The following is a 64,321-nucleotide window of genomic DNA, read 5'->3' as shown; positions in this document are numbered from 1 at the left end:
TGTTCTTAATTTATATGGGGGGAATCACACTCAGAAGCTTCCTACGTGAAAGGGGTCACCAGTACAAAAGTTTGAGAACTACTGATGTAAGGCAACTCCAAGGTTTCTCATGACAATGAATGATGGCTCTCAGACTGTGGTCTGCAGAACATCTCTGGGCAGAGCAGGAGGTAGTGTCTCCTCACATGATATTAACACTCAAATGTATTGAAAGACATCACACACCAAACACTTCTCTAACATTGCTGTGGTTGTCCCAGAGATGTCATGCACTTGTGAATGGGAGAGGAAGTCACTCACAGGGCACTGACCCTCTGTTAAAATGTGGTTCTCATTATGTAAATATCGGGAACCCTTGCCCTCTTGGTCATTCATTTTGTTTCAAGGCCCTTTCAGTCAGGCCAATGAAATAGCAAGGTATAAGAGGGATTTCCAAACTTCTTGTTTGGAAGCCCAGTGCGCCTGCTCTTAAATGGGGGAAAGAGTAAATAAAAAACCAGGTTTCTCCCCAGGAGTCCCCAAAGTGTGTTTCAAAATGAAAGAATTGAGGTACACAGACTTTGAGAGTCAAACAATGGCTTGTGCAAGTCACAGCCCAACAACTCTAAGATACTAAAACACAAGGGGAAAGTGCTGGCAGAGCAGAGCGCCCACACCTCTAGAGTGCTTTCCCTGCTGAGATACAATTAAAAACAAATCTGTACACTACTGGGCCCACCTCCAGAAAAAAACATCAATGCCAACTTGATCCTCCCTTGCTCCCCACCTAGTTGACCTTTCCATCCTTACAGTTGCCTTCAATGAAAGTCTAACTACCCGGGTATGGGTTTCAGTTGCAGCTGCAGCCTTGTACTGCCACCCAGCCTGGAAGGCAACTGATCTTGAGCCCTCAGATTTGCCTTTGAGGCTCCTCAGGGAAGTAATGAAGAACATGGGAGATGTTCTGAGCTGCTGCACTTGACATTTTCATTAAAGGCAAAGAGCAAGGGAGGGTCTCCGCTCTGAGAAGGGAAACAAAAGGCAAGGAATGGGAGAAGGATCGAGTCATGGGGCAATTTTTCTTGTCCCTGGAAGAGACTTCTGTAAGCGGAGTAGCGAGGCTAGTTGGATGTGAGAAGAGCCCAAAGTGAGTACAAGTTGTTTTGGGGCATGGCATCCTGAGTCGTGAAGCTATGAAAGATAACACTTGTCGTATAAGTACTGGACATACCATTCAGGGTGCAGAGAGACAGAAAAATCCCTGAAAAGATTCAGAATCCAGTAAGTCTTGATCTGGATTTGACATTTTAGGCTTATCTGAACTTTTCAGAACCTTTTTGAGGTTTCTGCCTCCTAAGCTACTAGTGTCCTCGCTGGCTGTAAGGGTCCTTTCAGGCTTTAATTTTACACTGTAACTCTCAGTCCGAAGCAATCTATTAAAAATATGCTTCCAAAGAGTCCATAGCAGGCAAGATGGGAAGGCTGATAGTGTAAGAAGCCAGCCAGCCTGCCTCGTGCCTGCATTCACTCTATAAAGCTCTTTATCAGACTTCTTATTGGTTCTTAACCAGGGTCAGGCTCCTTTGGTCTATGAGGCTAGGCCATAAAGAAATTCCATTCTGATCTGGTTCTTAAAGAAGCTCTATTTTAAGTCACCAGAAAGCACATTAAAAGCCATCCCACTTGACTCCAGCCCTATACATTTCTGTGGAGGAGGTCTCTCTTGCATACATTAAATAGTATTTCAGCACTTACTGACAATGGGCATACACACATTGCTGCTTCTAGCTTCCTAAGAGTGATTCAGTAAGACCTAATGTTCTCAGGGTTGTTAATGAAGATGGATCTGGAGAACTAATAGCTCTTAAGTGTTGCAGAAACACTGGCGTGTTCTCTAAGGTGGTTGTACATGTAGATCTATATTGCCCACAGCCACATTTGTCTTGGTCACATCCCGCACACGCTCATTTGAGACAGCACATAAATGCATGAAGGAAAGGGGAAAAAAACAACAAAAAAACTTAAATGTTTCTTCTGTGTGAGTTTAAAGCCCCCACAATGGACCAAATGCATCCCTGGTGTAGCTGCAATGGTTTTAACGAAATTACCCAGGATATTTATTTAGCCTTATTTGTAAATATTATAGTCCTGATCCTTCTCCCTATCCATCCTCAAGGGTGCACGAGGCTGGAATTGCAGCAGCAACTGCATGGTTTCCTCGTGACAGGCTCCACATCAGACATCCCTTACATGCTATGGAGCAGCTTTGCAAGGCAGGATGCCCTGGTGACCCACAGAGAGAGGTAGAGGGTAGCATAGGGCAAATGATGGGCATGTGGCTACATTCTGCACTGGCCAAAACCAGAGGGTGTATCTATCCCGTTGCTTGACTCTACATCGGACAGGAAAATTTGATTCTCCCTATCTCCACTGTTAGCTCAAGCTTTGCACTGGGGAAGACCTTCCATATGAGATTTGCCATCTAACCAACATTTATCTTGAACCTCTGAATTCTCCAAAGGAATTTTATTTTTATTATTTAGTGACTGCAGATGCCTGGGCCAGGGTTTTTTAGGCCTATAGGGTTAAATTCTAATATTAGTCACACCGGTGTAAATCAAGAGAAAAGCCATTGGAATCAAAGAAGTTACTCCATACTTGCATGCGTGTAAATGAGTGCAGTAACTGCCATATTGGATCAAAGCATTGGTCCATCAAGGCCAGTATCTTTCCTTCAACTGAGGCCTGCAAGTGCTGATCTACCATTATATAGTGCTTGGGTTGTCTGTATTTCTTGAAGCTAGAACCTTCAGTGTGCCACTCTGGTTCTATGACTGTTTAGGCAGTTGACGAGTAATAATAAAGATGTTTTCATAATTGCTAATGTTGCAGTCTCATCCTGTGATCCAAGAGTCAAGCTGGTTTCTCTCTGGCTCCTGTATCATCACCAGTAATAATTCAATTAATAAATCTTCAATTCAAATGCATTTAATGATTCTGTTGATGAGGCATGAGCTGGAATAGAATCCACCTCTCCTTACCCTGGCTGTACAGGGCAAGAAAGAATAAAAATCAGTCAAGATTTGTTTTTGTCAGAAAAGTCAGAAGAAATTATCCTGGATGTAAAGAGGGAGCAGATCTCCTGGGTACAATGGTGTCCTCCTTTCTCTCACACACATACACACACCTATTACCATTGTATTCTGCCCTTTGCTTTGCTAAACAGAAAATATAGTATGTTACCTTGAAATTTAAATTAATTGTTGTAACAATCCCTAGAAGATGCAATTACCAACTAGCTTCTCTTCTTTTCAGTTTCAGTTTCTAGAAGCTGAAATGGACTGAGACCATCAGACTGTTTCCTGGAAGCCGCCCGTCAGCCATCAGATGGTAATGACTTTCAGACAAACTAACCAAAGGTGGATTTGAATTTGTGATTTGGAGATCAAGTCCTCCCCATTGTATCCTGTTAAAAAAAGCCCTGCGGTCATCCAATGCAAGGATAATTTATATCACTCTTTAACCTTATTTTCGGTGATTGTTATCCTTGTTCTGTCCTACTATAATCTCAGTTTCCCCTCCACATGCTCTTCATTCTTTCACCTGTCAAGGACTTGATGGGGCTTCTCTTGGGCCAGTCACCACTATCCTTTAATCAGACAGAGGGGTCACCGTTGAGCAGTGTAAAGAAATTCAATTCTCCCAAGGCTGAGTGTGCTGCTTTCTGGGTAAAATTTGCATTGTTTTCCATTTCTAATGTGTGTATTTTATTAATCACATTTTAATTAATTGGAGTAAGAAGATCATTTTTAAAACAACTCATCTAACACTATTTTTCCCACAAAGTGCTCCCTTCATTGTGTGATGTAGAAGACTAAAATAAACTGTCTCTGAAGGTTGACTGGGATTAAGCTACTTCACATGGGACACTACCATTCCCCATGAATTCTAATGATCTCTTTTAAATGTGCCCATTTTTGTAGCATGCACAAGATAGATGATAATGGTGTTCCCATTCTTGGCTCGAACAATATATGCCATTAAACAATTCGAGATGTCATTAAACAATTTTTAAAAAATGAGGTCAATGAAGGGTCTGATTCTGAATTCCTTACTTGAGCTATCAAGTGTCTACTCACACAAGTAGTTCCATTAATTACTTTTGGGCATAACAGCTTATCAATGTGAGTAAGAGGTGTGCAAACTGGCCCACAATAAAGTGAAATAGGATAAAAGGCAAAGGTAAAAACACCAAGAAAAGCAACATCCCGGGCCAAAATCTGAAAGCCTTACTTGTGCTGTGTATCACTGCACTTCATTGATGTCAACAGGACTGCTTGGGGAGTAAGGTTCTATCCATCAGGAGTAAGGGTATCAGGCTGTAGGCCAGCGCTAACAACAACACGCCAAACAACACAAATCAAGTCAGTGGTGATTAGCTGTAGACTTTAGTAACAAAAAGTGAGGACTGAAAAACAGGTCACGTTTTATTAATTGGGACTAACAAAACATATGCCAGTTACCACACAGCTAAATTGAGTTCTGTGTAACTCGAAAGCTTGTCTCTCTCACAAACAGAAGTTGGTCCAGTAAAAGATATTACCTCACCTATCTCTGATCTCTATTATCCTGGGACCAATACAGCTACAACAACATTGCAAACAGGCATCATACAGATCACTCTTGTGTTATGCTCTAGCTTTCCCCCATGCTTCATCTTCTTAAGGCTGCAAACTCTTCTGTGCAGAGATGATCTCTTTCTATTATTTGTACAGTGCCTACCACAAGGGGGCTCCCATCATGCCTGAGGTACTGCAGCAAGCGAAATAAAAATAGTAATGCACTTTTTTTAGGAAAAGCCATAAGGAGAAATTATTATGGATTATTTTTTTAAAACTGGCATCTTTCTGCTTTTGTCTTTCACTCTGCATTAAATATTGACAATTGAGCAGATTGATGCAAAGGAAGAGTCTAATTTAGGAGGCCCTCAATTGAAATATTACAGTAGACTGGATAGATTGTCTCTAACAAACCCAGAAGCTCCTGATATTGCATTTTGTATGCCTAATGAGGAGGCAATTTGAACAATCTATAATTGTCCTCTAAATGAAGTACTGTAGACTTTTACTCATAGTTTAGCAACTATGTCTCTAATGGAATCTGCACTAAAGCAGGCTGTTTCAATACATACTTTGGTCACAAACCACATGAGCCATCTGGCTCTTGATGTTTGGGTGACTTTTTATGGTAAATAAGAGGTCAAGCTTTCAGACTTTCTCCTAGTAAAGGATCACTGCAACTGAAGCCCTTAACATCATCTTTCATGGCACAGAAAGAAACTTAGCATCATTATTCTTTCCTTGGGTCCCTGGAGCTGCTATCAACCCATACTAATAGCATATTACTTCTTCTTCTGTACCAGCTCAGCTGTACTGATTAGTATTTGGGGGGAAGAAGCCAGGCTCCATCCCTTCCCCCCACCCTCTGTCTATGTAGGGGTGAAGGTGGTACTGGCTTTGTTAATTCCATTCTCCTCCACTTACTGCCCCTCTCTGCCCCATACACACATGCACATGCACACTGGGGAAGCTTTCCAGAAGATGTCTCCTTACATTCCACTATGTCCCTGCAGTCAGAGCCACGAAGTACAGGTCACAATTTTGCCCTTAATGACTAGTAATGAGCGAACCTCACACATTTCAATGTGAGGTTTGATTTTAATTTGATACACACCAGCTTGCCCATTCTGCAAATTATGGCCATTTAGATCATATCTATAAGAGTTGGTCCTGGGACTGCTTTTGTTCAGTATCTTCATTAATGATCTGGAGGATGGTATGGACTGCACCCTCAGCAAGTTTGCAGATGACACTAAATGGGGGGAGAGGTAGATACACTGGAGGGGAGGAATAGGATACAGAGGGACTTAGACAAATTAGAGGATTGGGCCAAAAGAAATCTGATGAGGTTCAACAAGGACAAGTGCAGAGTCCTGCACTTAGGATGGAAGAATCCCATGTACCGCTACAGACTAGGGACCAAGTGGCTAGGGAGCAGTTCTGCAGAAAAGGATCTAGGGGTTACAGGGGACAAGAAGCTGGATATGAGTCAACAGTGTGCCTTTGTTGCCAAGAAGGCCAATGGCATTTTGTGCTGTATAAGTAGGAGCATTGCCAGCAGATCGAGGGACATGATCATTCCCCTCTATTCAGCATTGGTGAGGCCTCATCTGGAGTACTGTGTCCAGTTTTGGGTCCCACACTACAAGAAGGATGTGGAAAAATTGGAAAGAGTCCAGCACAGGGCAACAAAAATGATTAGGGGACTGGAGCACATGACTTATGAGGAGAGGCTGAGGGAACTGGGATTATTTAGTCTGCAGAAGAGAAGAATGAGGGGGGATTTGATAGCTGCTTTTAACTACTTGAAAGGGAGTTCCAAAGAGGATGGATCTAGACTGTTCTCAGTGATACCAGATGACAGAACAAGGAGTAATGGTCTCAAGTTGCAGTTGGGGAGGTTTAGGTTGGATATTAGGAAAAACTTTTTCACTAGGAGGGTGGTGAAACACTGGAATGGGTGGAGATGGTGGTTTCAGAGTAGCAGCCGTGTTAGTCTGTATTCGCAAAAAGAAAAGGAGTATTTGTGGCACCTTAGAGACTAACAAATTTATTTGAGCATAAGCTTTCATGAGCTACAGCTCACTTCATCAGATGGAATCTCCTTCCTTAGAGGTTTTTAAGGTCAGGCTTGACAAAGCCCTGGCTGGGATGATTTAGTTGGGGATTGGTCGTGCTTTGAGCAGGGGTTGGACTAGATGAACTCCTGAGGTACCTTCCAACCCTGATATTCTATGATTCTATGATCTATCTAATCTATCTATCTATCTATAAACAAAGGTGGCTCCTGAGTGTCAGAATCAGTGACTAATGTTCATCGTAGGATCACATCAGCTAAGAGGCATTCTGCATGTCTCAGCCCCATGCTAAATACACGTAAAGTCTATCTTGATCAGTTCACACAAAAAAACAACACCCGCTGAAACGCAGGGTAAGGCCTCTTTAACGTACTTTGTTCATAGAAAGATTTTAAAAAATCTAACAGCTGTAATCCCTTTTAGATCATGGACTGCAACAGAAGTATCCTTTCAATATAATATTTTAAGCTTCGTAATACAGCTATCATGTATTTATAATCTGATTAACTGCCTTGTGTGCTTTTTTGCCAGAAATGCGCACTGTACAATGCTAGTTAATTTCAGAGTATCACATACAGATGCTGGTTTTTTCCTAGTGACAGTTCCTTGCCATATCACACGTATAACAGTATGAAAAATTACTGGGTTATCTTTTCTTTCAAATACAAAAGAAAAGCCTTCAGAAATTCAGAAGGTTGTGTCACTGTGCTGTCTCATTTTACCTTTTCTCATGTCTTGGTTATTTTAGAATGTGAGCTTTTACCTGGGGAGCAAGAAGCAAACAGAATCTTAACTTTCTAGCTAAAGTGACAAAAAACTATGCTGAAGCCACTTGCTTGACCCTGTGAGATGCTAGCACCTGCAGTTCTGTTACTTCACTGCATTGTTCCAGAGTTATGGCACTGAACAGCTTGCGAAATCCTCAGTGCCTTTCAATATTGAGCATTTAATTTGCAAGGTTTTAAAGAAGAGTTTCCCTGAAAAAATGCTTTGTTTTCTTCCAGTGCTCATGATTCATTGCTTTTCACAATCTGATCTTTTTCACAGGATCATTCCATTAACTTAAGATAGCACTGCTCAATAATGAAAGTTAAACACCTTTCTCTTTTGCTACAGCATCAGATCATCTCTGTTTTTGCAACTGTCAGATAAACTTACATACAGTTAGTTTTATCATTTATTTTTAGAAGGATTACGGTAGATGATGTGTACCGTAGCTAATGTCCTGTAGGGAACATTCCTGAATTGACAGGGCACTGCCTAGATCAGCTAATAGTACAGTTTTTCTACTACTCTCATTCTAGGCAGTGCTGTGCTATACCATGGATACAGAAGATAGAGCCATTAGGCCAAACCAAAAGGCTGGTTTCAAGCATCCTTGACTAAAGGAAGGTCTTACAGTTAAGGCAATGGACTGGGACTCAAGAGATCTATATAGCTCCTGACGCTGACACAGACTCCCTGTGGTCACCTAATCTTTCTGTGCCTCAGCTCCCCATCTGTAAAATGGGGATAATGACACTTTTTTACTCAGTAGCGGACGGTATGAAGATAAATCCATTAACACCCATGCTTAGATATTACGGTGATGAGGGCTATGTAAGGTCCTAGAAAGAGCTGCAGCCTGGTCTGGATCAGAAATTTGTGTCAACTCAGCAGCTCACGTGACTCTCACCCTCTTGGTTCACTGTCCATTATGGAATGGAATAATTTTCTCCTCTTTTCGGTCCCCTTGTTCTCACCCTGTTCAAAGTCATTGATGTATTTTACTTTATTACATTAAACTGTTTGGCAGGAGTAGGTCCCAGGGCCAGATCACGGGCTGTGTTGAGCGGCTACATTGGAGTGGAGCCTCCCCTCAGTACACCCAGAAGATAGAGCAGTAGAGTAGCAGGCTAACCTAGCAGCTTGCTGACAGCGAGGCAGGGGATCCAGACAGCTTGCTCAGTGACACACCATGGCGCCAATGGAACAGTCTAATTGCTTGGGTGCATGTCCTGGCCCCAGCCTTCCTATGCACCATTCTTTCTGGAGCAGTAGTAAAGTACACCCAGCCCCTCCCTCCCCCTTCCCAGCCAGCACAGCCAGCAACCCTTAGCAATCCTGCCTGGATTACCACAATGGCTACCGGATTCCCAGTGTGCTCAGAAACTGCTACAATCCCCCTCTATGCCCTTGCACCAGTGAGACAGGACATTGCCTTAAAGAAGGGGAGCCATTGTTTAGGGTCCTCTTGATCTCACTGCAGAAGATACAGAGCTGACTATAGCTGCTGTGGTATCACAGAGGACAAAGATAACCTATTAGGTATTAGGCCCTAAACTACTTAGGAGCTTATAGGTCAAATATGGTCCTTTCTGGATCTGTGGTACCAGGTGTGACAGACCTCCTCCTTACCAGACTGTGGTGTCTAACAGCTGCTAGTTATGGGATTCATGAGGTCAGCATAAACCTTATTCTTCTAAAGACATGTACTAATGACTTAAGAGAGAGATGATCAGCTCCATTAAAATGCCTTTCCCAGCTGTAATTTAGACTCATTTCTTCAGCCAGCAGCTGCTCTGTTTAAAATGTGGATTTTTAAAGAGATTGCTTTAGGAAGGCAAAGGGCAGCAGCTAATAGGTCTATTACCAGATTGAATAAAATGGGTATTGTAAATGTATATAATGCTAAAGGAAATGTCCAAGCTACAATAATGTGTTTATCTTAGTTAAGGTGGGTTGATGGCCCCAGCCACACTGCAGACGAGAGGGTTAAAGAAACCTCTCTTGTAATAGCAAGATTTTTAGGCTGTATATTGCTTTCAGGGCCATAAAGACAAGTACGGCCTTCTGTAATTGAAAACAAGTTTTGTTAAAACTTCACTCTCAAAGTTTGAGGTAAAAGGGTTGGTTCTTACCGTGCCACAGTGTCAAATGTTATCAACTCTTTCTGCATATGGCTGACTTGTGACTGTCAGGATGGTATTGTCCATGAAAACTGAATATAAAAATGTCTGATCATGTCAGTATATATTTATTTAAATGCATATGCACAAGGGGGCTGAATTAAAGTTGCACAGATAACTTTCATTCTAGCATTTCCAAACTTTGTGTCTGATTTTGCAACCTTGCCATTCTTTTAATGCAGCTTTTTGTCTAACTAAAAGAATAACTTTATTTACATGAATATGTGTGGAGGGGGGCAATTCTTGGGTAGATATGTATGCATATATTTTCTTTCTGCTAAAATAAACAAAACAGCATAACATTTCTCAGTTCATAGACTTTAAATGGCATAGACCTGCTTATGTCTTTCTCAAAGCACCCAGCACTAGATGATTTCCAGATATTTGTAGTTAGTAAACAAAAAGATTATGATTTTCCATTGGAAATTGAATTAAAAAATAAGGATGCCAAGATATTTTCTTTACAAAAATAAATTGAGAGGAGAACATGTGCAAATCAAGCAGCTCTTGTTCAGAAATGGTCCCAGGAACAGATGCAATGGCTTTGCACTGCACTGTCAGGGGATTCTGGACACACAACGAAGCATAAACAGACAGAAGGGTCAGCCTCTACAATGGGAATCCTTCAGTGGCATTGAATCAGTGCCTGAAGGATTGTCAACTCTCCTCCTTGTTGCCTCTCCCTGCTACCAATGCAGTTGGCATGGCTGGAAGAAAGGGGGCACAGGGCAGCAGCTCTTTGGAGCCATCAACATCTTCCATAAATTAGAGCAGCCCGAAGGGGACCAGTCTGCATTCATCAGCTCCAAGATCAGGAGAATAAAAATGGTGAACATTATGTCACTTTCCAACACTCTCTCTTGCACCACACACCCCTCCTACCCACCTGTGCTGTGTGCAATTTGTCTGGGCAGCCCATAATCTGGGCTGTAACCTATGATCTGGAATAGCCCCTTACCTTCAGCAGTCAAAAGGATCAGATAATGACACTAAGACACCTTATGCTTAATGATGCTGACTCACTCAAGTGTATCTTCCTTTCCAAAGTTCTCTCTCATGCTGGTGTGCAGGAAGACCAACCTTCTGTATGGATGCCATGGCCCAGCTGCTCAGAAATAAACACTCAGCTTTCTGCGTCATGACTTTGCTAGATATATTTAGTCGTACCCAAGGATTTGCACGAAATTCCATGAATGTGCAAATTGGTTGGGAGTTACACACAATAGCTTATGACAGCTATATTCTCCCTTGAATGTGCTTCCATGATGTAAAGTCACTGTTGACTGTATCTAGTGGTTAGTTACTAAAAATGACTGTATGGTGCATTGAAGCTGCCCTATTAACTAGAGTCAGTAGCATTAAAGCTGTAGTCTAGCAGGTACAAAGCCAACATAATGGTGATTTTTTTTTAAATGTTCTTTCTAACTGCTACCATTACCCCAGCCCAATGGATTAATTAATAAAGCCAAAATACACTACTTGGGTCTAGAACCAGTTCGATGACAGTTCTCAGAAAAAACAGAGGAACACAGAGGAGACCAGTTGGATGATGGAAGGGAAGCCATTGCTATTTTACTAATCTTTCAGTTTATATCGAATCATGATGTCATTCTTCGGCTGTAACATTCCGAAGCCGTATCTTCCCTTGTCATATCCTGGGATTCTTGCTTCAGGATCTTTCAGTTCCAAGTCAAAATTGGTTAACAAGATGAAAACAAACCTAAAATGATAAAATGACCAGGTCAGTAAAGTATATGATATTAACAATCTACTAGTTTCTCTATGCTTAGAAGGCAAATATAGAGGGAACTGGTAGTTCTGACTGTAGTTAAGGTTGCCTGATACTTCCTATTATTAACACCCAGCTTACGACTTTGCCAAACGTTTCCCATTCAGATTGGACTTTTCCATGCCAGGTGCCTGCCACTGGCTGAATTATTTTGGAAAATTTCAGAAAAAATGGTTTAGCCATTTCCAAGAATGACATGAGGGAAAAATACATTGTACAAAGTGAAGGACTGCTAATGACAAAGTACTATGTGATCATATCATTAAAGATTGTATCCTAATGCAAGCAATGGGGCCCAATGCAGGTTGCACCAGAAAACTTAATTCTGGACTTTCCTAAGTTTTGCATCCTTAATATAACTTTGACTTTACAATCTTCATGTTCTTTTAATGTAGTTTTGTGTATGCAGTATATGTATGAAGTTACAGTAGAGTGAAAGGCCTGGGAGCATTTCCTTTCTACCACCACAGTATATACTATGCAGCATAAATAACTAATTCACAAATCATTTGGAGATTTTGTGATCTATGGCGTTAAAAAAATACTTATTTAAAAATAAATAAATACGGTTTTCCAAAAGAGTTATACGGGTTATTGAAGAATAGATACAGAATTTACAAATGGTCTCAACCTGTATTTATACAAAGTAGATGCTGGAGGCATTAGATAAATATTATTTGTTTTGCTATTTTTTTTTAAACAGAAGTCCAAGTTTTATAGAACAAGGTTCTTATCCTGGATATTAAAATTACAAATGGCCAGAATAACTAAGTTTCATAGACTCTCTGCATTTACTTACTGTTTGATGCTATTGACTGCATGGAACTTCCCAATACATGTGTTAATTCCTGCTCCCCATGGCATGTTGTAATACTTGAGCCTTTCCCCTCCTTTATAGAAATCCCTTTTCTCTGTGTTGTCCTGCATTGAGGAATCTGTTGTATTTAATTTCTGAAAAATAAGAATGCATTTCTCTCACCCAGTTATTCTCTGTCCCACGGGAGCAGATGGCTATCTCTGAACACAGAGACAATCACTTGCTGTATATTTGTATTCTGATATCACCTGAAATGCTGTTGTAGAGAGAACATTAGAGGCTTTCTAAACACTGATTGGAAGACATTCTGAGAAGTAGGGAGCCTATGATGAAACATCTGTAAGGGATGGTCTAGATAATACTTAATCCTGCCATGAGTGCAGGGAAGTAGATGACCTCTTGAGGTCCCTTCCAGTCCTGTGATTCCATGCTTTCCAAATGAAGATTGGAGAACATAGGTCAAAAGAGCAGTGTGCTGGGGAAAACACGGATACGAACTTCCCTATCTAGGGAGACCTAACTAGATTTTAGGGACATGAGAAGACACTACTCTTCCAAGGAACTCTGGTATGGACTGGGAGAGAGAGAGAGAGCAGAGCAAAGCACACAAGCATGGGTTCTGAGATGGGAGATTACCCTAACCTCTGACCTTCAAAAAGGTGTGTTCTCTGCCCTGCAATAGTGCAGCATGCAGCTGTTGGGTATTTATGAGCATAGGAAGAAATGGTTTTCTTCATTTTTAAATCTATTTTCTCTCTTAAATAAGTTATACACAGCTCTTTTTGGTTCAGTTTTCCCTTCCAGTACTCTTGGCTAGCATCTCAACCTGTTGAATGTTTTCTCTGGCACGTTCTTCAGCAGGACTATTATATAATCCCAGCAAACACTGATTCCTAGATTTCCAGGCCAGAAGGGGCCATTATGATAATCTATGAAGATGTCCTGCATAACACAGCCCATAGGACACTTTTCCCCCGAGTAATTCTTGCATAGGGCCCATGAGGCAGACCCTCAGCTGTAAGTTGTCAGAGCTGCAGTAAAGCTAATGGAGCCATGTTAATTTACACCAGCAGAAGATCTGTGCCCATACTTGTGGGTGAGCTATAGCATGTCTTTCAGCAAAATGTCCAGTGTGGATTTTTAAAGACTTTGAATGATGGAGGATCCACCACACCTCTAGGTCTTCAGCAAGATTTTGCTATGCTTCATCTAATTATGCCTTTTTCTGCTTGATTAAAGAGCTGTTTGCGGTCAGAAATCTCTTTCCCGTGTAGGTATTTAAAGACTGTGATCAAATATTGTCAGGGAGTCAGCTGCATCAGGGGCAGTCTCCTAGCAACACACTGGCCACAGGGATCCTAATGGGGGCTGCCTGATTGACTTCACTTCTCACTTGGTGGAAGGGTGGAGCTAGCTACTATTTAATCCAGCAACAGCCAGCGCTTGCTGGCTGCTCAACATGTTCCCTACCCTCAGCTGGCTTGGTCCTTCTTCCTGCTCTTGCTACTTCTCTGCCTGCCCCCGTGCCCACTTCAACCCATATCCTTCCCCATCCTTGACATCCCAGCTCTGCTTTCCGACCAAATCTCTGGCTCACCCATTGGTTCTGGCATTCAGCTTCTGATCCATGTGTAAGCGGGGGAATAGTCCCGCTCTTGTGGGGAACTTTTCTGACTTCTGCACTACCCCGGTGAAGTGGGCTAGTGAAAGGATCTGAGTCCTCGCTCCTACTTCCTTTACCCAGTGGCCTCCCTGCCCTTGAGGACTCCCCTTCCACTCTCATGTCCAGCAGAGTCCTCGTAACCCCAAGAAGGCTGGGCCCAGGATTCCTGGGGGGCTCAACCCCCAACCCTGCTGTGGTCACCTAGGACAGAGGCTAGGGTGTCCCCACTCCGGGGTACTCTCTCTGCCATGGGTACGTCTCTGACCCACTGACCATTACATACAAGTTAAAGCAAATGCAAGTTATTTAATCAACAATTAATAGAATAAAAGAATTATTTTAGAAGAATAGAACAAAAGAATAAGGGAAAATGGGAAAGGTTAAAGGAAACACATCACCCCGCTCTGTGGCAGGGAACATCACAAACAGCGTCTCTGGAATGTCCGGGCAGTTCACAGTCTGTTCCTTGTAAGTCCCAGGCCTTCTTCTCAGGCCCTGGCTGTGCTGCAGGGATGCTGTGGGTTGGACACTTGCTCTGGTGATGGCCACACGCTCTCAGGCTCTAAGTGGTAGGACTCTTCTTCCCAGTGTTGTCCCCGCCCTGTCGGGGTTATGATCCAAGCCTGGCCTGCAGAGCCTCTTGGCTGAGGCGTCTCCCTGTGCTGGGCCCACTGCCCAGGGTCCCCCTCGATCTCCACAGCTGCTCACCGCACCCAGCTCCAGACTGCTCCAGCCCCAGCTCCACCACTCTGTCTCTGCATTGCTGCTGCTCTGCCACCAGCTCCCTGGACTGCTTCTTTGGCCCCTCTGGCTCTGGCTGCTGTAGCTCCATTCCCAGGACAGGTCTGCTCTGCAGGCTGCTTCTGTGACTCTGCTCCCAGCACTGACCTGCTTCGTGGGCTGCTTTTCTGGCCCTTCTGGCTCTGGTTGCTGCAGCTCTGCTCCCAGGGCAAGTCTGCTCTCTCTGGGCTGTGCCTCTGGCTTTGGGGCTGCAGCTCTGCTCCCAGAACAGGGTCTGCTCTCTCTGGGCTGCTTTTCTGGTCCCTCTGGATCTGGCACAGCTCTGCTCCCCAGCTTAGCTTGGGCCCCACTCTGTCTGATCCAGGCAAAACCAGCTCACATGGAGGACAGGACCTCCCTGGCCTCCTGACTTCCTGATTAGCCTGCCCACCCTGTCATTCAGGCTGACCTGGAGCATTGGCCTCTCCCCATTGTTCCTGGGGACTGTCAATCTCAGGGTCCTGATTTCCCATAGATCCTTCCCCTTTTAGTACTGGGAGCTAGCCAACCAAAACACCCCATTGAATGTTAGTAAGGGGGCAACAGTCCCCTTACACATAGCCCTGACCCTCAGCTCTATTCTCAATTATAGCCCCATGTATTCTATGGCCCCGAATCTTGATTCCAGCTCAGCTTCATTCTAACCTCCAGGCCTGGCTACCCCTAAGGCTCTGTCCATTAGGCCCAACTGCCCACGTCCTGGTCATGTCTTTGACAAGTATAAAGGAACAAAAAGACTTTTGTAGCCTGGGAAGTGTCTCAGCATCATAAATGGAGAAACTCATTTCACGTTAAGAGAAAGAGGGAACTATAAATTCCCCCAGATTAATGGGCATAGACAAAAATCCACTGACAGCCTGAATTTAGTGCTGGTTGAAAGTGATGAATTGACAACCCTGGAGACTGAAGTCCTGAGTTTATCCACAAAACAGAAGCTGCACGTGCAACGATGGTGCAAGTTGTCCTCTCCCTGCCCTATCGATGTACCTCAACTCTAAGATATAGGACCTGCCTCTAGGGAGACAGATTTAGTTCACTGGAATCCTTACGTGTGATTCAGCTGCAGGATTTGGGAGCAGGTCACTCTATCATACAAACAAACCAGTCCCCTTGGTTTTTTTTCAATGAACCCTTCAGCAGAAAAATGGCATCAGGTCCCTGTATACCTTTGCATGGAATAAGCTCAACTTCAAATGACAACCGAGCTGCCAAGATTTGCCCCCTGCGCACCCCAACTTTGACTCTCTTACAGCAGTATCATGATAGCATTAAAAATGACCCAACCTGTCACAGAGCCAGATGTGACATAAGGCGTTGAGCTGCTATTGCTGTTGAGAAAGGAGTGGTGTCTCGACGGGGAAAATGAGTCAAATTTTCTCCAGTCTTGCCTGATGATCTTTTGTCTTTTAAATCAAACTGTCATAGGGTTTCATTGTGTTAAACTAATATTTGGAATCCAAACCTTCTGTCTCTGAATGGAGTACAGTAACTTAACGAGTTATAAGAGGTCTCTTGACCTGGCAAATTGTATTTAATAGCATTTATATTGCTGTAATGCTGACATCATTTCTGACATTTTGGCCCCCGGCAGACTGTATGTAGAGGAAGCATAAACAGCTTGTTTCTTTGTTACCAAATAGCAATTAGCAGGGGGCTTAAGGGGTAACACATGTTTCTATATTCAAAGATTGTATCAAGTTGTTATGGCAACTGGATAGTGGAATTCCAGTTGTCATAACAAGTCAGCGTTGTCCTCACGTACCATTGATTCCACAATTTCATTTTTAGAGCTCAAGTTTACATATCTTACCAGCCTTTCCCATAACACTGAATCTGAAGGAGAAAAGTAAAGCAACTCATTTGATCTTTTTCAGTGCAAGTTTTTCCTCTTAAAATGAGAAGCAGATTAAAGGAACATGATAGAAGTTAAATGTTAAACCTAACAGCATTTATTAAAACAAAAGCCAATTGCAGAAATCCTCGGAACCCTTCAAGATGCTGGAGCGCCAGGATTCAGATCCAGTTGGAAGCAACCAAATGTTGTTAGCCTCTGGTGGTCATTCTTGAATGAGCCATTCCAACTTGGTTCCAGTTGCACAAAGGACCATGATGGTACCCATTGGCAGGAACAGCAGAGAAGGTACTGTCTGAACTGCCCATGTGGAATGAACTCCTCTTTCATGCCCACTAGTGGCTCCCATCAGGTCAAGTCTGAGATCTCACTCAATCTCACTCTTACAGCATGGTAGGAGAAGTCAGCACTGCTGTGGCCCATGCTGTACCTGTTCTGCTTGGCCAAAGGAGAGAGGACTTTGGCCTCTATACCTAGCTGTGTACTTTTATGGTCTTCATCTCCATAGTACCTGAATCTCTAGGGGTGTCAGGCCAAATCCCACCTGAGCATTGAAAATTCACATTGTTCTTCAAAAGAATACCTATAAAGCACTACAAGACACCTTAAAGAAACATCACAGTTGTGCTGCCCACATTCAGATGTTGGCTGCCATCCCTGCTGAAAGTTTGGCTTCTAGCTACATTTTGTGCTGTAGAAACTGCATCGTATGTCCAAGTCTCCGACTTACAGTTGTAAGTTAATGGGACTCATCTCCAATCGACCAGAGTCTTGCCTTTAGTCCCTACTGAATTCTTGGTATGCAGCTCTCAAAAGTGCCTGACATGCTGGGCATGCTACACATAGTGCTACCTCTTCTTCCAACACCAGCGTCCCCGCTCTGCTGAGTTGCAGCAGATGTCCAGGACCTTCTAGGTCAGCTTCCCAGCAGAGAAGTCTAGTCACATAGAGTCTGGCATGCTCTAAGTGTAATGTGCTTTATTTACACATATACACCACTCCTGAAATGAGATCATCCAAACAGCATGCAGGGCAATCCCTTCCTCCAGGACTCTCAGTCCTGGTTTACAGGGAGCAACTCTGCTTCAAGACTTAACTCTAATCAGAGCCCAAGGCTGAGAGCAATTGCTCCTGCTGCTCACAAAGCATCCTCTCCCCAGGCTGACTTTACAGAAAACCTCCCATACCCCTAAGCTAACAATACCACAGCCTGTCTTCCCAATTGCTCACAAACTCAAAAACACACTTTGGAAGACTATGTGTTACAGCCCCACCTGGTGATGCCTGCCAAAACAATAAGTAAATAATAATAACAGGTGTTCTAATATTAATATTGGAACAGTGATTCTGATACTCAACTACTCTGCCATTCAACCCAGAGTAACTGAGCAATAGATTTTCAAGATGAAAGTGACGGTCAGAGCGTGAAGTGATACAATTGGAACAGCAGCCATCGGATCCTTTGCAACCTGTCACTAAAGCAGCAGGTGGTTGTTATGGGAGGAGGAAGTCATTCACTCACTCTGGAAAGCACTGAACAGGATTCACCCAAATGGGAGAGAAAATAGCCAGCAGTAGTTACAGTGCTAGCAGTTTCTGAAGAAATCAGAAACCCCTCTGGGGCATCGCCCAAAATGTGAATGTCAGGACTGTGCTAATATTCCTTTGTGATGTATCCAATCTCTACACATTCTGCAGGGAAGGTGTAGGGTTAGCTCTATAGGGACAGGAGGATTGGAATGGGAAATGGTCCATATAACCTGTAGTAATTACTGAGATTGAACTGTAGAAGAGCCCTTTCCCTCTCCCATGCAGTGCTAACCACTATGAGGACCCCTTTGCACCCCACAGATGACAGGGAAAGAGATCCCTCTGTGCATTGCTATGTAATGGGATTATATTAAAACTGTTCTCTAGATCTTGTTACATATAACAGAGTTACAAATAATGCAGCCCTTTCTGCTCACAGTAGTTCCAATGTACAATTCTGTACATTCAATTTTAAAGGGACTCAAGTACTTCACAAGCATTTGATGGCACAAACTGCAGATGAGGAGGATAAGCAGTCCAGCTTTTCAGAAAGGGGAGAGGACAGCTTCCAGTAGACGAGTATGCAACCAGTACACAAACAACCATAGGAACTGCACCGAGATCCAGCCCTCAAACACTGGATTGTGGCAACATTAAATGAATCAGATGAAGTTTTCCGAAATTTAATTTCAAATCAGGGCAAAATAAAGTCCAGGATATTGAAATACTAGCCATTTCAGGCCACATTCCCAGAGTTCAGGTGCAGAACTCCATGCACAGCTCAGGTAACTGAATGCACAAATGATCAAAATTGGTCCCTCTCACGTGCTGTTGCCTCATTTGCCTGTGTACTAGTTGGCCCCTTGTGAGGATCAAACCTGAGACACCAAATGCACAAGAGCCCACTTCTTCAGCTAAAAGAGCAACCTTGCTAGCTGTCAAAAGGTACTAGGCTCTTTGCTTGGTCCAGCCACGAGGGGGAAGCTCGATCAGGTTCACTAAACCAGCATATCACAGTAGGTGTGCATGCAAATTAGGCACACAAATGTCTGCTTAAGCTCTGAAAATCTAGTTCTTATTTTCAGAATGTAGTTAACCTAAAAGGAGATCTATTCAAACTGGCATGTTAAAGATGCCAAATTCAGGTTCAATAATGCAGCCTACTGTATTATATGCTCAACTCAATCATTTTAGATAAACCACTAAAGCTGGGACACTGAGAGGGAGCAGCACAGAAATTGTCACAAGAATTAAGATTCAGAATGACACAAAGTTACCTCTGGCTCCTCATAGATTTCGGAGTCCATCTGTGGGCTTAAATATGGGAAAAGACAGAGCCTGTCTTCTTTTCTCAGGCTGAACTTCCTGCCATCTGCCAGTCTCAGATTCATGTCTGCAAGTACTTCTCTGCTGATAAAAGGGGCTGCTGTCAAACGTAGTGTTTCATTCAATACACTGTCTGCACAAGAGGAAAAGCAAAGAGAGAATTACTGCATCCAACAAACAAGAGTGAGCTAACTGCAGTCTGCTTGCTTTATATTTATGCATAATGAATGGAATTGCATACCTGCAAAAAATAAATTGTTTAATGAAGTTCTACCACATAATATACTACTAAATGGCAGATATACCTTAGACTTAGAGGGTTTATATCTCCTGCCTTCCCTGGGAAACTGAACTAGACATAAAGAAGAGACCACAGAAATACTAGCCATGTCTTCAAGGACTTTCTCTGCAATTCTCCTGTAAAAAATGTGAATCCAACTATTTCCTGCATCTCAGTCACTCAGGAGCTAACTGCTTTGTTATTGAATAATGTGTGCAGCTTTCTGATTACAGAGTGGCTTGTGCAGTTAACATATATATGGTCAAAAGCGGAGAAATTTAAGGAGAAATCCCTCTGTCATTTAAAATCCATGGTTGACTATGTAGGTTGCTCAGCTTATACAAATTCAAGGTAGAACCGCCTGTTAACATTACTCTGCTAGACACCAAAAATCATGGACAGAACAGAGACATTGGATTTATGGCTTATTTCAACAATCTGTAATCCATTATCCCCCCTCTTTTTGTCCTATGACTGCAGAGGGGTTAACGGGACAATCTACCTTGAATGGTCCCTTACAATATGTGCTAACTAGTTATTCCAACCAATCTGTTCCACTTTGCATTTTGCTGTGATGCTGGGAGTTCCTTTCTCAGACCTGAAGAAGAGCTGTGTGTGTGGCTCGAAAGCTTGTCCCTCTCACCAACAGAAATTGGTCCAATAAAAGATATCACCTCACCCACCTTGTGTCTTTGTTATTAATACTAAGAATTAGAGCTGTCAGAAATTTTTCACAAAATAATTTATTTATTGGAAAATCCTGATTTTGTTGAAATTGAACAATTTTCCTGTTTTGAAAGTTTTTTGAAAAAAATAATTTGAAATTGTCAAACTGCCTTGTTTTACCATTTTTAAAATGAAAAGACTTGTTTCTTCAGTACAAAAGGATTTTTTGTTTAGAAATTTAAGTTAATTTATAGTGAAAATATGTAAAAAAAAATAAAGAAGGCCAAAATCAAAATTAAGTGTTTTAAAATCTTAAAAATGCAACAGTTCAATTGATCCAATTAAAAAACTAGTTGGATTTTGTGTTTGTGGAAATTCTCAAGATTTCAAGCCCCAATTCAGCACAGGAAAATGTTTCAAAATCTTGAAAATTCAGGAAAATTGTTTCCTTCTCAGCTCTACTAAGAATGTTCTGCTTTCATCAAAACCATGATTGAGTATTAAAATAGATTCAGATTACTTCTCATTGCAGCCACTATTTCAAGTCATTAATCCAGTGTAAAAGATTATGCTTCATATACTAACACAGTGACTCCCACCTCCTAATACCACTTCTTGAAAGAAGTTCTCACTAAATCTGTTCAGTGAAGTATTAAAACTGGGTTGACTGCTCACAACAGCATTACTTACTCTCACTATGCAGAAAGCAGGTTAAAGATCTGAATATACCATGTAGACGCATTTTACAGAGTAGAAAAACAGAAAAGAGGCGAGTAATGCACATGCTAGATAATAGAAAACTTAACTAAGGCGAAGAGGTGTTCCCCAAAGTATGGAGAAAATAAGATTTACATTTCCCAAACACTGTTTAAGAACCAGCTTCTATGGCTTAAATATTATGTCTAGCTTTGTCACTGAAGAATGGTGTATAATTAAACCTTTTTACTTTGCAGTTAACATCAGACTAGTTAATTAACACTTGTAAAACCTTGAATAGTACCTAGAAGGCTGTAGGCCAGGTTTTTAAATCTTTAAGGATCACAATTATGAGAGGAAAGCAAGAACGCCCGTTGCATGCCTACATTTTGACATTCATTTACTTGGGATTTCTTCTACAACAGCTAGATATAGCTGTATGCAGATTTTCTCTGATTTGCATGAGCAAGCACATTAACTGCATATGCAAATTAGGGCCATGATTGCATGCACATTTTGTGCCTACAATTTTGGCCTAAACTCATTGCAAATTTCCTAAGTTACCAAAGAGAATTTAAGCCAAATGGTACATGGATGTCCCCAGAAGAAATGTACTAACCAAAAACAGGAGTGCTGTCCAGCATCTCTTGGCTAATGCCTTGCATCTGTTTCATTGTTTGTCCTCTGTTTCTAATTATTTTTTCTACTTCACCTTGAACTGCTGCCATGGCTGCAGGATGCTTTAGAAGAAACAGGAGAAGCCAAAAAACTGCAGGACCTGCATTACCCTAAAAATAAAACCCCCAGAAGGAAACAGAGTTATCAAAATTGTGAGCAGATGAATTGGAACAAACAGAACTTCCATTACATCACAAAAGGGAAACATAAGTCAATGTCAATTCAATTTTCATTACAAGCAAAATCTTTTCCGTCAATAAGTGAAAGGAATTGTTGGCAACACTTGAAAATTAACATAAAACAATTCTTGAAGGACTGATTTTAAAGGATGATAAGTATCTTTCAAGCTCTTGTACATTATTAATGAGAGTATCCCAGAACAAAATGGCTGCCTCAGAAATGTGAAAGATCTTACAATTCTGCCATTAAAAAAAAGAGGACAGCAGAATGTGCTGGGTCAAGTATCCTACAGTCAGCGAGGCAGCCTAGTGTATGGTGGCAGCAGACAGTGAAGGCATAAATTGTAACCCACTGTAGGAAACCTATATTCATTTTAATAAGATTCTCTGAAGGCAACAGGAGAATTTTACAAAGACAATAATAGGCAAGGATTTAACTATCAAGAGTTTCAGCTACTGTATAGAAAAGTATTTATATGCCCATGAGATAAATACTCTCACTCCCCTTTGCATCCAGTGAGGGGAAATCTATCATAGGGATTATGTCCCACCTATTGCATTGTCGTGAGTGGGATGTAATATACCCAGAGAGTGATTTCAGAGAGCCTGCACAAAGCTTATGCACCAATTAAGTCCCATATAACCCTATTTTAGTGGGCTTGGTTCTATTTCATCTGCAGTCAGCATCTCTCACTAAGTTATACTGAGTATAAATCTATCCGAGGACCTGAAGAAGAGCTCTGCATAAGCTTAAAAACTTGTCTCTCTCACCAACAGAAGTTTGTCCAATAAAAGATATTACCTCACCCACTTTGCCTCTCTAATTTTGATTTATATGTGTAGATTGTAAGAGCCTCAGGGCAGAGGCTGTCTTTGTGTTCTGTTTCCGAGTAGCAGCCGTGTTAGTCTGTATTCGCAAAAAGAAAAGGAGTACTTGTGGCACCTTAGAGACTAACAAATTTATTAGAGCATAAGCTTTCGTGAGCTACAGCTTCATCCGATGAAGTGAGCTGTAGCTCACGAAAGCTTATGCTCTAATAAATTTGTTAGTCTCTAAGGTGCCACAAGTACTCCTTTTCTTTCTGTGTTCTGTGTTTATACAGCACCTAGTACACGGGCGTTCTGGTCCTTGACTGGGGTCTCTACATGTTACCACAATGCAAATCATCATCAAAATAAAAGCCACTTAAGTGAGAGCTCAGCTAGAGTGACATAGCTGTTCCAGAGTACAAGAGGAAATATACCCCCATGTCAAACCAGCAAAGAGAAATACTTGATGGGCCAGCACTTTATATATTCATTCTTGTTTTTAAAACAATTGTGATGATTAAGTGAAAAGCACAGTAGCATTGCTGTCAATAGGGAGTGCATATACAGTACATTAAATCTAAGTAATTTAAAGAGAAGAGTATACAACATAAATAATTCATTCTGTTTTGGTAAGTGCAATGACATTTTATCTTGCCTAATTTTCAAGCAGGGCAGTTTACTTTTTAATTAAAATAGAGGCATTTATAAATGCATATGACCATTTAATTTTTCGTGTTGCAAGGGAACAGACTTAGTCATGCATTGGAAAGAATAAAGTATCATTCCTCTTCCTGGAGATTGCATTCCAGAAAACTACATGAGCTGAGTAAGTTCTCCTTGTAATTAAAGAGAGTTTCGGCCCACTGCACAATACAATGTCATTGGAGGAAGAGTCGTTTGCTGAGATCAAACCAAGAAAAGAACAAAGCACTGAAAAGTCAAGTCGATGCTGAGTCTATTTCAGTGACTGTTTTAAAGCAAATGCCTTCCCAGCAATTATGTATATTTCTGAGTCAGATAACAGGAGCTCAAATATTTCAAAGAGATTGGAGAAGTAACACTTCTCTTCCTAGTTTTACAGTGTTGTTGTAGCCATGTTGGTCCCAGGATATTAGAGAGACAATTTGGGTTAGGTAACATTTTTACTGGACCAACTTCTGTTGGTGAGAGAGACAAGGTTACGAGCTTACACCGAGCTCTTCTTCAGGTCAGGTCCCAGACCCATGTAAACTCAAAAGTTTGTCTCTCTCACCAACAGAAGTTGGTCCAATAAAAGATATTACCTCTCCACATTTGTCTCTCTAGTTCTCTTCTAAAAAGAAAAGGAGTACTTGTGGCATCTTAGAGACTAACAAATTTATTTGAGCATAAGCTTTCGTAAGCCACAACTCACTTCATCGGATGCATTCAGTGGAAAATACAGTGGGGAGATTTATATACACACAGAGAGAACATGAAACAATGGGTTTTATTATACACACTGTAAGGAGAGTGATCACTTAAGATGAGCTATTACCAACGGAGGGGAGGGGAGGAAGAAAACCTTTTGTGGTGATAATCAAGGTGGGCCATTTCCAGCAGTTGACAAGAACGTCTGAGGAACAGTCAGGGGTGTGTGGGGGGGAAATAACATGGGGAAATAGTTTTACTTTAGTATCGGGGATACTGTTCCTGACAGCTTGTAGTCCATCTTTGTGTGGAATGTTGGTGTAGAGGCTTCTACATCCATAGTGGCCAGGTTGGTGTTTTTAGGAAGATCACCAATGGATTGTAGTTTCCTCAGGAAGTCAGTGGTGTCTCAAAGATAGCTGGGAGTGCTGGTAGCATAGGGCCTGAGGAGGGAGTCTACATAGTCAGACAATCCTGCTGTCAGGGTGCCAATGCCTGAGATGATGGGGCGTCCCGGTTTTCTAATATTATGGATCTTGGGTAGCAGATAGAATACCCCAGGTCGGGGTTCCAGGGGTGTGTCTGTGCGGATTTGTTCTTGTGCTTTTTCAGGGAGTTTCCTGAGCAAATGGTGTAGTTTCTTTTGGTAACCCTCAGTGGGATCAGAGGGTAATGGCTTGTAGAAAGTGGTGTTGGAGAGCTGCCTAGAAGCCTCTTGTTCATATTCCGACCTCTTCATGATGACAACAGCACCTCCTTTGTCAGCCTTTTTGATTATGATGTCAGAGTTTTTTCTGAGGCTGTGGATGGCATTGTGTTCTGCATGGCTGAGGTTATGGGGCAAGTGATGCTGCTTTTCCACAATTTCAGCCTGTGCACGTTGGCGGAAGCACTCTATGTAGAAGTCCAGTCTGTTGTTTCGACCTTCAGGAGGAGTCCACCCAGAATCCTTCTTTTTGTAGTGTTGGTAGGAAGGTCTCTGTGGGTTAGTATGTTGTTCAGAGGTGTGTTGGAAATATTCCTTGAGTCAGAGACGTCGAAAATAGGATTCTAGGTCACCACAGAACTGTATCATGTTCGTGGGGGTGGAGGGGCAAAAGGAGAGGCCCCGAGTTAGGACAGATTCTTCTGCTGGGCTAAGAGTATACTTGGATAGATTAACAATATTGCTGGGTGGGTTCCCCTCCCCAACCCCCCACTGTTCCTCAGACGTTCTTGTCAACTGCTGGAAATGGCCCACCTTGATTATCACCACAAAAGGTTTTCTTCCTTTCCCGCTCCCCCCCGGGCTTCCTGCCGGTAATAGCTCATCTTAAGTGATCACTCTCCTTACAGTGTATATGAAAAAACCCATTGTGTGTGTATATAAATCTCCCCACTGTATTTTCCACTGAATGCATCCGATGAAGTGAGCTGTAGCTCACGAAAGCTTATGCTTAAATAAATTTGTTAGTGTCTAAGGTGCCACAAGTCCTCCTTTTCTTTTTGCGAACACAGACTAACACGGCTGCTACTCTGAAACCTGTCATTATGCAAGGCACTGAATTTAGCCGTATGGAGTGGAAATCTATCAACTTCATGAAAAAAGTCGAAGAGATACAGACAGACATCATCTTCCTGTCCAAATGCAAACAGATGGACATCATACCAAAAGGACTGAAGGTAAAAAATCCATTACAATCTACATACCACACAGACTATGCTGACAGCTTGTGCCACACACTCTCAAAGAAACTGCGGAACCACCTGATCAACATCCTCTACAGCGGAAAGATTAAGAATGAGCTCTCAAAAGTAGATACTCTCATAAAAAAAACAACCTTCTACACAAACTTCCTCGTGGCTGGACTTTACAAAAACTAGACAAGCCATTTACAACATACACTTTGCTTCTCTACAAAAGAAAAAGGACACTAAACTATCTAAACAACTACATGCCACAAGTGGCCACAACAGTGGTTCCCGTAACCCACCCAGCAATATTGTTAATCTATCCAAGTACACTCTTAGCCCAGCAGAAGAATCTGTCCTATCTCGGGGCCTCTCCTTTTGCCCCTCCACCCCCACTAACATGATACAGTTCTGTGGTGATTTAGAATCCTATTTTCGACGTCTTCGACTCAAGGAATATTTCCAACACACCTCTGAACAACATATTAACCCACGAAGACCTTCCTACCAACACTATAAAAAGAAGGATTCTGGGTGGACTCCTCCTGAAGGTCGAAACAACAGACTGGACTTCTACATAGAGTGCTTCCGCCAACGTGCACAGGCTGAAATTGTGGAAAACTGCATCACTTGCCCCATAACCTCAGCCGTGCAGAACACAATGCCATCCACAGCCTCAGAAAAAACTCTGACATCATAATCAAAAAGGCTGACAAAGGAGGTGCTGTTGTCATCATGAAGAGGTCGGAATATGAACAAGAGGCTACTAGGCAGCTCTCCAACACCACTTTCTACAAGCCATTACCCTCTGATCCCACTGAGGGTTACCAAAAGAAACTACACCATTTGCTCAGGAAACTCCCTGAAAAAGCACAAGAACAAATCTGCACAGACACACCTCTGGAACCCCGACCTGGGGTATTCTATCTGCTACCCAAGATCCATAAACCTGGAAATCCTGGATGCCCCATCATCTTAGGCATTGGCACCCTGACAGCAGGATTGTCTGGCTATGTAGACTCCCTCCTCAGGCCTTATGCTACCAGCACTCCCAGCTATCTTCGAGACACCACTGACTTCCTGAGGAAACTACAATCCATTGGTGATCTTCCTGAAAACACCATCCTGGCCACTATGGATGTAGAAGCCCTCTACACCAACATTCCACACACAGATGGACTACAAGCCGTCAGGAACAGTATCCCCGATAATGTCATGGCAAACGTGGTGGCTGAACTTTGTTACTTTGTTCTCACCCATAACTATTTCACATTTGGGGACAATGTATACCTTCAAATCAGCAGCACTGTGATGGGTACCTGCATGGCCCCACAGTATACCAACATTTTTGTGGCTGACTTAGAACAACGCTTCCTCAGCTCTCGTCCCCTAATGCCCCTACTCTACTTGCGCTACATTGACGACATCTTCATCATCTGGACACATGGAAAAGAAGCCCTTGAGGAATACCACCATGTTTTCAACAATTTCCATCCCACCATCAACCTCAGCCTGGACCAGTCCACACAAGACATCCACTTCCTGGACACTACAGTGCTAATAAGCTATGGTCACATAAACATCACCCTATACCGGAAACCTACTGACTGCTATTCCTACCTACATGCCTCCAGCTTTCATCCAGATCACACCACACGATCCATTGTCAACAGCCAAGCTCTACGATATAACCGCATTTGCTCCAACCCTTCAGACAGAGACAAACACCTACAAGATCTCTATCAAGCATTCTTACAACTACAATACCCACCTGCTGAAGCGAAGAAACAGATTGACAGAGCCAGAAGAGTACCCAGAAGTCACCTACTACAGGACAGGCCCAACAAAGAATATAACAGAACGCCACTAGCTGTCACCTTCAGCCCCCAACTAAAACCTCTCCAATGCATCATCAAAGATCTACAACCTATCCTGAAAGACGACCCATCACTCTCACAGATCTTGGGAGACAGGCCAGTCCTTGCTTAAAGACAGCCCCACAGCCTGAAGCAAATACTCACCAGCAACCACACACCACACAACAGAACCACTAACCCAGGAACCTATCCTTGCAATAAAGCCCATTGCCAACTCTGTCCACATATCTATTCAGGGGACACCATCATAGGGCCTAATCACATCAGCCACGCTATCAGAAGCTCATTCACCTGTGCATCTATCAATGTGATATATGCCATCATATGCCAGCAATGCACCTCTGCCATGTACATTGGTCAAACTGGTCAGTTTCTACGTAAAAGAATAAATGGACACAAATCAGACGTCAAGAATTATAACATTCAAAAACCAGTCGGAGAACACTTCAATCTCTCTGGTCACTCGATAACAGACCTAAGAGTGGCTATTCTTCAACAAAAAAACTTCAAAAACAGACTCCAACGAGAGACTGCTGAATTGGAATTAATTTGCAAACTGGATACAATTAACTTAGGCTTGAATAGAGACTGGGAGTGGATGGGTCATTACACAGAGTAAAACTATTTCCCCATGTTATTTCCTCCCCCCCCCACTGTTCCTCAGACGTTCTTGTCAACTGCTGGAAATGGCCCATCTTGATCATCACCACAAAAGGTTTTCTTACTCCCCCGCCTTCCTGCTGGTAATAGCTCATCTTAAGTGATCACTCTCCTTACAGTGTGTATGATAAAACTCATTGTTTCATGTTCTCTGTGTGTGTATATAAATCTCCCCACTGTATTTTCCACTGAATGCATCCGATGAAGTGAGCTGTAGCTCATGAAAGCTTGTGCTCAAATAAACTTGTTAGTCTCTAAGGTGCCACAAGTACTCCTTTTCTTTTTGCGAATACAGACTAACACGGCTGCTACTCTGAAACCTGTCATAGTTCTCTTCTGTATTACTTCAGGCAAAATGCCCACTGATGGGCCTGATCCTAAGCCCACTGACGTCAATGAGAATCTTTCCATTGGCTTTCATGGCGTTTGGATGAGGCCTTAAATGAATGTGATATTATCAGTGTAACGAACAACAGAACTGAATATTACAAAGCAAAGAAACCATTTTTACACAAAAGAGAGGCTACCTATGGGATATTATCAGTTGATTAAGGCCCACAACTGCCATTTGTGCCTTTGAATCTCTCCCCATAATTTTTTTTTATTATTAAAAACTGAGCCCTACTTTTTCATTCAAATACACCAAGCAGTTTGTGGAGCAAGGCTAACTCTTTTCTAGGGCAAAAAACACAGAGGTAACACTGCAGAAAACTGAATTAAGGAAAATCAGTATTACAATGGGATTCTGAAGCTATATTCCTCTAAGATACAGACATAAGGCCTGACCCAAGGGGACTTTCCATTAACTTCAGTGGATTTTCAATCAGGCCCATAAATAATAAACCATTTTGATAATCTGAGATCATTATCAGGAACATATACACCATATCATAATATTAATACCTTGTTTTTATCACTTTTGCCCAGTAGATCTGAAAGTGCTTTATGAAGGAGGTCAATACTACTGCCCCCATTTTACAGATGGGGAAACTGAGGCACAGAGCTAAAGTGACTTGTCCAAGGTCACTCAGCAGGCCAGTGGCAGAGCTGGGAACACAATTTAGGTCTCTTAAGTCCCAATCCAGTGCACTACCTCTTAAGCCACACTGTCTGTAGACAACTGTCAGGCTGATCCTCCACTCTTATACACCAGTGTAACTCCAGGGTTGTCAGCATTTTCAAAAGTGGCCTCTGATTATGGCTGCCCAATTTAAAGAAATCTTTGGTCCAGGGCCTGAATACAAATTTAGATGACTAGTCTAAAGTACCCACTTTTGAAAATTCTGATCTAAATCCCTGTTAAAGTTTACTCTATAACTCTCCGTTGTGTCACAAATAAGGCTACAAGTATGTCACGGAGGTTGCGGAAGTCACAGATTCTGTGATTCCCTCCCATCTCCCCAGCCTTCTCCAAGCCTACAGCTGCAGGGATCCCCATCAGCTTCCCAGCTGTCTCCAAACCTGTTGCGGGGGGATACCCCTGCCAGCTCCCGAGCCAGTGGGCAGAGGTGAGGGGCCACAGCTCCCTGCCACTTTTTGTCAGGGATGGTTTTAGTAAAAGTCAGGGACAGGTCATGGCTTCCGTGAATTTTTGTTCATTGCCTGTGACCTGTCCATGACTTTTACTAAAAATATCCATGACAAAATCATAGCCTTAGTCATGAAGAAACAAGAAACATATAGGTATTTTTTTCCTATCCTGGTTAGGATTCTATTGAAGTTATGCTGTGGTTTTCACTAGCTGCACAGTGATCTGAAATGTTGCCTGTTTGAGCGTCTCCAGTAAAATCTCTGGATTTGGGATGTGAAAATGATCCCTCAAACTGTTAGGTCACACGCAGAAGAAACTGGTTTTTTTTTTAAGAAGGCCTGAAACTACAGCTACTTAGAAAAGATCCTTGCTCAGGAAGTCAGATGTGATCAAATGTGAACTGGAAATGCCTGAGGATAGACTGTCATCTGCGATCCGTGCCAGACAGTATGCATTACTTCTCCTGGGAAAGCAGCATCTTGGCCAAGGACAATAACACATCTTAAAACACAGCAAACACCACCCCCTAGTGGTGATTTACATTATGTATCTGTCCAGCAGGTGCATGAGGAAATGTGCACATAGAGGGGGCAAATTGTGAACTCCTATTTGTGTGTTTAATGAGTTCATACACAGTCTTTGCATGCTAGCACTTACACACAGATAGAGGCAGATCCTCGGCTGGTATAAATTATCACAGCTCCACTGATATCAATAGCGCTACAACAATGTACAGCAGTTGAGGATTTGCCCCATAGAATTTATATGTGCGGAACTGATTTAGGATTAATTCGCATGACTTGCCTCACTGATAATATCCAAATGCCTCAGGCATAATCCTGTAAAAAATCACAGTTAAAGTTTCCTGGCAACTATCATTCACTATATTGGACCTGGGTATTGCAGTTCATATGGCTCTCGGTAAAAGGGCCTCAGAGCGATGAATGATCACACACACAGTGAATGAAAGATGGCATGCCAGCTTTGCAGTTGGTACTGTGCTGGATTCGTGATCACCCACTATCCTGAAACAGTGCTGAAAGACCAGACAATCTGCAGGTGAAATTTGGCACGCTGGGTACATTAAAAACAGAGCCAAGTCCCTGCACTGCAGGAGTGGGACCTGCATCTTTGTGTTTGTGCCTCTAAGAAACTAAAATTTGTAATGAACAGACTCGACCTAGTGCATATGTTCACCACTGCCCTCAACTGTAGGGAATCAGAATGGCTCCACTGTGTGTCACAGATCCTACACTGCTAACAATCCTGCGATTCTCCTTTCTCTCAAGTGGTGTAGACTTGTGCTTTTGGAGAAGGAAGCTCAATATTCTATCCCCGCTGTTGTCTTGCAGTTCAGAACAACCATGAGGAAGTTCACAGCTTGGCCCTGGCTTTGCCACAATATTACTTTAAATCAATGTGGGTGTTTTATTTCCTTTGACGTTTTCCCCATGCAGTTAGAATTTCTTTGGTATTTTTCAGAGGCATCACAACCTCTCTAGTGGAATCAGTATTATTATTGTTAGTCCTAAGGCAATTTCTAGCTTTCTCTCCATCTTGTTATCTCCCTGAAAGAGCTGAGATGGTTTTACCTGTGTGGCCCAGAGCTGCATCAGCATGGCTCTGGGTTGCATATCCTCATCCATTCCCAGTTCCTCTAGGTGCAGCTTGTAGCTCTCTAGCCAAAGGCTTTTGTTGGCTTTGGAATTCAGTCTTTGTACAGACAGTAGCTTCCAGAGATGTTTCTTGAGGCTTGCAGCTTCCTTCTTTTCAGCTGCACATAAACAAAGGCAGAGATTTCGTTATTAATATAACTATTAAGAGACACTGCAGCTGACCAGTTCTAGTGACTCCTGGTCTAAAGTGTAAGTGACACGGATAGAAGGAACTTAAAATGTTCACAATAGTACCATCTACTGCCCATACTTGCTCTTCTAGAATAGCTCCTATGTAAAAGTAGGGCCCTGCTCAGAAATCACTTCCAACCTAAATGGCTTAATTTCCAGGGGATTTCCAGAGCAATGGTCATTTCCTGTGTGCTCTCAGCAATCCCCAACAGTGAGACTCTAATCACGTGTGCTGGAGGAAGGAGAGGTCAAAAGCATATCCATACGAAGGCTAGGAACGAGGAACAGTTAGACCTCTCCACGGTAAGTATTCAACAGCTCCCTGCCAGAAATGCTCCTCCGATACCTTGTCTACACTAGGAACTGAGTCATGTTCGAAAATGTGTTGATTAGCATGCTGTTGAACCCCATTTAGTCCCGGGTGTAGACAGTCATGTTTAAAAACACGTTGGCTACTTAGAAGCGTGGGATTGAGCACACACAGCTAACACATTACTAGACAAACCCTTATACCCCAGACTACTCCATGTGGACATGCTGATATTCCAATGAGGCTGACATTCTCTTTCCCAACAGAAAGCCTAGGTAACTGGGTTCCATGTGAGCTGGGGAAGTTTAACCCAAGCCCTATTGCAGGGGCAGAGCTGCAGTGCAGCCCCATCTGGCCGCTACTCCTGCCAACAGTATGTGGATCTGGAGGCCCTTTTGCTGTCCTGTGCCATCACCACCATCCACACCAGACTATTCAGGGCCAGGGCAGACTTCTCCAAGTGTCACACAAAGGAAACACAATGGCCAATTTATCTGGTCCCATTCTTGCAATGCAAGGAAGGCCTCTGGTGACCTCAGGCGCCTTCGTATCTCATGGGAAAGAGGGGCAGGTTCCTTGGGTATTGAGGATCTTAACCATTCAGGACTTTATTGATTAAAGCCAGCACTTTTAAATTGCACCTGGAAATGAACTGGAAGCCTGTGCAGATCAGAGAGTAGAGGCATAGTACAAATGGCCAGCTGCATTTGCAACTGGCCTAAGTGTCTGAAGTGCATGCAAATGGCATATTATATGATTTGATTTGCATGTGCAATTGCATGAACTGTACCTACCAATTAAGTGTATAATTGCATGCCTAACATGCTTGACTATGTGGCCCTATTTCTATGTGGATATTTTTTCTGGCCCACAGGCACTCACCTGCAGTTAGCGTGGAGCGGGCAGCGCTCATCAACAGCTGGTCCAATTTATAAAATACGTTATAGACCTCAGCAGAATGGGCCCGGTCTTTATTTTGGCAAGAAGGATCATTGTAGTTTTCTTCTTCGTTGCCATATAGGGTCAGGTATCCAGCTCTGTTTGGAACAAAGAGGGAAAATACATTTGTATTTAAAATGCAATGGGTGAAACCCTGGCTCCACTGAAGTCAAGGGCAAAACTCCCGTTGAGCTGAACAGGGGCCAGGATTTCGCCCAATGTTTTTAGTATTTTAATCTTAATATAACATATAATTAAAAGACTCTATGCAATGTATAATTAAACCATTTTAGATGACATATGCAGCAACAGTTACTTCTTAAGTCAGAGGATAATGGCATAGAGTTTTGATGTTTTATTTTGCATCTGTTTCCCTTTGCTTTCCATGGAAAGATTTGCCTTTAGAAAGTCCAACATTAAATAGGATTTGTTGCATCTGATTATGCCTGTTTGCATATTTTTACTAGAGTCTAATCCAGCTCACACTAAAGGCCCCTGTGTTTTATATATTACACACACACAAAAGATTGTAAAGTCAAGCACTCAAAAGTTAGGAAACATCAGAATTAAGGTTGCCTCTGCAACCTTAATTTGCACACTTATTATACTGCATTTACTTACATGATCACATTTATTTTTTCCACAGGCTCCCTCCCTCATTCAGTGCACAGGATGGGTGGCCCTCCCTTAATGAGCAGCTATTCAACATTTTGTTTTTTCCTCATTGTTCAGTGTGTGGTCCCAGGCCTTATTTGTTGCATACTATTCAAACCCTGCTCTGGAGATAGAATTATTAATTTCCTCCTAGGCTTTTCTATGATGAGCATCACTATAGTATCTGAGTCCTTCACAAACATTAATTAACTTGTCTTCACAATTGCTCAGTGAGGAGAATGGGGGAGAGGCTCTTATCCCCATTTTACAGACTGGGAGCTGAGGCACAGAGATTATGGTCAAAAGTTTCTACCAATTTTGGGTTCCCAGTCTGTGATGACTAGGACCTGATTTTTCAGAGTACTTAGCATCACATAGCACTTTATGTGTTCAAAGCACAGATCAACTGTGTGTGCTCAGCTCTTCTGCAAATAAAACCCCAGGAATCAAGATGGATCCTCAGAAAGAGAAGATCTTTCTTCTCTGGTTCACTACTGACCAGCTATGAACATCTGGGTTGAAGTGACTTGCCTAGGATCACACAGGAACTCTGTGGCAGAGGCAGGGATAGAATCCAATTCTCCAGGGCAGCATTCAATTGTCTTAACCATGAAATGGTCCTTTCTCTTCCTGAAATCCCATCTCATTAATTATACACCTTCCAACTTCTGCAACAAGTGAGGCGGGGGCCTAAAGACAACAGCCTGCTTCATACACACCCCAATTCATCCCCACACCAGGTCCAACCTGTTTACTGAATGAGGCCAGGATCCCATGGGAAAAATAGTATGTGGTCATGTAACTAAAGGCAGTATAATAATAATTCATATGCACAAGGGGGCCGAATGAACATTGCACAGGAACCCTTCATTCTGGTATTTCCTAACTTTTGAATGCTTGACTTTGCAACCTTAATAATAGTCTCTTAATGTAGTTATTTTGAGTGTAATCTCCTAGGTTTTTTAAAAAGCAAACAGATATTCTATCATGTGTCATTGTGTGTGTTTGTGTGTGTGTGTGTGTGTGCATATGTATTCTATTGGATATAATTGTTTTTAAACAAAAATATTTCTCCACAGTTTACAATCCGAACATTGCCATGCTGTAAACTTATAAGTGTCACTGAAATGTTTAATGCAACACCAATGCCTTAGATATGCTTTCTGAAAGCGTAGGATGTACAGTACGAGTGTCCATACTGCAGGTCAGTTCCAAAGACCACTGGCTGGATTTTGCATATCCTCGGGCACAGGGAGGGTTAATTTAATGTAAGGTTTGCAAAATCAATCCTAATTAAACTGCTTTAAAAAAAAAGAGTCATGAGCCAAATATTCCTTTTCTACAATGTCTCTTTTCTTGGGGTTTCAGTAAAAAGAAAACGTAGCTGTTTCATTCCCCCATTTGGAGCCCTCTCAGTTTTAATGTTAATGACACTAACTCCTGGAGTAAGATGCAATTAGGAGTAAGGCTGGCAGAAGCAGACCCTGGTTTTGCATTTCTATAGAACTTTCCATGCAAGCCCTGCCTTTTGTCTTCTATATGTCAATGAACATCACTTCTGTAAGGCAGGTAAGCGTTCTTACCTCCAGTCTACAGATGGGCAAAGTGAAACACAGTTAAGACCAAGATTTCCAAACCTGGCTTCCCAAAGGCAGGTAGAGCTGTGGGTGATCAGCAGCTCTGAAAATCAAGCCACTTATTTAGGCACCTAATTTTGGGCCTACAGTGACTTGTCTCAGGTCATGCTGTAAGTCAGAAGCAGAGCTGGAAAAGCAAACTCAAGTGTTCTTGACTTCTAGGCCAGAGTTTTAACTACTAGATCACTCTACTTCTTCCCCATCCCTTCATGAATAAAAAACATCACTCCATTTGCCCCTAAAACAGACTGTTGGAAAGAAGAAAGCGCAAAACAAGGCAGCAGTGACTAAAGTTTTAAAATATTAGATATGCTTAAAAAAATCAGCGTTCATAGTGATAAAATAATGATACCTGCACTTTTATAGTATGGTCCAGGCCTGATTCTGCTCTTGCTGTATACCAGTTTCACACCAGTGTATCCTTACTGGCTTCAGTGCCATTGCTCCTTATTGACACCAGTGTGAGAGCGACAGCAGGCCCTGCATCTTTAAAGTCTGGGGCAAACATCCATTCTTTTTTAAATGAGTCACAATTTTAAAAAAATGGAGAAGAGCTGACTGTGATGTCATTCCCCTTCCAGTCCCAAGGGATGAAGCTTTATAGTGCAGCACTTACCTGAGCATCATACTGTAGGAGAGATGAAACAAGCCTTCGTCTGTCCACTGCCGGCTCAAATTGCTTGGGTCAGAAAGCAGAAGGGTCTGAAGGTTGAAGAACATCGCCTTAGTGAGGAATGGAAGGTTCTTGTTTTGCAGAGCCCTGTAGATACAGAAGTTACTTTGTGAAACACCTTCATGTATAAGTCTTACTGTTCTATAATCAGTGGTTAGTTAGGGACAAGTCTCACCTATTTATATCACACACATCCCTGGGTATCTGAACCTAGTCACTTGCACAGCCCAAGCACCTATGTTCTGTGCAAAGGGGAAAGTGCTGGGCAGAATTCTCCATGCTGCACTAGGGCACCGTAAAGTGGCCTGATCTGGATTCTGTTGTTGCCCATTATGGAGAGTGAGACCAGCTACAGAGTTCTAAGATACTTTGACAGGTTTCAGAGTAGCAGCCGTGTTAGTCTGTATTCGCAAAAAGAAAAGCAGTACTTGTGGCACCTTAGAGACTAACAAATTTATTAGAGCATAAGCTTTCGTGAGCTACAGCTCACTTCATCGGATGCTCCCCAACATTTGGGAGTGAGGCTGAAGGTTGGACTTGGATTTTTGCTGGGATAGAAGCCACTGAGAGGGAATAAATGATAAACATGGAGATGCCATCTACGCAGATTTATTTTAAGTGCCTTAACTACTCCTGTGTGGAAAAGTGGCTGTTATAGACTTAGCAAAAGAAAGGCCAGTTTGCTATGACATCTAGCAGGGATTTGCCTCTAGTGATAGCCACTGGTTAGATGAGAGGTTTGATTGAGACAGTATAATGTTTTTCCGTAGTGGCTACTGGATTTCTTATGCTATACTTCCAATGAACTGGAACTTGGGCATTACATGATGCTAGTACACAGAGCATGGTTCTTAAAATGAGCAGCCATTCTGTGACTTCATTAACCACACTGGAGCCACTGCTCTTTTCATGTTACTCAAATGGTTTCCAAGGGACTGATTATGGGACATTCTCCTTAGTGCATTGTTAGCCTGGGACTTCCCGTGTAGGACTCTCAGGGCAGCTTGCACAGCACTGCAGCAGCAATCCTTTCAGGGGAAGAAGCTGTGCTGATTTACACCTGCTGATTCAGAACACTACACTGCTCAGACCAATTTACCTGAGGCGCAAGGACAAACGAACCTGCCAACCTTCCAATCTTGGGGAGATCATCAGAGTGCTAACATAGTGTAACATAATGTTAGCATTCCCGCAATAAAGAAAGTGCATAGCATAAAATATCAGTGCCCTCAGCCAATGTGCAAATGCAATATTGCAGAATAAATCATCTGAAACCAGCCTGGTTTTACCCAAATCCCATTTCCTTGTAAATTGCATCAGCCCAATAAGGTCAAGCCACCCCCTCCAAACAATTGAGAGTCCAGCAATTTTTAAACCTATAGATTGGAGGGTGATGTCTGACTGAGGGTTGCACGTCTGAATGATTCACATCAACATCTCCCAGACCTTAAAACTTCCATTGGGAAACTAATAATCTGAAGGGGATAGTGCACCTAAAAGCTATTTTCATCCATTCATGTCTTGGTGTGATGTATCTATTGGTAAAGCAGAGATGTTCCCAGAAGTTCAGACCACAGACTGTCCATTTATATGCCATTAGAGCATAATCATGATCGTTCATTGCTTTCAGTCACACTGCCGGTGCTCTATCAGATGTGCACTGTAAACTATGTGGTCAGCATATTTATCTCCAGCCACGTTGCTTCCCTCGCTTTTATTAGAAGGGTTTAAACATGTCTCGCTGCTATCACACAGCAAGAAGTCATTAAATCTCTCTAATATTTTAAAATATTATATGTAAAAATAGATCCCAGGGAGAGTAAAATAATGACAGCCCCAGGGCTCTGCTGCTTAATTACTGCCTCCCGCCGAGTAACTGTAATTGCTTCAGGATGGTTTTTACCGGTTTCAGGGCTGGGACTACATTTGCTGGTGTACAAGTGTTGTGATGTCCAGACAGTGTGAGACAGGCATTGCTAATTCGGAAGGTCTAAATCCTCCCCTGGCTGGCAGGAGAGACCAGAAACTTTTCCTGATGCTGGTTCTACCACGTGAATCCTGATATCCGGGGCAGGACACCATGGGGAGGGTTGGGGGCACTGCATTGTGGAGCCCACTTTAGTGCAGCTCATCTGCTGCTGGCTAGAGCTTCCAGCTAACCAACGCACTCCCACTGGTCCCCATCTGCGCACGCATGTCTCCTGCCCATTGCTCCAAGAGCTCTCTTTAGTGCTATGAGGAGAGAGACACACTGTGCTGTTGCTTGTACAAGAGACATGCTGGAACTCCCTAGGTCCTCTCCTTCCACACACACATCGTGCATTGCTGTGCCCCGTGCCAGCCAGAGTCAGCGCCGAAGGTCAACACGACATTTGCTGCCTGGCTGAAAAGCAAGACTGATATCAAGCGAGGTTTGTTCCCAGACATAACCTGGAGGACTCTTCGCCAAGTTATCTATATTCCTCCCCCCCCCATGGTATTAATTCTTCCTTATAAACTAATCCCCCTAGCCAGTCCCCTTATAACCTTTGTTGCTTTTCTTGTGCGTCCCTTCAGTTAACCTACATGATCCACATACTGACGTTAGCCAATACATATTTGTTGGGGTAGTACACAGCACGTGAATAGGTATTATGTGCATGGTATTAATATAATATACGTTTTATATACACATATATATATATATGGTTGTTGGGAAGTTATGGTAACTGAATGTACTATGCTCTTCCCACAATTCTGTTCACCCATGTCAAGCATCCCCGCAGCACTTTGCAAAGCTGACATTAGCTTTGGCATTATAAAATAGAAAACTTTCCACAGCAAAGATGCCTGAATACTTTGTACTCAGTACAGCTAGGAAGTACTTGCTTAGCTCATTAACACTTGGAATGTAGTATTCAAAATGAGATACTGGATAGTATAGCCAGGTATATTGGAATTGGAAGAGGATCAGAAAAGGGCAACAAAAAGTATGGAATAGCTGCCAAAGGAGGAGAGATTAATAAGACTGGGACTTTTCAGCTTGGAAAAGAGACGGCTAAGGGGGGATATGATAGAGGTCTATAAAATCATGACTGGTGTGGAGAAAGTAAATAAGGAAGTGTTATTTACTCCTTCTCATAACACAAGAACTAGGGATCATCAAATAAAATTAATAGGAAGTATGTTTAAAACAAACAAAAGGAAGTATTTTTTTACACAACACACAGTCAACCTGTGGAACTCTTTGCCAGAGGCTGTTGTGTAGGCCAACACCATAGCAGGATTAAAAAAAAGAACTAGATAAATTCATGGAGGATAGGTCCATCAATGGCTATTAGCCAAGATGGACAGGGATGGTGTCCCTAGCCTCTGTTTGCCAGAAGCTGGGAATGGGTGACAGGGAGTGGATCACTTGATGATTACCTGTTTTGTTTATTCCCTCTGAAGCAGCTGGCACTGGCTACTTTCAAAAGACAGGATACTGGGCTAGATGTACCATTGGTCTGACCCAGTATGGCTGTTCTTATGTTCAGGTACCAAGGACAAAGCGGCACAAACTAGTGAGTTAAACTTAAACTTTAAAGTGACATATAGGGGGCATTTAGCTTGGAAACCACCATAATATAAACACAATCAAGTTTGAAACTGTATCTGTGAAGCACACCTTTTGTATAAGGTGAACACAGTGTGAGAATTTGCTTCCCAGAAGGAGGGGTATTTTTTGCATTGTACTGCTGTGTCTTTAGACAGCGAATTTGGCTACATTTGGTAATTTGGTCTCTTGAACATTGTTAAGAATGGACCACAAGTGTAATCAAACAATTGGTTCTACCTTTTAGTCAGTCCTGAGGTGCTTTGCCCTGAATACAGTACACCAGGCATGGTCTCTCTAGAGCCGTACATAGAGGGATTATCACCTCTCTGCTCTGCATGTGCAACCCGAAGCCACCTTAGCCTTTTTTTGCTGCCACACCATGTTACAGTTTAAACCCAAGCTATTAAGCTATTATTGGCTATTTCTTTTCAAAGTTAACAAAGATAGATTAAGATCTAGCCATCTTCCTAGTGCACCCATCTCTAGTATTTCGAAGCCAGGCATCTAGGATAGTTAGCCTGTTGTCATTTCATCCTTACTGAGTGGCTCGCTGGAAAAATCTAAATAGACCTCAGGTCTTATCCCCTTCCATTTTGCTTTGTACTTATTACTTGTGGTTAGTATCGCTGTTCTGGATACCAGGACCGTCACCTCCATGGTAGAACTGCCTGGCTCTCTCACTGGAAAATAATATCCCAAAACAAACTGGAGACACAGGCCCAAATTTTCCTTTGTATCATACTCACGATCTCAGCATGACCTTTTCCTCAGTGGGGTCATAGTCAGGCAGTTTGACATCAAACATTCGATCCATTAAAAGGCGTGCATATTTGCTGAAATCTAGTTGACAACTTGACTCCCAAAGCACCGAATCATATGAGTGAGGGTCCAACAAGATGGTGATAAATTTCCCAGCAACCTGGATCTAAAAAAGAAAAACAATCCACAATAAAAAATTAATGAGTCTATTAGTTTAATGAATACAATAATACATTAAAAATGTGAAATATTACCAAACAGTGGGACAACTGCTAAGCCAAAATCTGCAGTAATAAAATCCAATAACTCAGATACAGTCCTTTTCCTTCATTATTCCCAGCTGAGCACATATCCTTAGCTGGTGCAAAGTAGTGCAGGGCCTTTGACCTCAATGGAGGCAAATTGATTTACACCAGCCGAGGTGCAATAGTCTGCAAATGATTCCAAAATGTTATTTTGACTGCATATTTGATGGTCTGAAAAACTCCCATGCTCCCATGGAAACACAGAAACTCACTGATCAAGAGGGTAGCATACCTGGTCACTGTTACACATCTGGGCTCAGGATTCTTAGGACCTAAAATTTTATGACTCTGAACATCACCTGTAGTTATACAAGTTAAGGGACCCATCTTGCTCTCCTCACTCAGACAAAACTCTCACTGACTTTAACGGTGCAAAGGTCATTTCCTCTCACCCCCCAACACCGTACAACATTAGGAGGGCATCCGCCTTCCTCTGAAGTATCAAGTTTTGGCCCTTACAGGAAGCAGAATGGACTGAAGACACCAATATGTAGTCTAATGCAGGCATGGGGAAAATATGTTGCTATGAAAAATGAAGCTGCTCTGTGGTACGTATGAAAGGTGATGTTAAAGCCTTCTAAAATAAAGCTGCTCATGCACTGTTTAGTTTAAAAGCAGCTCCAGGCTGGCTTACTGTAGGTGGGGGAAGGAAGAGGCAGAGTGGTCAGAAGAGAAGAGGAAATGTTTGTTGATATTTATGCTGGTCTGGAATCCAATCAAAGCTGTTCCCACAAAGCTTTCTGGGCTACTTTTGGTTGAACAGCTGAGCTGTGCACCCCTCAGGAGTTAAACCCGGACAGCACAGGCAATCCACAGCGGGCGCTTACGGTGAAAATATCGCCATGTTTTTGCTTCATTTGAGACAGGAAGCTGGCAGCATCTTTTCCAAATTCCACAGCATGTCCCAGCCAAGGAACAAAGCCTCTGTCAAGTGGAGGTTCACTCAGTAGCCTGGAAAAAAGATTGGTAAAAGCTCTTAAAGCCTGTGGAAGGATTGCCCTACAATTACTTAATAACCATTGGCACTTAAACTCCTGCATTCCAACATGTTATGGGTGTGTCGGGGTGAAACGACCTTACCATCCGCACCTGGCTTTATTTCACAGATCAACCATGCTTTATAACGTCACATGAATAGAATTATATGGCCAGATTGCATTCTGGTTACCCCAATCTGAATCTTTTTATGTCTCCCGGGCTCCAAAGACGTAACCCCCAAAAGGACTTGTAATTACTATCCTGAGTCATAAAGGAGTGAGGACTAGTTAGCAGTTCAAAGGACGGGTTTGTTGAGTGTTGGCTTTTTTTAATTCACTGGAAGTATCTCATATTTATGCTGGCTAAATACTATAATAGTGTACATAAGTGTTAATGACAAAAAGATATTAATTTGTGGGTTTATTCTCTTTCTAATATAGCTAATATAAAAAAAGAAATTAAATGGAAATATCTAAGTGCATTAAAGTAATCCTATGAGTCTTGCAAACTGAAAAAGGACTGGTTTCAGAGTAGCAGCCGTGTTAGTCTGTATTCGCAAAAAGAAAAGGAGGACTTGTGGCACCTTAGAGACTAACAAATTTATTTGAGCATAAACTTTCGTGAGCTACAGCTCACTTCATCGGATACATTTGCGATGAAGTGAGCTGTAGCTCACGAAAGCTTATGCTCAAATAAATTTGTTAGTCTCTAAGGTGCCACAAGTTCTCCTTTTCTTTTTGACAAAGGACTGAAATTTTAGGATTTAAAGCTGTTATGCTATTGCATCTGTAACTCACCAAATTAAGGCTAGGTATGTCAATAACATATACGACAAAGGGTATGTTTACACAGCAAAGAAAAACCCGCGGCTGGCCCGTGCCAACCAACTTGGGCTCATAGGGCTTGGGCTGTGGGGCTATTTGATTGCAGTGTAGACTTTTGGGCCTGGGTAGGAGCCCAGCCTGAATTGGCTGGCACAGGCAAGTCACGTGGTTTTTTGGGGTATGTCTACACAGCAAAAGATAAGCGTGTTAATGACAAGACAAAGATATACTGGGGCAAATGTTACATCCTTTCCCTTTACTTCTGCAGTTTTTGGTTTTGGATTCTAAGTGCTTTAGACCAGGAATCTGCCATACTCTGTTCTAAGAGAGACAAGACGGGTGAGGTAATATTTTGTACTGAATCAACTTCTGTTGGTGGAAGGAGCAAGCATTCAAGCTACACAGAGCTCTTTTTCGGGACTACAGCATGGCTACAACATCACTGCAAACATGCTCTGTTCTGTAAAGACTCGAGCACATTTTTGGGTGTTGCAAAAACAATAAATCATAATTCTACAGCAACACATATAGGGTACATTCTCAATCCTACGCAATACCAAGGCACAATGGGATGCAGTAAACTGAGCACTGTCAACCTTGAAAGATCCCTATGATACTGGAAAAACAACTGCAATTCCAAAATGAGGACTGCCATGCTGTTAAAATATCTGGGTAACCCAAACAAACCCAGAGTGCATAAGCACCTGATGCCTGTGCATTCAGATTGCTCCATTGTCACAAACTCACTTGAGGTTTCATTGCTCTGAGTATATGAAAATTGGCAGGAATCTGACTGTTTGGAACTTTTGGAAGGAAAATAGGAATCTTGTCCTTTTAATTCCCCTGCCAACTCAAAGGGAGCAGAGATGGCATGACGTGCCCATGTGGGTCCCTGAGCAAGGCAAATCCAATACCGTACCCTCAGTTACTTGTTATTGAGTCACCCACTTGAGGAGCTGGGATTTGAACACTGTTACAGCCTTCATTTTGAAGGTTCAGGATCACATTCTGATTTCATTATCACTGGTGTAAAGAAGTAAAGTCAATGGAATTACTCCAGATTCACACCACCAGTATAGCCAATGACAGTCTGGCCCAATGACAGTGAAATAACTACCGGGGAACATTTTCAAAATGCCAAGTATTAGTTACGATGCAAGGGGGTGTAAAGAAGGGCCTATGTGGAGCCAAATAAATTTGAGATTGGGGTCTTTAGCAACTCAAACCACACTCTGGGATCTTTCAGAATGAGAGGATTTTACACAAACCCCATTAAACATGGAATCTGCTCTGATTTCCACTGATCACTGCTGTGTCCATCCTAATCAGTGGATTCAGATTGCCAATCGGTGGTGCCCTGGCTCAATAACTAGCAATGGGTGAATCTCACAGAGATCAAGGTTTTGAAAACTTGAATTAATTCCCAGCTCTGTAGAACGAGTTTGAGTTTGCAAACTTTTTTCTACTGTCATTTAAACCTACGGGTCATACTCCTCCCCCAGAGAATAATTCAGAAGCATTTTTAAACTTGTTTTTCCTATCTAGAGGGAATCCTGTGCAACCTATTAAGGACAAAATAACATTCCCTAAAAGTGAGGCTGATGCAAGCCCATGCCCTATACAGTCGCTATTTTCCTTTCTCCCCTTCTCCTATGTATTCACATTTCTCTTCATCCATATTTTTTCACGGAATTCATTCCCCCTCCTTTCTGCTCCTCTTTTCACAGTGACCCCTAAGCAGACCCCACTGGTTTCGGGCTAGAGATTTACATAAGTAGGGACTGCAGCGCCAGGGCCTGGATTTATGGAGCGAGGAAGTGGCGGCATTTGGTATATAAAAGACTGAATCCCCCCCCCACACACACACACCCCACACACACAATCCCCACCCCACCTGCTGTATGCTGCAACCCATCAGCGACCGGGGTTCTGGCCTATGATGGCTCAAGGGGGTTTGGAGAAGAGACCTGAGAACAGAGTTCCCTCTTGCTCCCCGCGGACACCCATCGGCGTGTAGCCACCCCACTCCCATGCTGACGGTGGGGCCAGGTCCACCTGCAGCTGCTCGGCGATGGGCAGGATCAGAGCCGGCGAGGCAGGACCTCTGTTTACCTAGGGCCACACTGCGCCTGTCACCGTGCTCTCGGAGCCTGAGGTTGCTCCGCCAGGACCCCGATCACTGGAGCCGGGCGCTGGGGGACCCTCCCCTCGCACACGCAGGCTGCCCCGGGCTGCTCTGTCTCTGGGCGCAGGGTGCAGGCTGGTCACTCACCGCGTCCGCCGGCAGCGCGGCACCAGCGCCAGCAGCAGCAGCAGCAGGGTTCCCAGCAGGGCGGCGGCCAGAGACCAGCACATGGCGCGGCTGATCGCCGGGACCTCGCCGGAGGAGCCGCTGCCTCGGTCACCGCCACCCCGGTGTGTCCTGCCAGCCGAGCCCCTCACTCTTAGCTGCCTTGGTCTCCTCCCCTTCCGTTCCTCCTGGCCGGGCCGGACCAGCCCCGCTGGAGCCGTGGGAGGCTGTCCCACTGCCGGCTACGCGCTGGCTCCAGCCCTGAGCGCGGGGGCAGAGCCCCCGCTCCCCCCGCTGGGGGAAGCTCTCCAGCCCGGCTGGCAAGGGGCTGCCCCTCGCCGGTTCCCCCCCCCCCCCCCGCCGCCCCCTATGGGGTTTAAGGGAGCTGAAACCATAGAACCATAGAATATCAGGGTTGGAAGGGACCTCAGGAGGTCATCTAGTCCAATCCCCTGCTCAAAGCAGGACCAATCCCCAATTTTTGCCCCAGATCCCTAAATGGCTCCCTCAAGAATTGAACTCACAATCCTGGGTTTAGCAGGCCAATTCTCAAACCACTGAGCTATCCCTCCCCCAACAACAGTGACAATACAGGTAAGTAATTGTTTTCTTCTTTGAGTGGTTGAAGATGTGTATTCCACTCAGGTGACTCAAGCAATTCTGACAGGCGGTAGGGTTCATAATTTACTTAAACAATGACTGCATAACTGCCTCCCCAAACTTTGCATGAGACCTATATGCTGCAGTAATAGCATAATTTTTGGTTAAAGTATGCACTGAAGACCATGTAGCAGCCTGCAAATATCTAACACTGAAACATCATTGACAAATATGATCAATGTCCCTTGGATTCTTGTTGAATGAACTTATGTCTGCAAGAGCATAGTTTAAGCTACTCCATACGCTGTGGTAATACAGGAAGTTATCTATACCTGGAAATAGTCTGTGCAGAAAGCATATGATCTTTCATCCAATCTGCACAGCAGACAAAAGTCAAGGTGATGAACGACATGGTTTAGTCCTTTCGAGATAGAATTTCAAGCATTGCCTCAGATCTAACCAGACATCTGGACCCTGGTCCCCGGCTCCGGATCACCCTTCCTCACTGGGAGCCCTAGAGAAACCGACAGTAACTTGTGAAGGGGCAAACCCACCCCCTTCGAGCCCTCCACGCACACCCAGGCTCCAGTTTCAATCGGCACCCCAACCCCAGCAGTCAAACTAGACTGTGCAAAACCAGAACGAGCCCGCCCCAGTCACAGATCTCTATGTAAAGGGAAAGCCAAGCAAATCCCTCTTGGAAAGAGCGCCCTCAAACCCCGATTTCCACTGTATTTTCTGTTCTAATCTCCTTCCCACACTCTTCCCTGTAGCGCCAAGACACCAACTAGCCTCTTGTTCGGAGAGCATCCTGCAGCCCAATAGCACTAGATAAATAACAGGCAACAACTATCTCTGTTTATTCAGAAGTCTTTTTATGATACTCATCACTGTAGACGCAAGCGGTTTTTCCTTGACCCTCTGAAGGGAAATTCTAAGCAAGCAAACAGTACAGCAGAGAAGAAATTTTCTCATTACTTCATCATTTACCTTGATGGGATTCTGAGCACTTTATCCAACTGTTTTTGCAAAACTCTTTTAAATTAAATACTAGTCATGCCGATTTTATTAATCATTTGAAGGATTTTTATTACTTTTTTATAGCACCCCACAAGTGTATGATGCACTTCACAAAAGACACTTAAAAGATTGATGGAGCTTCACATCTAATGAATGGCTATGACTGACAGACAATACATAACCAAGGCCCTGTGAATGCCACAGCAAGATGGACCTTGCTTAAAAGACCTTTAGTTACTCTGGTAATGCGGTATGGCACACTGGCTATTCTGGAGCAGTTTCAGGATTATGTGGTCACTCATTTCTGGATATTCATGTTTTGATGGTTCAAAACAATTCATATTAATTACAATACCATGAACACACTCATTTTTATAAGCAATTCTGCAAATGTGTCAATTATTATTTCTTATTATTTGTGTTTGGAGGCACCTCGGAGCCCCATTCATAGATCATAGATCAGAGCCCCATTATGCAAATACATAACAAAGAGACAGGCCCTGCCCCAAAGAGCAGGTTTGTCATTGTCTGAAATATTCTTTGCTGAGCTGTTAAAATAGAAAGATGGTTTTCCAACCAGCTACCTGCCTGGCAGATACACGTTCTTTTTAGTGTAACTTACACCCTGATGAGTTATCTTATACTCTGAGAGAACTGGAGTCCGATTCTGACCCCATACTGGTTTTATACCACTGACATCAGTGGTCTTGCTTTGCATTTTCACACATGGAAAAAAGGAAGAATCTGGCCCATGTTCTTTTTCTTTGGAATTAATATTTCTGATCATGTCTGGTATGAAAGGTTCTTTCTTCTGTAAGAAATAGGTCCCAAGACATGGGAAATAAAAATTATTATATTATTTAAATGACTATGAACCTATTGCCTGGGGTGGGGAGAAAAATCCATTTCTCCCCATCATTCCACCCCTACCTAGCTGCAGATAATCAACTTTGTTTCTAACCAGAACTATATAAATGTATATATGTATGTTATTATTATAGAGATATACTAAAAAGGCAAAGGAAGAACAACAGTTCCTATAGTAAACATAGCAGAAGCAATTATGACCCTCCGTAAGGCATATAACTATTTTAAAACACATTTTTTTCAACAGGCTGAAAAGCTAATGAAAGAACTGGGTTTATATATAGTATTGTGTTTTCTTCAATTGTTGTGAAAGGTAGCCTGTATTTTTATCAGCAGATTGACATCATAATCAAAAATGTTCTATTTCAAAATGGTCAACATAGAATAAATGTATGTTGACAACAACACTAGAGGCTTGTTTCTAACAAATACATTAGAAGAGTACATTACAGTTAATTTTGGTAGTTACTAAATGGTTTTTGGAAAGCATCTGCAACAGTAAAAGAGTTCCAGTTGAACTGGATTGGATACCCACGGGGATCTTCCCAAGTTGTGAAAGAAAGACTTTTAGAATAAAACCTTCTAAATGTCAGAATATCGTGCTTTTTAGGAGGGGGAGAATGGCAACAATGTTACCTATTGCTTGTAAAATTAATTAACTGGGAAGCAAAACACAAAAAGAACCAGTGATTGCAGTGATTTGCAGAAACTGCCCAAGCTGAGAGAATATTAATAAAAATATACTACATAAAGAGCATATTCAACTAAATTGTTTCCCAACACATTTCCAGCATGGCTGTGCATTATGTCCTATGATGATGACTGAGTTTAATCTTAAGACTAAATAGAAACACCCCCCCACACCAGGTTTTACATGCAAATAGGTTGTAATCAGGTGAGCAGTCACCTGGATCTTTTGGTTCAGTGCTTGTACAGCAACTAGGACAATAGGCATCTGGTCCATGACTGGGCTAATAGGCACCACTATAAAGAATACCCAGCCATGCAAACAAGAAATCAGGCTTATGTATATGGATGGACTTGTAAATATTTTGGGTACATTTTGGGTGACCCCTGAAAGTTGGTTCCCCAACCCCTAAGATTCTATGCAAACACTGAAGAAGTTAACATTTTCCTTCTGTGCTGAATGCTGCACTAAAACATAGTGAACACTGTGCCCCAAACTCATCCCTGGTTTAACTCCACTGACAGTTGGAGAAAGTCTAAAAAATGCTTTGGAAAATAAAAGAAAGGCAGGATACCAATTTGATGCTTTATATCAGGAGGGGATCCTGTTTGTTGGCAATAACCCAGGTAGACTTATTTTCTACAAAGAAAACTGAACCACAGCAAATATAGAGGCCGAATCTGACATAAAGCCAACTTTACTGGCATCTTTGAAAAGAAACAATGATACAAAATACAGAACAAATTCATCCTGGGCGTAACTTCACTGAACTCTATTATTTCTTTACTTTTGTCTGATTTTCATTCCATTTTTAGCCAACAAACCAACATATTTACCTATATAAAGATTGTTATGGAGTAAATTGGGGAAGTGCTGTTAACTTCAGTAGAGTGACATCATTTTACACCAGCTGAGGCTCCAGCCCTATGTTAGCCACTGCTCATAATTACTGTAAGCTGTTCCATGCAACAAATGTGTTTTCTCAATTGATTGCTGTACAAAGCATTTGATGTGAGTACACAGTAGAGAAATGGAATGGGTGGATTGCACTGTCTGTATCAGCAATGCTGAATGTATTTTGTTGGCATGCTTGCAAACAACACCATGTGTGTTTACATTTATTCCAACTCTTTCTATGTGTACCTAGTAGGGGAGAGAACAGTACCGAGACAAAAACTCTAGAGCTGGAAGATTTCTTAACTTGGAATTTGAATAATGGGACAGATATCAGTTTGTGTGCATTAGCATGTTTACGCTTACTTCACCAAAGCTATGCTGATTTATACCAGCTGATCTGGCCCAATGAGTTAATACAGATCTTGTGCCAACATGTTTCCCAAATTCACCAACTGGTGGTCAGCTATTTTAAGTGCTATACTAGGGATAACAGAGAACGACACAGTAGAAAACAGAGACAAAAAAAAAATCACTAACAGTGTCAATAATAATTTGAAACTTAACCAGCGAGGTAAAGGATGGTTCCCTGGTGCTCTTCCCAAGGTATCATTTCATGCTTTGGAAGTGATGTTCACTGCAGTGTTATGGTCTTCCAGAATGGCCTATACATGTATGGCTTTTGCAAAATGAAATTTAGCTGTGAAAGTGTAACATGAAGCATTTTACAAAGGCAGATAAGAAGCATCAAAACAGGTTATTTCAAAAATATCTGCCTCAGGCAAGCAGCTCCAGAATAAGTAGAAACAGAATGATTAATCTTGCAAACTATTTTGGCACATACGCCAGTGTCTGTATACAAATAAGTGTCATTCTGGACCTTTTCAGCTTTAAATTGTAGGCTTTCATCTGTTTGGATGGGCAACAGGTTCCCTTGCTATCAGTAGATCATAACACAATACAGGCTTTGATACCACATCAGTATGTTGACGATACTCAGGTCTGCAATTCCTTTTCATTGGCCCCAGTCATAGCCAGTGCCAGACTCCCCAAAAGATTTGGCAAGAACAAAGACCTGGATGGAAATCAGTTGGCTAAAGTTCCACCTGGATAATACAGAGGTGGTGTTGCTCTGCAGTGGAAAAGCATTCAGAAGAGATGACAAAACGTACTACTGCTCCAGCAATTGAAGGCATCTGCCAAACCACAGTTGAAGTGAAGAGTTGTGCTGGGGCCTTACTAGACGCATCCCTGCCTGTCAGTTCCCAGATTACATCAGTGGCTATCACAAACACCTTTTGAAGCTTATGGCAATGAGCTCCATCTGGATCTAATCCCAAATGAACCTCAGAAGCTATGGTTAGTGGAAAGTATTGTTTCCCTCCAGAGAGAGGTAGGAGGGTCAAATCATCTCATACTGGTACTTCATTCACTGCCAGGAGAATTCTAGAAGACAGTCAGGGTGCTCTCCTCAGCTGAACAAATAATTTCAAATATATTTAATAGGCAAAATTATTCACAATTTTTAATTCTCAGAGTGCAAATATTGCAATTCATGCCACTAACTTAAGTGCCTTTTATAAATTACTTATGAAGTTATTGCATGGAATATGACTTATATTGTCACAGTCATTGTTTGGGCCGCATTGGTTAGTTACAACAGTAATCTATCAGGGTACAGAAACAAAACAATGGTACTTATGTAACTAACCAAGACAGTGTGGGCAGGAATAGGGTATTTTTATGCCAGAGTTCAGTTTAATGAGCACTCATAATGATATCTAAACATTGCTAAAAGTATAGGAAGTCAATTCAACTAAACTACTTCACACTAGCTGAAGGTCTGGCACACAGTCTGGAAAAACATAAAAAGAAAAGCAGTACTTGTGGCACCTTAGAGACTATTGGCACCCTGACAGCAGGATTGTCTGGCTATGTAGACTCCCTCCTCAGGCCCTACGTTACCAGCACTCCCAGCTATCTTCGAGACACCCCTGACTTCCTGAGGAAACTACAGTCCATTGGTGATCTTCCTAAAAACACCATCCTAGCCACTATGGATGTAGAAGCCCTCTACACCAACATTCCACACAAAGATGGACTACAAGCCGTCAGGAACAGTATCCCCGATAATGTCACGGCTAACCTGGTGGCTGAACTTTGTGACTTTCTCCTCACCCATTTTTTTAATTTGTTAGTCTCTAAGGTGCCACAAGTACTCCTTTTCTTTTTGCGAATACAGACTAACACGGCTGCTACTCTGAAACCTGGAAAAACATAGTTATTGTAGTTATTATTTCTTGTGAATTAAGTCCATATGTGTGATCTCACTATTTGTTACACAACTTTTCTTATAAAACTTGCAGGCATGCTATAATTTAAATTAACAAAAGAACTCCAGAATTATTAATCACCAGTTATCTAATTTACATTGAACATAATAAGGTATAAGCAACGAAACAGTGTTAGTTGGATTCGAATACAACATCTGTCTTCTCACAGGTGGATAGTGGCCAAAAAAAATGACATGTTCTGGAAGAAAAAGGATGTCATGGAGTAGGGCTCTTTTCACTTGAGCAAGTGGAAACATTGTTGGTGACCCAAAATTCAACATGGATCCTGCCTACCTGGGATACAGAATCTGTAGATGGTCAATGGAAGTTTTGTTCCAAACATTATCATAGTCCTATGCTTATATAACTACTGGATCCCTTTCAAGAGTTTTAATTCAGTTATCTGAGGAAGTTGCTCAAAGAGTATCCACTTGAGAATTCAGTACATCTGTAGCCTATCAACCAGGGTCTGATTGAAAGTCCATTCAACAGTCTTTGGATTAGGCCCTTAACGAGTGCTTTAGGATATCCAGTGGAAATCAATATTATACATTTCAAGTTAAAATCACCACTTAATCTCTCATGGTTTTACCTAACTCCTCTTCAGATACAAAATATCCAATGACTCAGGGCTTAACAGGAGAAACTGCTAATAACTCTTAAATGATAGTAATATTTCAATATTCTAAGTTAAAGTCAGTTTTAGTAATAAAGCCAGACTCACTGCTAGATCTGTGGACATGGATATATTTTTGCAGGACTAGAATAGCTTGCAAAAACCACTTGCCTTGTGTTTTTATATTGAGAAGCTTTTTTTTTTTTTGGTTGAGGGGTTCTTCCTATGACCAGAAACAAACAAGTACCACAAATATTTATCATTCCCCTTTAAAAACTTCAGGCTGTTTGCATACTATCAGCTCTGTGTATTCTTTCTGGCAAAACAAGAAGGGTTGCCTGAATGAGAAAATGTTTAGGTAATTTGGAATGGAAAAAGTGACACCAGAAGCTTAGTCGTGTTCATTTACAGAGTATACACTCCCCTGCCCAACTATTACAGCCACTCCTGGATGAACACTATGGAACACTAGTAAAATTTTATTGCTGTGGATTGTGCGGAAAGGGAAAAGTTATTTCTTCTTCTGTTTACGTATCTTTTTTTTATTTCCTATGTGATGTACACATGTAAAAAATAATTACATTGGAACAATCTATGCTCTAAACAGATGTCTGGATAGTCAAAACACCTAATTGGAAACCAGTTCCATAAAATCTAGAGATCATATAACCTGGTTAATCAGAAATGTTTTTAAAACTTAACATAAAAGTAGTAAATGGCAAACAGATGTACCAGAGCAAGGCTTTGACTCTAATGTTGTTTTTATAGACGTGAAACAAGAGAGAAATCCTTGCAAATAAAATAACCTTAGACCTCAGAGAAAGGGATTTAGCTACTTAAAAAAGAATTTTATAGATTCATAGATACTAAGGTCAGAAGGGACCATTCTGATCATCTAGTCCGACCTCCTGCACAGCGCAGGCCACAGAATCTCACCCACCCACTCCTATGAAAAACCTCACCCATGTCTGAGCTATTGAAGTCCTTAAATCATGGTTCAAAGATTTCAAGGAGCAGAGAAGGCTCCCTCAAGTCAACCATGCCCCATGCTACAGAGGAAGGCGAAAAACCTCCAGGGCCTCTCCAATCTGCCCTGGAGGAAAATTCCTTCCCGACCCCAAATATGGCAATCAGCTAAACCCCGAGCATATGGGCAAGATTCACCAGCCAGATACCCAGGAAAGAATTTTCTATAGTAACTCAGATCCCATCCATCTAATATCCCATCTCAGGGGATTTGGCCTATTTACCCTGAATATTTAAAGATCGATTACTTACCAAAATCCCATTATCCCATCATACCATCTCCTCCATAAACTTATCGAGTAGAATCTTAAAACCAGATAGATCTTTTTCCCCCACTGCTTCCCTTGGAAGGTTATTCCAAAACTTCACTCCTCTGATGGTTAAAAACCTTCGTCTGATTTCAAGTCTAAACTTCCTGGTGGCCAGTTTATACCCATTTGTTCTTGTGTCCACATTGGTGCTGAGGTTAAATAATTCCTCTCCCTCTCCTGTATTTATCCCTCTGATATATTTATAGAGAGCAATCATATCTCCCCTCAACCTTCTTTTAGTTAGGCTAAACAAGCCAAGCTCCTTAAGTCTCCTTTCATAAGACAAGTTTTCCATTCCTCGGATCATCCTAGTAGCCCTTCTCTGTACCTGCTCCAGCTTGAATTCATCCTTTTTAAACATGGGAGACCAGAACTGCACACAGTATTCTAGGTGAGGTCTCACCAGTGCCTTGTATAACGGTACTAAAACCTCCTTATCCCTACTGGAAATGCCTCCCCTGATACATCCCAAAACCGCATTAGCTTTTTTCACAGCCATATCACATTGGCAGCTCACAGTCATCCTATGATCAACCAATACTCCAAGGTCCTTCTCCTCTTCCGTTACTTCTAATTGATGCATCCCCAACTTATAACTAAAATTCTTGTTATTAATCCCTAAATGCATAACCTTACACTTCTCACTATTAAATTTCATCCTATTACTATTACTCCAGTTTACAAGGTCATCCAGATCCTCCTGTATAATAGCCCGATCCTTCTCCGAATTGGCAATACCTCCCAGCTTTGTATCATCTGCAAACTTTATTAGCACACTCCCACTTTTTGTGCCAAGGTCAGTAATAAAAAGATTAAATAAGATTGGTCCCAAAACCGATCCCTGAGGAACTCCACTGGTAACCTCCCTCCAACCTGACAGTTCGCCTTTCAGTAGGACCTGTTGCAGTCTCCCCTTTAACCAATTCCTTATCCACCTTTTGATGTTCATATTGATCCCCATCTTCTCCAATTTAACGAATAATTCCCCATGTGGCACGGTATCAAATGCCTTACTGAAATCTAGGTAAATTAGATCCACTGCATTTCCTTTATCTAAAAGATCTGTTACTTTTTCAAAAAAGGAGATTAGGTTGGTTTGGCACGATCTACCTTTTGTAAAACCATGTTGTATTTTGTCCCATTTACCATTGACTTCAATGTCCTTAACTAATTTCTCCTTCAAAATTTTTTCCAGGACCTTGCATACTACAGATGTCAAACTAACTGGCCTGTAGTTACCCGGATCACTTTTTTTCCCTTTCTTAAAAATAGGAACTATATTAGCAATTCTCCAATCATTCGGTACTTTTCCTGAGTTTACAGATTCATTAAAAATTCTTGCTAACGGGCTTGCAATTTCAGGTGCCAATTCCTTTAATATTCTTGGATGAAGATTATCTGGGCCCCCCGATTTAGTCCCATTAAGCTGTTTCAGTTTTGCTTCTACTTCCGATATGGTAATATCTACCTCTATATCCTCCTTCCCATTTGTCATGCTACCATTATCCCCAAGATCCTCTTTAGCCTTATTAAAGACTGAGGCAAAGTATTTGTTTAGATATTGGGCCATGCCTAGATTATCTTTAACCTCCACTCCATCCTCAGTGTTAAGCGGCCCCACTTCTTCTTTCTTAGTTTTCTTCTTATTTATATGGCTATAGAACCTTTTACTATTGGTTTTAATTCCCTTTGCAAGGTCCAACTCTACTCGACTTTTAGCCTGTCTCACTTGATCCCTACATGTTCTGACCTCAATTAGGTAGCTTTCCTTGCTGATACCTCCCATCTTCCATTCCCTGTATGCTTTCTGCTTCTTCTTAATCACCTCTCTAAGATGCTTGCTCATCCAGCTTGGTCTACAACTCCTTCCTATGAATTTTTTCCCCTTTCTTGGGATACAGGCTTCCGATAGCTTCTGCAGTTTTGATTTAAAGTAATCCCAGGCCTCCTCTACCTTTAGATCCATAAGTTCTTCAGTCCAATCCACTTCCCTAACTAATTTCCTTAATTTTTGAAAGTCAGCCCTTTTGAAATCAAAAACCCTAGTTGCAGATTTATTTTTGTTAATCCTTCCATTTAGTTTGAACTGAATTAGGTCATGATCACTTGAGCCAAGATTGTCCCCTACAACCATTTCTTCTATGAGGTCCTCGCTACTCACCAAAATTAAATCTAAAATGGCATCCCCTCTAGTCGGTTCAGCAACTACTTCATGAAGGAATCCATCAGCTATCGCATCTAGGAAAATCTGAGCCCTATTATTATTATTACTAGCACTGGTCCTCCAGTCTATATCTGGGAAGTTAAAGTCTCCCATGATCACGCAGTTTCCATTAGTATTTACTTTATTAAAGACATTAAAAAGGGCTCTATCCATATCCAAATTAGATCCCGGAGGTCTATAGCACACCCCAAGCACTATCGTAGGAGAGGCTTTACTAGTTTTCTTCCCCAATGTAATTTTTGCCCAGACGGACTCTGTCTTATCCATTGTGACAGGTTTCAGAGTAGCAGCCGTGTTAGTCTGTATTCACAAAAAGAAAAGGAGTACTTGTGGCACCTTAGAGACTAACAAATTTATTAGAGCATAAGCTTTCGTGAGCTACAGCTCACTTCATCGGATGCATTTGGTGGAAAAAACAGAGGAGAGATTTATATATACACACACACACACACAGAGAACATGAAACAATGGGTTTATCATACACACTGTAAGGAGAGTGATCACTTAAGATAAGCCATCACCAGCAGCAGGGGGGGGGGGGAAAGGAGGAAAACCTTTCATGGTGACAAGCAAGGTAGGCTAATTCCAGCAGTTAACAAGAATATCAGAGGAACAGTGGGGGGTGGGGTGGGAGGGAGAAATACCATGGGGAAATAGTTTTACTTTGTGTAATGACTCATCCATTCCCAGTCTCTATTCAAGCCTAAGTTAATTGTATCCAGTTTGCAAATTAATTCCAATTCAGCAGTCTCTCGTTGGAGTCTGTTTTTGAAGATTTTTTGTTGAAGTATAGCCACTCTTAGGTCTGTGATCGAGTGACCAGAGAGATTGAAGTGTTCTCCAACTGGTTTTTGAATGTTATAATTCTTGACGTCTGATTTGTGTCCATTCATTCTTTTGCGTAGAGACTGTCCAGTTTGGCCAATGTACATGGCAGAGGGGCATTGCTGGCACATGATGGCATATATCACATTGGTAGATGCGCAGGTGAACGAGCCTCTGATTGTGTGGCTGATGTGATTAGGCCCTATGATGGTATCCCCTGAATAGATATGTGGACAGAGTTGGCAGCGGGCTTTGTTGCAAGGATAGGTTCCTGGGTTAGTGGTTCTGTTGTGTGGTGTGTGGTTGCTGGTGAGTATTTGCTTCAGATTGGGGGGCTGTCTGTAAGCAAGGACTGGTCTGTCTCCCAAGATCTGTGAGAGTGATGGGTCATCCTTCAGGATAGGTTGTAGATCCTTGATGATGCGTTGGAGAGGTTTTAGTTGGGGGCTGAAGGTGATGGCTAGTGGCGTTCTGTTGTTTTCTTTGTTGGGCCTGTCCTGTAGTAGGTGACTTCTGGGTACTCTTCTGGCTCTGTCAATCTGTTTCTTCACTTCAGCAGGTGGGTATTGTAGTTGTAGGAATGCATGATAGAGATCTTGTAGGTGTTTGTCTCTGTCTGAGGGGTTGGAGCAAATGCGGTTATATCGTAGCGCTTGGCTGTAGACAATAGATCGAGTGGTAAGATCTGGATGAAAGCTAGAGGCATGTAGGTAGGAATAGCGGTCAGTAGGTTTCCGATATAGGGTGGTGTTTATGTGACCATCGCTTATTAGCACCGTAGTGTCCAGGAAGTGGATCTCTTGTGTGAACTGGTCCAGGCTGAGGTTGATGGTGGGATGGAAATTGTTGAAATCATGGTGGAATTCCTCAAGAGCTTCTTTTCCATGGGTCCAGATGATGAAGATGTCATCAATGTAGCGCAAGTAGAGTAGGGGCATTAGGGGACGAGAGCTGAGGAAGCGTTGTTCTAAGTCAGCCATAAAAATGTTGGCATACTGTGGGGCCATGCGAGTACCCATCGCAGTGCCGCTGATTTGAAGGTATACATTGTCACCAAATGTGAAATAGTTATGGGTCAGGACAAAGTCACAAAAGTTCAGCCACCAGGTTAGCCGTGACAGTATCAGGGATACTGTTCCTGATGGCTTGTAGTCCATCTTTGTGTGGAATGTTGGTGTAGAGGGCTTCTACATCCATAGTGGCCAGGATGGTGTTTTTAGAAAGATCAGCAATGGACTGTAGTTTCCTCAGGAAGTCAGTGGTGTCTCGAAGATAGCTGGGAGTGCTGGTAACGTAGGGCCTGAGGAGGGAGTCTACATAGCCACACAATCCTGCTGTCAGGGTGCCAATGCCTGAGATGATGGGGTGTCCAGGATTTCCAGGTTTATGGATCTTGGGTAGCAGATAGAATACCCCAGGTTGGGGCTCCAGGGGTGTGTCTGTGCGGATTTGTTCTTGTGCTTTTTCAGGGAGTTTCTTGAGCAAATGCTGTAGTTTCCAACTAAAACCTCTCCAATGCATCATCAAGGATCTATAACCTATCCTGAAGGATGACCCATCACTCTCACAGATCTTGGGAGACAGACCAGTCCTTGCTTACAGACAGCCCCCCAATCTGAAGCAAATACTCACCAGCAACCACACACCACACAACAGAACCACTAACCCAGGAACCTATCCTTGCAACAAAGCCCGCTGCCAACTCTGTCCACATATCTATTCAGGGGATACCATCATAGGGCCTAATCACATCAGCCACACAATCAGAGGCTCGTTCACCTGCGCATCTACCAATGTGATATATGCTATCATGTGCCAGCAATGCCCCTCTGCCATGTACATTGGCCAAACTGGACAGTCTCTACGCAAAAGAATGAATGGACACAAATCAGACGTCAAGAATTATAACATTCAAAAACCAGTTGGAGAACACTTCAATCTCTCTGGTCACTCGATCACAGACCTAAGAGTGGCTATACTTCAACAAAAAAGCTTCAAAAACAGACTCCAACGAGAGACTGCTGAATTGGAATTAATTTGCAAACTGGATACAATTAATTTAGGCTGGAATAGAGACTGGGAATGGATGAGTCATTACACAAAGTAAAACTATTTCCCCATGGTATTTCTCCCTCCCACCCCACCCCCCACTGTTCCTCTGATATTCTTGTTAACTGCTGGAATTAGCCTACCTTGCTTGTCACCATGAAAGGTTTTCCTCCTTTCCACCCCTGCTGCTGGTGATGGCTTATCTTAAGTGATCACTCTCCTTACAGTGTGTATGATAAACCCATTGTTTCATGTTCTCTGTGTGTGTGTGTATATATAAATCTCTCCTCTGTTTTTTCCACCAAATGCATCCGATGAAGTGAGCTGTAGCTCACGAAAGCTTATGCTCTAATAAATTTGTTAGTCTCTAAGGTGCCAAAAGTACTCCTTTTCTTTTTGTGAATACAGACTAACACGGCTGCTACTCTGAAACCTGTCACAATCTATAAGACAGAGTCCGTCTGGGCAAAAATTACATTGGGGAAGAAAACTAGTAAAGCCTCTCCTACGATAGTGCTTGGGGTGTGCTATAGACCTCCGGGATCTAATTTGGATATGGATAGAGCCCTTTTTTTTCTCTTCTCTTCTTCCTTACCCTTCCAGCTTCAACAAGTACCTGCTGAGCCCCTTCTTCATTTTCCAACTCTGCAAACCTGTTCCTAAGCTCTATTTTGCAGAGTTGGAAAATGAAGAAGGGGCTCAGCAGGTACTTGTTGAAGGTGGAAGGGTAAGGAAGAAGAGAAGAGAGGCTAGTCCTATAGAAAAAGGGGAAGAGTCAAGGGAGACTACACCAAATATGAGCCCCAGGAGGATACAGGATGGGTTGAAGAAGATTGTAAGGGAAAATAGGAATGGAAAGAACTTGCAGCCAGAGGGAACAGGGGAGAGACTGGAGAATAGCACTGTCACCAGGAAAAGGTGAAATTTTAGTCACTATATGCAGAAATTGTCTGTGTAAGTTTTGCTAATCTCTTAAAATAGAGGGATTGATCTGAATATTAAACCCAAGGCTGCCTCAGGGACACTCATGCAGCAGAAATTCTGTAAACTTCCAAATGATATGCTGACAAATGTACGTACAGAATTTTGTTAATAGGAAATAGGCATTTTTCAGTTGTTTGGCTGGATTTATTAAATTACATCCCACATAAAGCAGCCCACATTACATGCTGTTACAGTGTATATATATATAATGAATTAAGGCATGTTAGGGTTCAGTATCAAGCCAAATATTTATCAACACATTTGTTATTTTTATCTGAACAAAATTTTAAAAGTTCACCTGGAAAAGCTGCCCCCAATAAATAGTGTGTCATTTGGGTTCCCCTGATTCAAGTAAGAGATACCTGAGTAGACAAAGGTGGTATAGCTGACAAGAAGTCTTGCTGCCATTCTTCATCAGTCTTATTGGTGCACAGAGGCCCATAAACAGAGTACAGACATTGTATAGAAAATACCACACAACAGCTCCTTTCCTGAAATAATTTGACACTGACCTTCATCCTCCTGGTTACCTTTTCTCCATATAACTAGCCAGATGTCAACAGTTGCTTCTCCTGCTTCTGCTTTTAAGCTCTTTAGCCACAAAGGGATAAAGTTTAACTTGGCCAGTGTTGCCCAGGTCCTGCCAGTACTGTGATTTGGATTCAGGTGACTGAGTCAATTTCAATTCCTGACATCCTACGGATGCCCTGTGCAGCAAATCCTTTGTCACCCAACTCTGCATGGCAGCAATAAATCTTCCAGCCACTCTCACTGCAGGCTCATACCAGAGCTAAACATTTACATTCAGTGACCTCCACTGTTTACCTCTTCAATCACACTTTCTCCCTGTTTGTGTCATTGGTCCTGCTTCCCTAACTTTATGATCAGTTGAGTTTTGCAACAAGATTATTGACCTTCTATTCTTCTACCACAGGAAGCTGCAACATACTGGTTTCTCCCCCTCCCCATCCAAATCTATTCTTGCTAAATTCTGGTGAAATTTGGAGATTAAAAAAAAAAAACAACAAAAATTGGCCCCAGCTGGTATTCCAGAGAGAACTACATACCTATGGGGAACCTGCTCTCTTGGTCTGCACTGAGTGGAAAGGGTGCAACCAACCATTAGGCTTTGGAGAATCTTGTGCTCGCAGTGCCTGTACAAGGAAGGTTGTGGTGGGGCCTGGAAGATGGGATGGCTGGACAAAGGAGGGGTGGGGGGGCAGGTAGGCTGGGGGGCAGGGGGTTGAAGGACAGACAGATGGATGGGGGGGTGGATGGGGAGGCAGGATGCAGGGGGAGGCAGGATATGGGGGAACGGCCCCTAGGCTCAAGGCCTTGGCTGAGTTGGGGGGGGGAGTCATCCTGGGTCCTGCTGGCACATGGGGTGGGGGGAAAACCTACTGGCTTGTCCCTGGCATCTTTATACAATAGCTATCCAAGGCAGCTTGGATGCAATATCTGAGATGAGGTCCCAGCTGAAACAGTGTAGGTTTCTCTATAATGGGTCAAACCCAAACACTAAAACCTGAACATCCTGACATTTGAAAAAGTACAGATTTGAACCTGGCGTTTGAACCCCGGATTATTGAGTGTTTCAGTGTGGGTCTTGGTGAAGACCATTATAAAGATACGAAATGTGGCTGTGAATTCAGGGTTCAGATCCCGAGTTTTGGTGTGGGTCCATTGTTATTAGTAATAGATGCTGAATCCCAGGATGATGGTCATACTTGATCGCAGCAGCTAATTTTGGCCTTCCTTGGGATTCTCAAATCCGCATCAGCTTGAGATTTGTAGAATTGGTAGGAAAACCAAAGTAGCATTTTCTTTGCCCCGGTTCAAAGTTAGTAGAACCTGTATGGGAGTCACACACAGACAATAAACTGGTTGGGTCAATTATTTTAAGTGTACAAGCATCTCTGATAACTTCAGCCTGTAATTTTACAGTGCAAAGAGAACTTGTACATATTCATTTGGATCACTTGGGGCTACATCATCATCTGAAAGAAACAGACACAGTCTTCTAGCCATGCAAAGGAGAACAAAGGCTTTCTTTATCATGTGGCAAATTGCATGTCCAGGGGTAGTAATGAGTCCATCTTGACCCTATTACTTTGTGCCATCTTAACTGTGATCTGCTGTCGTCAGCTGTTGGTAAGTTTAGAGTATTAGCAAAGTTGTCAACATTAAATTTCACCTTGGAAGGAATTTGAGCCAAGTTCTCTTCACCCACCTTTTCAATGCAAACTGAGCTCTTCTAGAATACAAGGGATGAGTGTAAATTTCAGTTTGCTGCTTTAATAAAACATTTAATGTTGCATTTCTTTGCTATGGACTATTAAGTCCTGTTCAGTGCAATAATGGGAATTCTGTATGTAATACTGACTGAGTTGCTCTGAAAATCAACCCCAAACCTATACCCAGAAGTGTGCATGTATGATGCAAGGACTCAAAGATTATCAATGGAATATGTAACCAGGAATCACCATTAAACCCTGAATAATTTATCTCTATATGCCTTGGATGACCTGTGCATGAGTCATCCCTTTGACCAGTCTAGGAAAAGTCTCTGCTAGAACTAAATCTAGCAGATGGAAACTAATGTGTTATCCATTATTTCACCAGTGATCTCCCCTGTCATACCTAAAGGAAAACAGTCCTGGCCAAGAGCATCACATAAACTTTCTTTAACCAGCAAACTGTTAGATAAAATCGATTTGACCGATCTTTCTTTGGGAATAATTGATGTTTCCTTACTCTTTCATTTCCACTACTAGACTGAAATCTACTGCTTTGCAGGTGACAGTGTGGCCTAGTATCTAAAACACTGGACTGGGACTCAGAACCCTGGGTTCTACTCCCAGATCTGCTACTGACCTGCTGGTTGACCTTAGACAAGTCACTGCCCTGCTGTATGCCTCAGTTTCCCCAATTGTAAAACAAGGATAATGGTACTCACCTCCTTTGTAAAGTGCTTGGAGATCTACTGATGAAGAGTGATAGGGATTATTGTATTTGAAACGGTTTGCATCTGGCTTCTTATACCAATGCAGTTGTGCCTGAAAATTTAGAGGACAGAAAATAGTTAGACTACATATCTAGGGCCCTACCAAATTCACTGCCATGGAAAACATGTCATGGACCGTGAAATCTGCTTTCGCCCCATGAAATTTGGTCTTTTATGTGCTTTTACCCTATACTATACAGATTTCATGGGGGAGACCAGTGTCTCTCAAATTGGGGGTCCTGACCCAAAAGGGAGTTGCAGGGAGGGTCACAAGGTTATTTTAGGGGGGTTGTGGTATTGCTACCCTTACTTCTGCACTGCCTTCAGAGCTGGACGACCAGAACGTGGTGGTTATTGGCCAGGTGCCCAGCTCTGAAGGCAGTGCCCTGCCAGCAGCAGCATAGAAGTAAGGGTGGCAATACCATACCATGCCACCCTTACTTCTGCACGTAAACACCAATTTTTCCTGGCGCCAGTAGGTGCTTGTGCCCCCCGCCCTGACTCCACCCCTGCCCTGCCCCTGCATCGCCCCCATTCCAACCCCTTCCCCAAAGTCCCCGCCACAACTCCACCCCCTCCCTGCCCTGGCCCTGCCTCTTCCCCAAGCATGCCGCGTTCCCCCTCCTCCCCCCGCCCCCCAGTGTTTGCCGCTGCGAAATAGCTGTTTCTTGGTGGGAAGCGCTGGGAGCTAGCGGGAGAAATGGCATGCTCAGGGGAGAAGGCAGAGGTGAGCTGGGGGGGGTGTGGCGGGGAACTGCTGGTGGGTGCAGAGCACCCACCAATTTTTCCCTGTGGGTGCTCCAGCCCCGGAGCACCCACGGAGTTGGTGTCTATGCTTCTGCACTGCTGCCTTCAGAGCTGGGCGGCAGGAGAGCAGCGGATGCTGACTGAGAGTCCTGCTCTTCTGGCAGCAGCACAGAAGTAAGGGTGACAATACCACACCATGCCATTCTTACTTCTGCACTGCTGCTGGCGGTGAGTCTGCCTTCAAAGCTGGGCTCCCAGCCAGCAGCTGCTGCTCTCCAGCTGTCCAGCTCTGAAGGCAGCGCCACCACCAGCAGCAGCTCAGAAGTAGAAGTAGCAGTACTGCACCCCCCCCTTACAATAACTTTGCAACCACCCCACAACTCCTTTTTGTGTCAGAATCCCTTCAAATACAACACTGTGAAATTTCAGATTTAAATAACCGAAATCATGAAATTTGCTATTTTTTAAATCCCTTGACCATGAAATTGACCAAAATGGGCAATGAATTTGGTAGGGCCCTAATCATATCCCAGGGGAAATACACTTCTTATTAAATATTTGTGCTACAGTAGAACCTTAAGGCCTCAACCAAGATTGAGGCCCCATTGTGATCGACACATACACACCCCCAGTAAGGGAAAGCCCTGGCCCCAAAGAGCTTACACTCTAAATAGACAAGGGGCGAGATTGGAAACAAAAGGTGCAGAGAAGTAACTTGCCGAAGGTGGCAGAAGCAGGATTGGAACCAATGTCTCCTCAGTCCCCGTTCTGTGCCCCGTCCTCTTCAAGGAGGTAAAGGTGCCTCAGGAGGTGCTCCAGCTACCAAGCTGTTTGTTAATTTGGACAGGCAAAACACTGGTTGGGAAATCTTAATGGACACAGGGCAAATCCCAGTCCTAAATCACCGGCAAGACTCTCACTGAGGTCAGCGGGGGCCACAATTTGGCACATAGGAAAGAGAAGGATTCTATAAGAGGGGAAATGCTTTGCTCTTTATGTGGAGACAAGCACCAACCTATTCTGGGGATAGAAAACACTACGTTAGTTAGGCAGTGTTTATTTGACTAAGATGTGTTGACACTGATGTTCACAGCATCTTCCCTGCAGCAAAGCAGCATCGTTAAACAACAGCCAGGAAAAATCACCTTGTCACACTGCTATTGCATTCGCTGTACATGGGAGGTTTCTGTTCACACTGTGACGAGCTTGTAACAGCCAGCTGCTGAACTGTGCAGAGATGATAAATCACAGCATGGTTTTCAAAATTCTTACAACACAAAAACACATCTGTAGCCGGGAAAAAGTTAACATGGCCACAAGCCTTCCCCAGTTACAGCTTTCATCCCTCCAGCAGCTCCTTAAATGCTGCTTCCTTTCTTTCCTTTTTTTGTTACAGTCTGGGTTTAGAACAGTACACTACAAAGAGTAAGAAAAAAATTGGTCCTGTTGTTTCCTGCTGACCTTTGTAGGTGACTCTTCCAGTGTGCTCTGGGTAGGGCAACATCTACCAAAAATTCAGTCT

At 42.7% G+C, this 64,321-nt stretch overlaps 1 protein-coding gene across 1 annotated transcript; it reads right to left on the bottom strand.

Moving 5' to 3' along the window:
• Positions 1-9,671: 9,671 nt before the first annotated feature.
• Positions 9,672-44,930, bottom strand: PTGIS (prostaglandin I2 synthase). The gene is made up of 10 exons (XM_038370061.2): positions 44,594-44,930; positions 41,347-41,470; positions 40,202-40,380; positions 35,822-35,965; positions 32,858-33,012; positions 31,411-31,592; positions 21,643-21,811; positions 19,333-19,514; positions 12,213-12,364; positions 9,672-11,344 (listed from the first exon to the last, which is right to left on the bottom strand). The coding sequence occupies exons 1-10, from the start codon at positions 44,674-44,676 to the stop codon at positions 11,200-11,202; spliced, it is 1,515 nt and encodes a 504-aa protein (XP_038225989.2). The 5' UTR covers positions 44,677-44,930; the 3' UTR covers positions 9,672-11,199.
• Positions 44,931-64,321: the final 19,391 nt, after the last annotated feature.

The sequence above is a fragment of the Dermochelys coriacea genome, chromosome 13 (genome assembly GCF_009764565.3).
Source record: "Dermochelys coriacea isolate rDerCor1 chromosome 13, rDerCor1.pri.v4, whole genome shotgun sequence".
NCBI classification, from domain to species: Eukaryota; Metazoa; Chordata; order Testudines; family Dermochelyidae; genus Dermochelys; species Dermochelys coriacea.
This window is presented reverse-complemented; position numbering and strand designations above follow the sequence as displayed.

Coding starts and splice junctions, on each gene's coding strand:
- PTGIS (XM_038370061.2), bottom strand. CDS start 44,676: ATGTGCTGGTCTCTGGCCGCCGCCCTGCTGGGAACCCTGCTGCTGCTG. Junction 40,381..41,346: donor AACATGGCGATATTTTCACC/GTAAGCGCCCGC, acceptor TTTCTTTTTTAG/ATCCAGGTTGCTGGGAAATT. Junction 19,515..21,642: donor GGACAGCACTCCTGTTTTTG/GTTAGTACATTT, acceptor CCTCTTGTGCAG/ACAGTGTATTGAATGAAACA.